Source organism: Cupressus sempervirens, chromosome 5, assembly GCF_028749045.1.
Source record: "Cupressus sempervirens isolate cs-2001-9-10 chromosome 5, ASM2874904v1, whole genome shotgun sequence".
Taxonomy (NCBI): Eukaryota; Viridiplantae; Streptophyta; class Pinopsida; order Cupressales; family Cupressaceae; genus Cupressus; species Cupressus sempervirens.
In genome coordinates this window covers 306,120,717-306,192,805 of record NC_143122.1, presented here as the reverse complement: position 1 = coordinate 306,192,805, position 72,089 = coordinate 306,120,717, and the positions used below count along the sequence as shown (strand labels likewise).

Below are 72,089 nucleotides of genomic sequence, written 5' to 3'. Positions count from 1 at the left end.
TGTGACCATATTAGTTACTAACAGATCTGTGAGCCAAAATTCAAAAAATCACTACCTTAGGAAATGTGTCAAAATACTAATTTTTGAAACAAAAAATCTTGATTTAAGTACCAAAAAAACCAAAATATCAAAGCCTCGAGAAATGTAAAAAACCAAAAAATTACTACATTAGGAAAAATGACAAAAAATTAGAAAATTGTCGCATCGAGAAACGTGCACAATCTAGAAACAATATTATTTTGCCTCAGATTCCAACTGTGTCCAACAAATTTGACAAATTTTATATGAAATTTGGGGTTTTTAGGTGCTCTGAGCTCAATAGTGAAGTTTGTTTGGGCTCAAAGTGCATTGAAATTTGTGACCACTAGATTCAATACAAAAAAAATAATTGAAAAATGAAACCCTCTAAACAAAAAACACATATCTGAAAGCCAAGCCAGACCTCTCATAAACAGAATAGGGGCATGAAGGTGTGGCACTTTGATACCATGTTGAAGTTGATGAAAGATCAACTCCATAGCTCCCAAGAATCACCTGCATGCAAACACCTGTCATAGAAAGAGAAGCAAAAAGCTATGGAGGGTGAAATTCCTAGATCCATAGATGAGACATTCTTGATGAGCAAAAGGAGAAATTGCTATTATCAAAAGTGAATGAATTAGTTATAAAGAGATCAATCCTTATAAAAAGGAGATCAAAACCCTAACAGGGTAAAACCTAGGTTGCACGATAATAATTAATAAAAGAATTAATTATTATATGCTTAAAGTTTAGCTTAAGTAAACTAGAGATAGTAAGCGACTTAATAATTAAATCAATATGATTTAATTAATAAGTAAATACTTTATTACTCTAACATTCCTTTACTTCTATTATCCATTTAAATATTCCCCTTAGATATATTATCCATTTGGGCTTTCCCTTTTCCTATGATATCCTTCTAGCCACTACCATTTCCAACAATAGAGCCATCAAACCCCTAAGAAGTTAAAGCTTGAGGGTAATATTGATTCAAATCACCATACTCATGATTTATCTAACATTGAAAAGGGATGGATTCATAATCCAATTGTTACACCCATGAAGAAGAACCAAGAAAAACTTCCAAAGAATCTAGTAATAAGTCATTCAAATCAATTTTAGCACAGATTCAAGCAAAAGAGATAACCTTTTATCAAGGGATTGATGAGTGATCACAGTTGACTTTCCAAGAAAAGAAAAAATTTGATGCCCATATGAGATTGAGCCCTATCCCAAAACACCTATCACAACTACTCTGCATCGTTCATAGGTTTTGGTTTAAATTTCATATTCACAATTTTTAATGTCTTAAGCTTATGAGATTTTTCATCTTTTTTTCAACAAAATAATAACATGTGAAAATGATCTAGATATATACTTTGCAAAGAGGTCTACTCTTCATGTTGGTTATTTTTATCGAGGACAAACACACCCTTTCCACCTTCATCTTTCTTCTAAAAAGTCATTTCTCAGCAACTCATCATGACTTCTATAATGATGGCTAATATACTATGAGAGACAAGTCACGTTATTGAGTCACTGAAGACCAAAACATATGAGACAAAAATACATGTCATCTCTAGACTAAAAAATAAATTTGAATAATAGCCCCAAATACAACATGCTTTTCACATGGTCTCATAATCACCATGATTATAAAACAATTTCTCTTGAATGCTTCCTCTATTTTATAATTCACAGGTAGAATTTTGAATCATTTCCTAGTAAATTTGTTTGTACACCATGAGCCAAGCTATAACCCTATCACTTTTAGTTGTCCCAACCTTGTTACTGATAGTTGAACTTGCCTCCCAACAACTATAGGAGGGCCCTACAATTCTATGGCTCCAATTAAGTTGAGCTAGATCGAATGAAAGCATGCTTCGGTAATAGTATCAAACATTGATTTCCCCCATGAGAAAATAACACCAAAACTCAACCTTTTTTGTAATAGCTTGATCTTTGGTTCGATTTAGATTGGGTAGGATTCAGATCCAGTACTCTACCATTATCGTTTGGGGAAGTTGTTATATACATGGATTACCTATGAAAATTATTACTAATAGGGATTCTAATTTTGTGGGGCATTTTTCATGCACCATTTGGAAGAATTGGCAACACAATTATCCTACACTTCGACCTCTTACACTTATACTGATGGCCAAACTGAGGTGGAGAATAGGTCAGTAGAAAACCTATTGAGACTCCTCACTAAATAAAATATTTAGGGTTGGGATATGTTCATCATCCAAGTAGAATATTCTTATAATGATTCCATGAATTGGCATACTGGAAAAAGTCCTTTCGAGATTGTCTATGGCATTCACCCAAGGGGTATGATGGAGTTAATATATCTGTAGGGTTTGGACAAGATAAGTGTACAAGCAAAAGATTTTAAAATCACTGTGCAAGATATTCATGATCAAGTCAGGGATACATTGATCACAAATAATAATAAAATATAAGACAATGATTGATGAGAAAAAGAGGGATGTTCAATGTAAGGTGGGAGATTTAGTCATGACCTACTTGAAGAAGGAAAGGCTTTTTAAAGGGAAAACTACCAAACTTCTGATGAAGAAGATTGGTCCTTGCAAGATTTTTCATAAATTTGGCCAAAATACATATGATATTGATTTAACCCCAGGAATAGCTCTCTTACCCTGATGCAGGAGCATCTTGCATGGGAAAATTATTGAAAAAGAAAAGAAAAAAATTTGGAGGAGAGAGAAAGTGACGAAAATTAGAGGAGAAATAATAAAAAAAATAAAAAGGGGAAAAAAGGAGAAAAGAAAAGAAAAGAGGATTTCTATTTTTGAGGTACATAGGTGGCATAATAGAATAGAATAAAATAAAAATGGTTGTCATTCCATTTATTGAGGTGTGTGGGTAGAATTCTAGAAAGTTATGAATATTGTAGAAAGTTGTGGTTATTGTAGAAGGTTATGGAAGTTGTAGAAGGTTGTGGAGGAATTCTAGAAGGTTGTGGATAAGTCACGTATTGGGTGGTAAGTGCCTATTTAAGCAAGGCATATGAGCATTTCTAATCAAGCTCGAGAAGAAGGTGAAAGCTTGAGAAATGGAAGCTTGAGAAGGAGAAGCTCGAGAAGTGGAAGCTCAAGAAGGAGAAGCTCGAGAACTAGAAGCTTTGGAAGAAAAGCTTGGAAAGGTGAAAGCTGTGGAAGGTGAAGCTTGGAAAGTTTCAAGGTGTGAAAGAGAAGGAGGAAGTGAAGAATGAGTTTTCCTGAGTTTGTGGACAGAGCGCCGAATGTGAGGCAGTTTACAACAAGATTATGGTGGAGTTGTGAGTGTAGACAGAGCGCCGAATGTGAGGCAGTTTACACTTGGATCTTGGATAAGGTTGGAGAAGAGCTAGTGGGTACAGTTTAGAAACATGGAGGTTGCTTGGTGGCTTGCGAGCACAAGTTGAGATCTTAGAGGTTTCTACCAGAGTGTGGATCTGGACTAGCTTGGGTTTGGATTGGATCTTGAGAGATCTTGTAGAAATGTTATTGTAATTGCTATTGGATTGTCAAGTATAATAAAATTGCTTGGGAAGTATTTTGTCATCTCTTTGTTTCCTTATTGTTACATTCTTGGTTGTGAGTTGGTAAGGGTGGTGTGGCCCTTCTTCAGTGGTATCAGAGTGTACCTTCATCAGTGGTATCAAAGCAGGAGTTCCTGAGTGTACAAGCAGATTGCCGAAGTGTGAGGCAGTTTGTACCAGGACCTTGGTTGGGTGAAGTTTATCAGAGTAGGAGTTCCTAAGTGTACAAGCAGATCACCAAAGTGTGAGGTAGTTTGTACCAGGACCTTGGTTGGGTGAAGTTTATCAGAGCAGGAGTTCCTGAGTGTACAAGCAGATTGCCAAAGTGTGAGGCAGTTTGTACAAGGACCTTGGTTGGGTGAAGTTTATTAGAGTGGGAGTTCTTGCGCATGTAAACAGATCGCCAAAGCTGAGGCAGTTTGCACTAGGACCTTGGGAGGACATGCAAATTGATTGATGGATGCAAAGATGAAAGTTTGATCGTGTTGAGGCATGATCGTAGAGAGCTTGTGGATTGCAGATCTGTTGTCCTAGACTTGTGATGTGGTTCCTGATTGTTCGTGTGAGGTGGCAGGTTGCGATCTGACTTGCAAATAATTTGGTTGTCACAAGGAGCGTAGGAAGGATTTTTGCAGAGGGTTTACAAAGATCTTGGGAGATGGCTCCAAGAGGATTGGACCCTAAGATGATTGCAAAAATCCATGATATAGTGGAGAGGAATTTTTCTAAGATGATTTCTCGGTTGGATGCTAGATTGGCTAATCAAGCTAAGAAGGTCAAGGTGGAAGAGGATGGTTTTGCTGATCAGTTTGTGGAGCCTGATGCAAAACCTGTAGAGCAAATAGAGGTTGTTGCTGAAGATATTCCTAACCTTGTTGATGTTGGGATGGAGGTTGGTTGTCATGATCAGTTGGTTGAGTCTGACATGGAGACTACAGAGCATTTGGTCATGGATGATCTAGTTGATGTTGGTGGTGACTTGTATGTTGCAAAGCACTTGGTTTTGGATGATCTAGTTGTTGTTGGAGGTGAGTTATGTATTGCAGAGCATCTTTTTGTGAGCAATGATATTGCTAGTTTGGCATGTATTGATGGAGATCTACATGTTGGTGCTGATATGGAGTTTGTTGTTGCTGATGCCGAGTTTGTTGCTACTAGTGTGGATTCACTAGTTGCTGATGTGGATGAGAGTTTTCTGTTGAAGCATTATGTTCAGTTTGTTCCTGGGAGTGAGCATGCTGATTGGATGGTGGAGATTCTGGTGTTTGATAGAGTAATGCAGATGTGGAAGATTTGCATGGTGGTTTTGTTGTCCCCGTTGAGGTGGAAGCCTTTGGTGAAGATGAAGATGGTTGTAGACCCTTCTTTTTGGCGTCAAAGTGTGGGACACACTTTTCTATCTACTGGGGGAGTCTGATGCAGGAGCATCTTGCATGGGAAAATTATTGAAAAACAAAAAAAAAAAAAATCTGGAGGAGAGAGAAAGTGATGAAAATTAGAGGAGAAATAATAAAAAAAATAAAAAGGGGAAAAAAGGAGAAAAGAAAAGAAAAGAGGATTTCTATTTTCGAGGTGCATAGGTGGCATAATAGAAAAAAATAAAATAAAAATGGTTGTCATTCCATTTATCGAGGTGTGTGGGTAGAATTCTAGAAAGTTATGAATATTGTAGAAAGTTGTGGATATTGTAGAAGGTTATGGAAGTTGTAGAAGGTTGTGGATAAGTAATGTATTGGGTGGTAAGTGCCTATTTAAGCAAGGCATATGAGCATTTCTAATCAAGCTCGAGAAGAAGGTGAAAGCTTGAGAAGTGGAAGCTCGAGAAAGAGAAGCTCGAGAAGTGGAAGCTCGAGAACTAGAAGCTTTGGAAGGAAAGCTTGGAAAGGTGAAAGCTGAAGCTTGGAAAATTTCAAGGTGTGAAAGAGAAGGAGGAAGTGAAGAGTGAGTTTTCCTGAGTCTGTGGACAGAGCGCCGAATGTGAGGCAGTTTACACTTGGATCTTGGATAAGGTTGGAGAAGAGCTAGTGGCTACAGTTTAGAAACATGGAGGTTGCTTGGTGGCTTGCGAGCACAAGTTGAGATCTTAGAGGTTTCTACCAGAGTGTGGATCTGGACTAGCTTGGGTTTGGATTGGATCTTGAGAGATCTTGTAGAAATTTTATTGTAATTGCTATTGGATTGTCAAGTATAATAAAATTGCTTGGGAAGTATTTTGTCATCTCTTTGTTTCCTTATTGTTGCATTCTTGGTTGTGAGTTGGTAAGGGTGGTGTGGCCCTTCTTCAGTGGTATCAGAGCATACCTTCATCATACCCACTTCCAATGTGTGTGACTTGTTCCACTATAAGGGTTCTGCAAATGTAAGTGTAGATGATGAGGATGAAGTTAAATAACTCAAGGATTTTCTCCTAAATGAACCTTTGAAGTTGGAAAGGAATTTGGATTTTGATTTACTTAAGAGGACCACAAACATGAATTTCCAAGATTACCTTGTCAAGTGGACTAATTTTCTTGATGGAGATTTCATTTGGATGACCAAGGAGGACATCACCAAACATGGGACTATTGTTGATGCATTGTTGTCTTAGGCAACTTGAGTTTCTTTTCTCTTAGGGAGTGTGGTATAGATCACCCAAATAATACCAAAGGATCCAAGAGAAACTTGGGAATGTCCCAAACATTTAATAAGGTCTCTCATAAACCATCTTATATAATGTCTTTATGTAATAAGATCAATATAATCAAGTTGCCATTTGTAAAGCACTTAGTGCATTTAGGTCCTAGTGGTCAAAGTTGGTAAAAAACCACCCTAGAATTTTAAAAGATTTATTGATATTTTTTATGCCCCTTTGAGTCATTTGGAGCCATATTGTATGACTTTGAATGGGTTCTAGGCCAACATGAAACTTTTGACAAAAAAATTGTCAATGTTATCATAAGCAACTTTGACAACAATTTTGCAACTTTGATCTTTAATGACCAACCAATTCCAATTTCACTTGGAACAAGTTGGGATAGTTTTATGATGGTTTTATATGACCAATTTGGTTGATATATGATGTAAAAAGATAATATGGTGGATGAATGGTGAATCTAGTGGATTGCTCTCATAGATCTATGTACAATTTTAATGTTTCTTGACTTGGTGTGATTCATGGTGGATTTAGCTATGTCTTTCTTGCATATGGATGTGTAGATATGATAATTAATTTTTCATTACAATAATTTTAAATCCATTTAGTGCTTTAACAAGGGAGATCTAAGCAAATTTGTCAAGACTGGTTGTTTAGGAATCAAAGCCTAGGTTTTGAACAAAAATGAAGATTGTTTGACATTTATCCATTGGTTCTAGCCAAATATTTGGGAAATTTTAGGTTTAGGAGTGTACTATAGTTTTCAAAATTTTTGGGAGCAATCCATGCAAACCATGGATTTTGGCAAGAAGCCCTAAGCTTGGCATCCTCATGTAACAAGCTTGTATTGTATAAGTTTGATGTTACAAAAGTGGAATTGGGTTATGTGGGAAAAAATAAAGAGTGTTAGGGGCCCTTTTCTTATGTGAAAAACTGTTAGAATAAATCAAAACCTCAGGAGAATTGAATGGTGAATCCTTTTTACTGACCCTAGCCAAAACTAGCGAAAAGGCCTAGAATCAATATATTTAGGTTAACTTCGTCAAAATCAAAACCCAGATCCCAATTTGGCCTATTCTATATGGGAGAAAAATGGGTAATTGAAAGTTCTATTTTATTAGGGGATTTCTTGGGAAGTTTCAAAATTGAAGGCTAAAAACCTCGATTGGAGGGTTAATTGACATTAAGTCTCCTTTAGGCCTAATTATGCAATTTGGGGTTTGAGATAAAAACAAGTGAATCCAAGTGAATAATTTGATGGAATGAGATTCCATGGGTGGAAGGAGTATCCAAACAAATCAAAAAATCAAGTATGACAAGACAATCCTAAGGTTCTAGGGCTTAGAGAACTGAGGAGTTGTTCCCGGGGGGAGATTTTAATGTGAGAAGTTGTATCTCTTGAAGAGGTCAAGAGAGGGACCAAGAGAAATTACTTGTTTAGTGTGGCCTATAAAGGAGGCTAAGGGGTTAGGCCATTTGATGGTGCCAAGATAAAATAATGGTGCCCAGGTAAAATAAGTCATATAGTTCAAACCCCAAGGAAAACTTAAGATAACCCTAGGATCTCTGCATTAGATATTGTTTAACAACAATCCAACGTCTTTGTCCTAACTTCAAAAATAAAATTCATGTATCACAACCCTTCACATTAAGATTTACATATCCTTTTATATACATTTTTTCATGTTAGTGGAAAACATCAAACGTGTTACCAAAGTCAACCTTTACAACTATTAAATCAGGTGAGGGATAATGACTACTCACTATTTAAAATTCCCCAATGTCAGACCTAAACAATTTAACAAGAAATTAAATCATCCTTTGAATTTTTCTCTATTGGTTTACCAATTTAACCAAGATTTACTTTATTGGTACACTATTCTAGCCAATATCCCTTTTTCTCTTCCTGTACTACAAACTAGCTAATGAAATTCTAGACATTGATTGATGTGATATTATCAATGCTTCCACATGAATCACATAGCCTTGACCACCAAAAACTTCATCACTAATCACCTATTCCATAAATGATTGTCTTGTCACCGATATATTCACCATTTAGTAACTTTGTTTGTTCAATCCAATCCATAATTGACATAGTTAAATCATCACATCCAATATGCTTTGTTGCTAGCAATGACAACACCACTTCAACACTATGTGCTCTCTAATTCAACCATCTTCATCATTATGCCAAAAAAAACTATGAGTCACAACTAGACATGGGTATTCTACTTATATCTAGAATCTCATAAACAATATTATCATTTGATTGTAATTAGGGTGGTCATACATACACCCAATTCTTTATTTTTAATGGTAAGAAGTGAAAGCCAAGATTAATTATTATTGTATGTTGTTATTAATTATTATCATTAGTTATTAAGCTTTCAAAGATTTGAATCCAAGACCTCTCAAATAAGAGGCTCACAAAATTATTGTTGTGCTATAGACTCTTGCCTTTTTTTTCATAAAATTTGCATATTACTACATTTAAAATTTAAATCTTCACCAAATTAATTAAAAAATCTTTAAAAAAAACTAGTAATCTAGAAATTAAATTAAATTTCCTACAATTCTCATCTTACATCTTTTTGATATAAGGTCAATAACCTCTTCAAATTTTATGTCCAATTGCTTGACTTTGTTTTTCTAAGATTTTATTGCTACTTAATTAAGGCATAAGGCATACTGAATCCTACACATCCATAAATTATTTTCATATATTTTAAATTTATTGAATTTGTATTATTTTTGTTTGAATGTAGTATTAAGAAAGGATTGAAAAGAGCCTTATATGTATTTGGTTGCAAAAAGTAGAGACTAATCATTGTTGATTATTATCTCTTTGACTATAGGTAGTTCACTCACATAAACTAATAAATGAGTTAAACATATCAAATTGTTTAGCATTTTGATTTTTAAACCATTTCCATGACTACATGAATATTATAACTAATGAATCATGTAAGTATAATCCTTTTCAAAATAGGTATTATTATAAATTGAAAGGCTTTATCAACCATTCTAATATTAGTTGATTTCAAACATTGTGTTAATTTTTGCAGTTAAAACTTTTGATAAGAAAGCTTATTCCTAATAATAGGTAAATGTATACTCAATATTTATTTGTGATTTCCTCTTTTAAAATCATAAATTTATGACCGTCTAATTTATAAAATGTGTGTAACATAATATATGTTGGAAATTGACTTTTATAACTATAAAAATGGTCATGCATTAACTTTTCGTTATCTAATTCATAACAGACAATTTAATGTCCAATCAAAATGCATTCCATTCATGCAAATATAAAAATTAATATTATAGGAGTTTCCAATAAGAAAAGAACACAAATACGAATGCTTGAGAGATGAGAACAAGGTCAACTAAATAGGTAAGACGTAGAATTGAATTGAGCAATAAAGAAGTTTACTAACCCTATCTTTGGTTACAAGATGCTATTTAGTTAATAATTTAATCAATTATTAAAGTCTTTATTATATATAATAATAATTTTTATTACTCAAATCTTTTGAATATTTTATGATAACAAAAAGAGAAATTATGTAGTGGAATGTTTGAGTTGGTTCTTAATTTGACTAAATCATAATATTGAATGTAAAAATCTATAACACATCTTGTATTAACAATGAAAAGTAATTATGTCTAATATAAACCTTCAAAATATCTATAGCAATAGTAACTAGTAGTTGCACATTTTGGTACGTTCAATAATGAGCTGATATGAGTTTTGATTTTCATAAATGCTAAAAGAAAAATAAAAAGAATTTTCCAATACTTTTTAGTGACTTTTGAAGCCACTTGTCACTTAATATCTCATTAGGTTGACCAATTCAAGTGACCCTAGTAGAACTAAAGGAAAAATAGAGGTTAAAGAATATTAGTAGTGAGAAATATGGTTGAAGTTGTCCAATTCAATTAAAAAATTGTAATATACTCAATAAATAAAATGTAAAATTTGTAGAAATATTATAGCAAAAAAGATGTTAAAAAATATTTCATTCACTATAATGTACATCTTGATTTATTGACTACCATTCACATCATTACAATAACGATATAAACTTTACTATTTTTAACAAATCCATCTAACTAAAAAATAGAAACCATAAATTTATTTGAAATTTCATTAGCTCACAATTTTGTGTTTGAACATTGATGGATGTTATTTTAAGTTTACTTGTCTACAAGCAATAATAAACACAACTCTTATGATGAATATTGGAGACCAAAATATTGAAAACATGATAAATCTAAGAAGAGCATATGTTATTTGTTAGGGGTCAACAGATTTATAATATGAACTAATTTTGTTGTTTGGGTTTTATAACATAAGACAACAAAATTTTGTAGGAAATAATAAGTGAACATATTTTGATTCTTAAGTTTTAGGATTCTACATCCAAACAAGGATTACATGTAGGAATTAAATAACAAATCCAAGAGGAATTTTTTCTTGCTACATTTAAACTTTAGCTTATTTTTATAAACATAGACAAATATGAAGCCCAAACATGGATAAAATTTTGCAATTAGGAATGATGTCAAAAACCTTACGTTTCTCAACTCAGAATTCCTCATCAATAAAAAAATCAATATGCATGTCAGGTTCATAATAGTAATATAGAAACAAAGTATGAAACTTAATCAAAGAATTTGATACTTTCAATATTTAACTTACTTCAAAGAATTTGATGCCTTCAATATAGACTTATTTCAAAAAGAAATAACAATATTATTGATACAATTTATTTTGAGTAGTGCAAAAAATAATTTAAATAATCCCAATATAGAAGTGAATTATGGAACATAATCAAAGAATTTGACATCTTGAATATTTAATTTATTGATGCCTTCAACATTTCAAACTGTAGGTTTAGGAGTTTATGTAAAAGTGGTCATTTCTTGTAGACTTAAAGAACACAAAATTAAATCCCAACATTTACATTTTGATAGTAAGATTTAATACGTAATAGTAAAATATGACATTTATGTTATATTTTCACAAATGAACTTAAATAAATATAATTTTACATATTAAAATATTTTTTGTACTACGAAAAAATTAGATGAATAATATTTTACAACCATGCTAAATACTTTAAGAGATGTATTCAAATCATTCTTTATAATTTAAACTTAATTTTTTTTTTTGGATCGGTAAGAGGCCAATGCCAAGATTAATTATTATGTATTATTATTAATTATTATTTTATTAAGCATGGGTAGATTTGAACCCAAGACCTCTTTGATAAGAGGTTCACAATTTACCATTGCGTTGTAGGCTCTTGCCTAATTTAAACTTAATTTTATTATCTATAGCAGTTCAAAATTATTTACAATATGAAAAAGTTTTTCACTTAGTTTATTGGTAAAGTGGTGGCATTATTGTATTGAACAAGAGTCAAATTCCATTTAGTTCTTTGATTTTAAGACATTATTATGTTAGTGTATTAATAAGAATTTTTATTCAATATAAAATTAATTATAAATAAACAAATAATATTTTTTAATGTAGAAGTTAGAAAGAATGCAGTAAATGACAAAGAATTATTTTACAGATAAAACATACAAAATAATGAATACATTAATGCACATTATTAAATCACAACATTGTCTAGTTTCATTTGAAGAATTATATACATCAAGAATTAAAAGGTAGAGAAATATTTTGAACTCCAAATTATAGTTATATAATACCAAATCCATGCTCAGATATATGATAACCATGACCATCACAGTTGTGAACATGTAGCCTCCTCCATTGTGGTATTCACCGACGTTCATCATTCTCTGCTTGTTGCTAAAGCCACAAAGCCAAATCCATGGGACCTTCTAGCCTTGCAATCACTTAGAATCTCTTAAAAAAGAAACCTTAAATCATATAAGGTGTCATACTAAAATATTTAAATACAACCTTTGAATCTAAAACATGTAATAAAAAAAAGTCTAACTCATATAATCCTATAACGAGTTTTCAAAATCAACCAACAAGCACAATCGTATAATCTATATAAATAAAAATTCCAAAATTTAAAGTCTACAATATCAGTGAACACACATATAATCTGTGTGTGTCCCCAAATTTAAAATCTATAATCTCAAAACCTTAAGTCAAAGGACACCATAATAACTCTCTTCAAAAATAGTCTCTAAACCGAAAGTCTTTGAAAATGAAACTCTAATTCATAAGTATCTGTAGTTAAAGCTTCTAATAATGATCTTAAAAAATAAGTTTCAAAATTCAAATTCTTTTAAAATAAACACTAATTCATAAGACCCCTTCATTACTCCATTAAAGAAGGATCTCTAAAATTAAAAAAATGTATAAATAAAACCCTATCCATAAATTATTCTCTTCAAGAGTTGTCCAAAGTAAAATCATTAAAAGAACTAATGAAAACAAAAGTCTCCAAATCAAGTATTTCTAAAAATGAAACACTAAATCATAGCAATACAATTGGAAAGATTGTTTTAGAAACTATGCAACAATAATGAGAGAATGAGAGAATTATGATGTAAAATATAAAATCTCCACAAACATAGCCTCTCATAGAGAAAGAAGTTATGCATGCTAAAAAAAATTAAAAAAAAAATACAAGTAAAAAGACAAAGAAAAAAGAAAAAAAAAGGGGCAAATTTTAGAAACTTTCTACTTTTTAATTATTTTCAATTTTAGATTGAAAAAAATATTTTTCTTCTTATTATTTTTCAGTTCAACCAATAAAATTTGTTAAAAAAAAGTCATTTGTCATTTTAATAAAAACATTCAAAAATTTAAACTTCATAAGAATTAAAAACTTAAAAAAAAAAGGTTAAAATTTATTGACTAATCAAAATTTTTAATTGTTAATTATTAAAGTGAATGATTGTGTAAGTTTACTTAGCTAATAATAAATACAAATCCAATTACAACTGATTATTAAAAAAATTTAAAGCACATTCAATATAATAAATGGGCAATCAATATCTAAATTCCTCTATTTGTAAAATCATTTAAAGAGAAATCTTAATAAAGATACTTTTTTCTTAGATTTAACCAAATAATTACTTTCTATAATCAAAGCAAAAAAAATCATAAGATTAAGAGTTAAATAAAAAAGATAGTAGTCAAAATTAGAAACTCTAATAGTTTCCAGAATTAATTTCATAATTTGTTTATATAATGAAAGCAAAGAAAATTTCACTTGAATAGCTTCCAAAATTAAAAAATATATATGCACAACTAATTCTTATTGGAAAATTAGGCAAGAGCCTACAACACAATGGTAACTTGTGAACCTCTCATGTGGGAGGTCTTGGGTTCGATTGTACTTGTTTAACACATGAAAAAAAATTACTACAAATAATAATAATTAATCTAGGCTTCAACCAATTACTGATCAAACAAAAAAAAACCTAATTGTTATCAAAAAAATAAAAATGGGAGACGAAGTTGCACTTTATTATGGAACATGTAGCGTGGGAAGATAAGATAAATCTGAGTGCAAGTTTCTTAATCAAGATCTTTAGTAAATAATCCCAATTTGAAAGAAGCATTAAGATAAATTTAAGATTGACATCATTAAAATAATTCAAAATGATTATAAATGACATGTTCGTATCTCATAACAAATATTTAATCAATGCATAAAGTCACTACAAACAAACATTGTTATTGGGAAAACACAATCTTTTTTTATATTAATAGCAATTAAACAATTTGATGTTGTCTCTAACAAAACTATAGTATAAGGGCATAAAATCTATAGACCAAAGGACCATTTATAGCAAGTTCAACACATTAATAGCTCACTAGTAACATGACCATTTACAAGAAGGTCAAAATTAATAGCTCACTAAGTCAATAGCTTAGCCACCCTTTGAGGAGGAAGAGTCATTTTTTATTTTTCAATAGATGATACTACCACTAGGATCACCACCACAACGAAGAGTTGGTGTTCACCCTCTTTGTGACACTTAGCAAAAAGAGCAGAGCATTGGTGATCTCACACATCATTAGTCAGGTTGAAGTAGAATAAGAGTAATAGTCAGAAGAGAGACTATGTAGCTAGAGGGGGCCACTCTAGTATCAAGTAACATAGTTGGGCGAAGAGAAGCATTATCTTATCTTAATACTTGTCATCATTAACTTATAAAGAATCATTAGAAAATATTAAATGAGAAAAAAGGTACAAATGTTTAAAACAAAGTAATGCATAAATTATTTACCCTTAATCCTAGCATTTGAATAATCTTTCAGAAACCATGACCATAAAAAAAATACTCATATGATCGTGGGATCAATATGTTACTTTTCAAAGTTGTAGAATACTTATATGATTCTCTAAGAGCATGTTCCCATGCCACTACTTAGCTTACTTTGGTTAGTAGTGGCTGTTCAATTTTTTTAGGAAATAATTATGGAGCTGGTGCCCTGACGAATATATATTTTTCTACTTATTTTTAAGTAGGAATTTGAAGTCTGAATCAATTAATTGAATAATAGTTTCACAGACAAAAAAAATATAAATAAAATCTTTAAAATAAAGAGGGAAAAGAGTTTTTGGAACCATGTGGCATTTTTGGTAATAAGCAGCCCACGAGTGCTTATTTCAAGCCCCTCCTCTTTTCCTCTAGCTTATTTTCAATCGCTAAATAATAGTTGCTCCACTAAAATAGTTAAAAGATTATAAATTATCTTGTTAAGACAATTTATAATATCCACGAGAACACAAAACTGCTTAAATTTAAGCATAAAACAACCTTAAAATAGCTAAAGATTCTAAATTACCCTTTTAAGACAATTTATAATGTCCATAGAAACACAAAAATACTTAAGTTTAAGCACAAAACAACCTTAAGCAACCTCATGGAAACACAAGATAATATTGTCAACATTAGAGAGTAACAAATGATTCCAAATGATTCCCACTTCCTTTTTCTAAGTTCAATTTGTGGGGAATGCTATTTAAGGCTGGCCCAATCCCATGTGAACGACAAGCACTTGAGCACTGATCGTTCACAGATACGCGTAGATTGTCAATGGGTATTTGTCTCACATTATTCATTCCCTCTTGACACGCTAATACCAATTGATATGAAACATTGCCAAGTCCCTTTCCTTTGACTAGAGCACTGCAATTATCATTTCAGAGTCTTCCTGAATTTATCGTCTACCTAGTTCGACTAAACTTGTGATGACAATTGCAAACGTACAAAGTACGCCATGGGCAAAATCGTGTTTCACTGTAAACCACTCCCATCCAGTCACATTTCTTTAAAAGCAGTTCTTCTCCTAGGTAAGTCTCTATATTTAGTGTTTCTTGTGTGGTCTGGTTATACTCTTATACCTCAATTGATCCATCTTTACGATTGGTACCTTCCAAAGAATGGAGCCAAAACTATATAAAGCTGCTACTTGTGGCGATGTGAAGGTGCTTAAGGAGTTGCAAGATGATATACTCAATATTCTTCAAGAGGTTACACCCACAGGGAATACAGCTCTCCATTTGGCAGCATATCATGGTCATGTAAAAGTTGTGAAAATGTTGCTTCAGCTCATGAATCGGAATATGGAGGTCGGCATGCAAGCCAGCCGAGCTAAAAATGAGGAAGGTAACACTGCCTTTCACGAAGCTGCAATTGGAGGGCAATATGAAGTAATTGAGGTATTGCTGGAACATGATTATGATCTGGTAAATATGATCAATGGTGCTGGTGAGACTGCCTTGTTCAAAGCTGCAGAGGGAGGTCATGAGAAAATCCTTATCAAACTCTTGCCTCTCACATCTTCACAGTACGATAGGAGGACTTCTGATGGCCAAACACTTGTGGAGTGTGCTATTTACAATAAACACAAAGGTACCCCCAAAACATCTCTTATTTTTATTAGACAAAATCTCCTTTTGATAATGGATATCTTTTTCTCACATCTATACAAGGTGAGAAATGGAATCTCTTTTTGTGATATTGCTATTAGGATTCAATTGTACGCAGGTAAATGCATCAAATTCATTGACCTATGCTTTTAAAGTAATGGTTCACCACAACCCATCTCTCATGAGAATCGATGGAACTCGTAGGTACTGAATGCATCTAGGTTATAGTGATAGAGGTGAATGATTCAACTTTGTAGTTTTCAAGTCAAATTCATTAACCCATGTTCCATGAGTAGTAGTTCACAACCACTCATCTCTCATTGGAGTGAATAGAACACTCAACACTCATTGCATCTAGGTGATGCTCACATAAGTGAAAGATTCAAATGTATAGTCTTTGAGTCAAACTCATAGAACCATGTTTTAGGAATAGTGGTTCACAACATCTCATCTCTCAAGAGAATGAATGGAACAATTAGTACTCATCCCATCTAAGCAATGCTCAAGTTGTAGTAAAGGATCAATATTGTAATGTTTGAGTCAAACTCTCTAACCCTTCTTTCATGGATAGAGGTTCACAAGTACCCATCTCTCATGAGAATGAATGGAACACTTAGCACTCATTGCATCTAGGTGATGTTTAGAGAGGCGAAACATCGAGCCTTTCTTGTAGGTCACTTGTTTCAATACTACTCCAATTCAAGTGTGTTTAGTAATGAAGTTTCTTCCAAGGTCTAAGCCCTTATGGAGGAAACTCAATGGCTAAGCGTTCTTGAGGTGGAGTATTACTGGGACCACTGAGCTCCTAGAAAGGCTACTGCTTCACCTCTATGAGCATCACCAAAATGCAATTAATCTTAAGTGTTCTTTTCATTTTTATGAGAGATGGATTCTAGCAAACTGCTTCTCATGAAACAAGTTTCAATGATTTTGACACAAAAACAACATAGTTGAATCTTGATAGCAATGTGATAATTTTACTTGTTGTGGAAAATTCCTCATACTTATCGAAAACTCCTTTGACAATGGATATTGTTCTCCTTGCACAGGAGTGGTTAAGAAGCTCATAGCTGCTAAGTCGTCCCTCCTCCAGCAAGTTGACAATTTAGGCAGAACATTGCTACATAACATTGCCTATCTTAATGGAATATCAGAGATTGCAAAATTACTTCTAGAAGAAGACAAGTCTTTGTGTTATAAAGTAGATAACAATCACCAATCAGCACTTCATAGAGCTGTGAAAGAAGGGAACCTAGATCTAGTCACCGAGATATTAAAATATGCAAAAGATTGTATAGAAATTGTGGACAATGATGGGAAAAATGCTCTGCACTTGGTCATTGAGAATGCGGTACAAATTTTTGATAGAGTTTCAAGGCATATAAAAACTTTGGTGTTGTTGGTGATGTCAAAAAGACTAATCAATAAAGTTGACAACCAAGGGAAAACTGCATTAGACATAGCAATGGACAACATGGACACTGATGAGCGTCTTTTCAATGGAGTAAGTAAGCAATTCAATTATTTTGTTCTTCATTTATATTTTGGTAATAAAGACAATTTTTTAAAAAGAATTAAACATTTCATTTAATTTTCTATATGGTAACATAGTTACTATTCAAAGCCACTGCCAATTAAAGTTTACTGTAAAATGAAACATTCAAATTGTGAAAAGTGGAAACAATATTGAAAGAATAATGATGAGCATAACTCTAAATAGTAAAATGAAGAGCACCAAACAAAAATGAATTTGAAATATCTATAGGTTATGCACACAAATGATTTTGATCCTACTTACAACTTGTATATATATATTCTAATATCATATTTCATCATGTATTTTATTTCACATAATCCTATTGGTATGTTCATTTATTTCTCCTCTTTATTTCCAAGGCATCACCATAATTTTCTTACTTAAGCATTTTTCCCATAAGTTTATCTCTTTTACATTTAGTTTATTCATAGCATTAAATTTATGTTAATGCTATTGAAGGATTTGATTGCCTTTTGTTCTTGAAGTCATTCAATTTTTAGTCAACGGGATGGTTCTTTTCATTTGGTCATTTTTTGATAAGTCTTTTCTTACACATTGGAAATGGATATAATGCAATCTAAGGTTGAGATCCATGGAAGGGATTTTTCTAAAAAAGTAGGGTTTCTTGCTACTTTTTAGAAATATTTTAAAGGAGGTGGTCCAATTTAGAATTTTAAACTCCAACATTTAAGGAAGCTAGTAACTGTGCATAAGAAAAATAAGTGAAAAACCTACTTTCCCACCAAAAATATTTTTTAAGGATTGTTTAAAAAATAATATTAGAAAAATGGAAAAAGAAAATATTCCTAATGGGGCAATTTCTAGTGCCGTCCATTTTCCATCGCTTGCTTTAAAACATGAGCTTTTATTTTAAAGGAGAAGATTTTAAATAATCTTGTAGCCCACTTCATGAGACCCTGCACAAGGCCTTTAGTTGTTTTTAAGAACTTAAAGTTGTAAAGAATCCATTTTTCCTCAAGATAAAATGACTTGGATGATGTGGCTAGAAATAAATTTGATCGTGGGGAGTTTTTCTCTCTCTTTTTCCTTCCATGCTTTGACAAGTGTTGTTGAGAGAATTGAAAATGAAGACTTTTATTTTAGATTACCAAAGCTCTTCTTTTAGCTAGTAAATTTTAAACCCGCTTAAACAAATGTTGGTAACCACACATAAATTTCTTTTTTTGTTGTGTTTCCTTTAATTAAGATGCTTAATGCTTGAAGTTTATTTCTAGGCTCTAGTAGAGGATATCATAGCTTTTTATGGCCATAATTTTAATTGTCATACTTTATCACTTCCAAATATATGCTTGCGAGAGAACTCCCATTGCTTGGGAAAGGTTTGGTGTCTCTCGTATTTGATGGGTATGTAGAATAATATTTAATAGAACACTTGGTTCCAATTGTAGAAGGAACACACAATGGTCTACAATATTTCATGCCAAATATGTGTAAAATTAAGTTCATATACTTACTCTAGCCTATCCATAGCTTTATGTTTAGTCTATCTCTTCTAATTTGCACCTCAAGAATGTGTTTAGTTGCACTAATATCTTTCATCTCAAGTTTAGCAGCAAATTAAGACTTCAATTATACAACATTACCTTTTTATTTACCAATAGATAATTATCATAAACATATAATGCAATGTGTACAAGTAATAACCACCATCAAATTCACAATAACATAATGATTTGATTTTGAATGCTCAAATTCAAAACTCAACATACACACTCATCAAATTTCTTCATCTTATAACTTTGCTTGACAAATACAAGGATTGTGATGTGAATATCAGGATTTAACTGTGTGATTTTGAGTCAAACTCATTAACCCAAAATCACACAGTTATATCTTGATATTCACATCACAATTTGACTTGCTGTGGAAATTATCTCCTACTTATCAAATACAAGGATTTCATCAATTTACAAAGCAAGTTATGCTTAGCATTTAGCATGTAGTGATTTGGCCATACTATGCACAATTATAACCTCCTTCAAATCATAAGGAAGGAAATTATCTTCTTACATTCATTTGCACAACCTCTTCATCATTAGTAGTATGAATACAAGTTAAAATCTAATATAGGTCATTTTTGCAACAATAGATCATATCACACCACAATAAACACCCACAACTTGAGAGTATCCTTTTAGAATTGACCTCTCTTTATACTTATTAATGCTTCCATTTGAACCAATGTTTTTCTTGAAAACCCTTTTGCAAACAACATATTATCATCCTTGAAGAAGTGGAACAAGATCCCATGTGTAATTACTTATCAAAGCTTCCATTTCTTCATTCAATATCAACTTTTTAGGATTTTGCATCATTTATACCTAATCCCCCTTCTATAGATCTAGGTTCATATACAGTTGTATTGAAAGTAAAACTACAATCTCCAATCATAATGATAATAACTTACATGTTCTTTTTAAATGTGCCTTGTAGACTTTTCAACAATTGAGTTGGAGGTTCTTCCTCCTATTCTAAATATTTAGAGGTAGATGTGATCTCCTCAATTTCTTGTTGATCTAGGGGCATCAATTAAACTTTCTCAAACATAGAAGGTAGTTGAATCATATATTCATTTCTAGTTTGTTTAGGAAATAATGTAATATTGGGCTTAATTTCTCTAAAAATAATACTTCTACTATGAATCAACTTTTGTATAATAGGGTCCCAAATCTTGTATCCTTTCACACCCTAACTATCTCATATGAAGATACATTTTACAACCTTATTTTTCAATATTTTTCACTTCTCCTTTGGTGCATATGCATATGCCACATAATAAAAAGCTCTAATATATCTACATGAAGTCTTAGGACTTTATCATGTCTCCACAGGTGTTGTCTCAACAAGAGATAATTTAGGATATCTATTAATATGATAAATTAATGTGACAACTTCATTCCAAAAACATTGTCTTAGGCCATAACTATTGGAAACTTACAATTGGAACAACTATTATTTTGTCATTGATGTCAAATATACTAATAAGACATATTGCTTCCTAGTCTAAATGTTTTATCTATTGGATTGATGAAGAGGATTTGAGAAATTGTTCATAGCAATAGCATCTAGAGGAAAGGTTGAGTTATGGAAAGGAAGCTACAATGGACATTTGATTAGTTAGACTTTGATAAGACAAAGTGATTGTTTATATAAAAAATGTAAAGCTAAGCCAAGCAATAGAGTAAAAGATTAAGGAATGCCAAGCAATGCTAGTGTCAACTGAGCCATAATAAGTGCCAATAAAATCTAGGGTTAATCGAGCATCAATATCAATTGAGCAAGATAGTTGATGCCGAGCTAGAATTTTTACATTGACCAAGTGATTAAGTGATGACTGAGTGTTAGAACTTAGTGATTTTCGAGTAATAGTGTTTTGAATGTATTTGAAGAAATTATGATTTCCAACTGACTCAGTTGATTTCTTGGGATATCTAAATTGTTTTGAAGATAATATTGATGAGTTGAGTCATTAAATTCATGGAGAGGATTAGGTATAATACCTATGATCTAATTCGATGGATGAGAAGATTCTAGAAAAGAAGGAAGATGAATAGATACAATAAACATGATGAACTAGATCGTAAACCCTATGATCTACGATAATCATGGAAAATGGCAAAGCAAGAATGACCTATTTAAAGAGGCATAGAGACGAACTTAAAAGTAGAGGTGCAAAGAGAAAAGTGGATCAGAAATACATAAGGGTGAACATAAGTGTGTAAGAGTAAGTGCAAAGCAAAAGGAGATTTCTTGCATAGATGTCATTGATATTGATAAGTAAATCTGAGTAGATGGCTTAAGTTTTGTTGAAAGACGAAGATTTATTGCTTGAAGGGTTTCCAAGCGAATCATAAATGAAGATGACAATGGGAAGCTTATCAGTGAATCAACACATGAACCAAATAGTGATTTGAACCTGCAAAGTGAGTTGTAATCATACAGATAAAAACCCTATTATTTTATTTAACAGTCATTTGAAGGACTTAATAGTCTATGTAAATCCTTTGACAAGGTGACATTCTAAATGGAATGATCAAAGTCCTTTGATAAAGCCACTCCTAACAGGGTGATTAAATCCTCTAATCAGGGCACATTTAATAGTGTGTATTGTAACCTTTAATAGGGTTGGCTCCTAACATAGACCACTTCGAAAGAGTGAAAAAATGGTGACATGCTGGGGGTGGTTTTTTTCAAATTGGGTTTCCACGTAAAATCCAAGTGTAAAAACTTGTTTCAAATGTTTTATATGTTTCACATTTGATAAAGTTTAAATTTGACAAAGTATGTTATGTTTAGGATAGTAATTTTGTTTATTAGTATAGTAGAGACCGAGTAATAGCAAGATAAGCAGAACAATGAATGTTTTGATGTTTAATTATTCAAATGGTACTTATGAACCTTGAGTAATTGATTCATCCCCACTCTCAGTTATTCTAAAAAGTTCTAACAATTGGTATCAGAGCTGAGTGCTTACACAGAAAAGCTTGAAGGTACTCAAAGCTAAAAGATCACAACTCACAAAAGAGAGGTACCAAAGCTAAACAAGGAGAACTTTCTTGCATGGTAAACCTTGATGGGGTTGCACATATCCAATATTAGTGATGTTTCTATCAACTTTCTAGACAATGAGTATGTGAAGATAACAACTACTCCTTTGACAGTCGATCAACTGAAGCAAAAGCAAGAACACAATCAAGCAATGTTGGAGATTCCCTCATCCCTAAGCTATGCCAAGTTTGATGACTTAAAAGAATGTGATAGTGCAAAGAAGATGTGGGATAAAATGAAAGCCATATATGGAAGTGATGACAATATGCCAAATCAGAGAGCCTGAGAGGTAAATTTGATGACATGAGAATGATGGAAGGTGAGAATATAGTGCAATAATGCACAAGAGTCAAAGAATTTTTTAATGCTATTTGTGGTGCAAATAGAGAAATCAAAGATGAAATAGTACAATACACAAGGTATTGAGGAATCTACTTCCTATATATGCCATTAGAGTGTCTAAAATTCAAGAAATAAGATGCACACTTGGTAACACTTTGACTTTGGAAGGTGTAATTGGTAGACTTACAACTTTTGAGATGTCTAACTTTGATAACTATACACCTAGTAATATTGAATCCTCTTTTAAGTCATGTTGCCAAACTTTTAGTCTATCCCTTTGGAATTTCTAGTTTGATGACCTTTTATTGTAATTTTGTCCAGTTGCTTGTCCATGCAGCCCTTAGGTAGCTCTCTTCTCATCAAGCTTCCTAACTCTCCCATTTTGTGTCTTTTTTGGGTTTCCCTTGCTGCACTTCCCCTTATACCTCCATGCAAGATTCTTGTCATTCCAATGCATTAAGGTCTTAGGTGATCTAGGTATGCATGAGATGTTGTTTGAGCATGTTCTTGATGTAAAGGGAGTTTTACTTGTTTCCATGATTCTATTCCTACCTTAGAAGGCTTGTTCCCTTTAGATTCTACATCATTCGGCTAGCTAGCCGCTTTGGCGAACTTCATTGAGCAGGAACCCGAAGAACAAAATCATGAGAGCATTTATAGATGTATACCTAATCATTTTACAATGAAAAGACCAAGAAAAGTGAAAGATAGAGCTAAGAAAGTCTCAAATCAAAGTTCCAAGGTCAAAATTCATTTTTGTAAAGAGATACAGGGATGCATGTTTTCAACTACTCATCCGCTAGAAACAAACATTTTCTATTTTGTTCCCAAATACTAAGAGAAGCCCACACTCCATTCAAATATTTTATGTATTAAGCAGGACCGAGGTGTGGTGTTGAAAAGAAATAAATCTAAGCCTTTGTTATGCATCACTAAGATGGTGAATCCATGACCAAGATTTCATTTCGAGGATACATAAGGTAACTAGCCAAATCAATGGAAAATGCTTTGAAATGGTTCTCCCTATGAAAAGCAATGGTCTTGATGATGTTTTTTCATATTTCAAAAATGTTCAAGGTTACTTCTCTAGAAGACTAGAAAAATAAATAACTATGCAAGTATAATGTGAGGATATTCCACAGAGATGCAAGAAAATGCTTCTGATGAAGTTAATCGTAAAAGTACACCCCCGACATAAAGGAAACTAAGTGTTCAAGTGTTCGATGCAAAGAAAAATGAAATAAAGTGCCCAAGGTGTTGAAGGAGTATTTTTTGCATTATGCTTGTGGGAAGATGGGTCTACTGTAATATCCCTGTCCAAATCTGATTGAAACTTGCCGTATTTTCTTTTAGAAATTTTGTCAAACACTTGTACAGCAGAGGGATATATGACTTATTTTATTTTTAGTTTGTTTTCATAATAAGAATGATGACTTCTAATATCATAGGATGACTAAAAAATGACTTCTCTTCTGCTTAGTCTACACCTAACATGAAATGCAACCCTTTTTTTTGTTATTATTTAATGCAATATATGGCATCTATTCAATGCAAATTAACACTTACAACCAAGTGACATTTTGTTAAATAGTTGGCATGCAAACTAATATTATATTTCAAACTTCAAAATTGATATATTGCTGATATAAAAATTTTGATATAAAATCAAGTTACAGTGCCTTCAACAATCTAACTAGATTGTCCATACAGAATCATGTAGATGTATTTTTAGATAATGCATAAACATGAAGATAAAATGAGGGAACCTGAGATTGGTAGTCAACTTTAAATTGATCAAAATTGGCCATGCACTATAGCGGTATTGTTCACAGCACTGTAGCAATACTATTCACAACCACTATAGCGATAACACTATTCACGATTCTTGTAGCGATGGCACTGTAGCAGATGGGTATGAACTTCCTAATATGCATCTAAATTTGTTGCTTAACTCCTTCCAAAGTGTACATAAAATGAGGGCATCGAATGACCCTTAAATCTGAAGTGTATCTTCTTCATGAATTCTGCAAAAACTCAATAAGCTTCAATGAGATGACTGAAATATCACCTCCAACAAATACAACAATATCAGCTAATAGTTTCACAGCCTCAAAGTTGCTAATCAAAGAGAGTTATCATTCTCAATGACTAAAATGTCTTGTAGAAACCCTTGGCTCCACAACTGCACAAACAAATGTCAATATCGAATTTGGATGCCCTACAATGAGGCTCTCTCCTCTATTTATTCTATTCCTTCACCCCTTCTAGAAGAACATAAAATGTTATTTTATTGCACTTTTCTAGAAGCTTCCTCCTTTCCAACAATAATTAGTTGTGCTTCTAGAAGATTCCCTTTTTCATATAATATAATATTATTTTAGTGACTTATGATTTAATATTTATTTTAGTCACTTTTTAATTAAATTAATTAAATATAAAGTCACCTTTTAATTTTTAAATTATTTAATGACTTTATAAGAAATTAATTTAATTATTTCACCTTATTTCTCCACTTTAGCCTTCAAAGAATGAAAGGCTAATAACTCCATTGAGAAACTAAAAAGATTGGGACATTACAGTCTGCCCCTTTGGAAATTGCTTGTCCCCAAGCAATCTCAACTCTGGATGTTGTAGAATCTCTTCACTCTGCCATGGAGCATCCTCAATAGGTAGGTCATTCCATTTAATCAAATATTCTCTAATGACATGGCTTCTCAACTACTTCTCTCTAAAATCTAATATAGCCTCTGGTATCAAAATCAACTTACCCTCATCATCTAAGGGTGGTAGAACTGCAAAAGGAACCACATGATGTCCCAATGCCTTCTTAAGGTGTGATACATGGAAAATATTGTTCACTTTGTTGTCCCCTAATAATTTTAGCTCATAAGCCACTTCACCCACACACCTAATGACCCGAAATGGTCTACAGTATTGCGGCTTGAGCTTCTTTGCACCACTCTTCTTGAGAGTAGACTGTCTGTAGGGCTACAACATCAAATACACCATGTTCCCAACCTCAAAAGAGCATTCCACTCTCTTTTGATCTGCATACTATTTTTGTTAGTTTTGTGCCTTTCAAAAGTTTTCATGAAGAGCCCTCATGATATCCGTATTTTCTTCTAACATGTCTCCAACACTAGGCACTCTACTATCACTCATCAACAAATCAAGAAAGCTAGGAGCCTCATAACCATACAAGGCCATGAATGGTGTCATCTGAATAGAAAGATGGTAAGTGGTATTGTAGCAGTACTCACAAAGGTATATCCACTTAACCCACCCTTTTTGCTACCCAACACTATGATTTCAGAGGTACCCTTCCACCCATTTGTTGACTATCTTCGTTTGTCCATTTGTTTGAGGGTGGTAACTAGTACTCGAAGAAAGCTCGGTCCCACACAATCTAAAAAGGTCCTGCCAAAAATTGCTCATAAACTGATTGTCTCGGTCACTAATAATATTTCATGGTAATCCATGCAATCTAAACACCTCATGAAAAAATAGTTCGGTGACCTATGTGGATGAATATGAAATAGTGACCGGAAAGAAATGTGCAAACTTGGTCAAATCTGTAAGTGGTGTTGTATGGTGAGACCCATTGACAAATATGCAATAGAATCCACATAAGCCCAAAAATCCTCTAAGTTGTGTTAGATTCGTCGGAGTAGGCCACTCAACAATTGCCTTGACCTTATCTGGATCTGTCCAAACTCCTTCTGCACTAATGATGTATCCCAAATATAATAATTCTATCATGCCCAAGTCACATTTAGATTCCTTGGCATATAGAGATTTGTTACCAAGAATACCCAAAACTATGTCAAGATGTGCAAGATGCTCTTCCCATGTCCTACTATAAACCAAGATATCATCAAAGAAGACTAACACAAATTGCCTCAACTGTGAATGAAATACCCTATTCATAGTAGACTGGAATGTAGTAGGGGCATTGGTTAGCCCAAACGACATAACCACAAACTCAAAATGTCCACAGTGGCAACAAAAAGTTGTCTTCTCAATATCTTCTTCCCTCACACGAATTTGGTGGTAACTCGATCTCAGATCAATTTTGGAGAAGTACATGGCACCATGCAATTCATCAATCAACTCATCAATCCTTGAAATGGGATATTTGTTCTTGATTGTTCTCTTATTAAGCATTCTATAATCAATACACATCCTTAGAGTACCATCCTTCTTTTTAACCAATACCACTAATGAAGAAAAAGGTGACTTCCTTGGTCTAATATGCCCCATAGCTAGCAACTCCTTGATAGTTTTTCTATCTCATCTTTGAGCCACTTAGGGTGCCTATAGGGAGTGACTATCACAGGCTTAGCACCCTCCTCCAATTTGATGATGTGCTCTATCCCTCTATTTGGAGGTCTACCAGGTGGAATCTCGCTAAAGACCTTATCATGTTTGATCCTCAACTCTTGTATATCAGGAGGATAAACAAGTTTTTGCTACTCTTCCTATATTGGCTTCAAAACACAACCTGCTACCCACTCAACAATGTCATGATGGAAGAGATGTTCCATTTTCTTGAAAGAAATAGTCTTGCAACTGGTGTCTCTAAGTTCTTTCAACACATGAGTTTTTCCATCCATCTCAAATCTCATTTCCATCTCATGAAGGTTGAGGGTGAATATTCCTATGTCATGTAACCATGTCATTCTCAAAACCATATCTGTGTCTCCCATGTTCACCACATAAAAATATTCCTTGAACTCATAATTATTCAAGTGCATGGGAAAATTTGAAATCATCTTATCACACCTAAGAGTGTAACCATCATCAACCTTAACTTGGATTCCCTCAAACTCCTTAGTGTGTATACCATCCCTCTCAACAAGCCTAACATCAATGAAATTGTGTGTTGCACTTGTATCAAGAAGGGTAATAATCTTTTGACCAGCAAGAACCCCTCACATTCTAAAAGACCCTTCTCACTGAATACTTGTGAGATGAGCCTCTTTAAGCTTCACTTCTTCCTCTAATTCTTAATCATGTTCTAATTTTTCTGATTCTAAATCATTAATTTCAGATTGTTGGTCTGAATTAGAATCTTCAATTAGTGCTCACATTGCACAATTTGACTTCCCCTTAGGTTTCATAGGGAAATCTTGATTAATATCATATGATCTCTTACAATAGAAGCATAGTTTCCTCTTCCTTAAACAATTAAGAGTCTCACGATCAAATGGAAAAGTAGACTTACCTTTAGCTTTGTCCTCCTTCTTAGGAAACTTCTTGTTGTCATGATTGGAAAAGGTTCCCTTTGATGTAAATTTGCTGGTAGGGGTAGTGAACTCCATGCTTCATGCCTTCTTCATTGCTTCCTGTAGTGAGGGAGGATTGAAAGCTTTCAACCAACCCTTCAATGGCTCCATCAATCCTTCCATGAATAAGACCACCAATCTTCTTTCACTAATGTTAGGAACCATGATCAATAACTGTTGGAAGTCATTCACATAAGCATTAAGGGAACCTTGCTATTTTAGTTGTGCCAATTTATAGAAACTCACCTAAAGATCTTTGACATCAAACCTTTCAATCAACTTGTTGGTAAACTCCTCATATGTAGTGATAAGGTTGTGTCCAAGAGTGACTAACCCATGATACCACCACTTGTGAGCAGCTCCTTCAAGATGTAGTGTGGCAAATCTTATGGCATCCTCTTTAGGCATTGGTCTCAAGGAAAGATAATTATCAAGATTTTGAACCCAAGACCTGGCTGTGGATTTGTTACTTCCATCATAGTAAGGCATGGAAATCTTACCAAGTGTTTGTTGATAGTCATTTCTTGGAGCATAGTGATCATTCCTTACTCCTCTCCTATTTATTTGATTCATGAATTGATCAAATGTCCATATTTCTCTCATATCAGGAGGGAGAGTGGTATACTCCAAGTAGGCTTGTCTAGCTTCATCTCCAAAATAAATAGTTGGAGCAGCATGTGGTTTTTCTTCTCTTGGTGTAAAGGTGGGAAAAAGAGGCCTAGGGGCTAATCCTCTAGTATCTTCAGTGTGATGTATAGACCTTTCCTCATTAACTCCACTATGTTCAGCTATGTTTTGATTTTGAGTGGCTTGCTGATCCATTTTTGCTAATAAGCATGACATCATATTAAGCATGGTATCAAATTTCCTTTAAGCTCTTGCATCCCTATTTTCTTCTTCTGCCATATTTTGAACTATTTTTTTGGTACCTCTTTCTCTTAATGCTTCTAAGAATGTATCCCCTTCAACTTGAGGATTCTGATATTGTCGTCTCCATTGTTCCCTGCCATAATATCTAATTTCTCTCTCACTCATCTACTGTTTGACTAATCACAGGATGGCAGGATGAAAGCTCTGATACCACTATAATATCCCTGTCCAAATCTGATTGAAACTTGCTATATTTGCTTTTAGAAAATTTGTCAAACACTTGTACAATAGAGGGATATATGATTGCTTTTATTTTCAGTTTGTTTTCAAAATAAGAAAGATGACTTCTAATATCATAGGATGACTAAAAAATGACTTCTCTTCCACTTAGTCTACACCTAACATGAAATGCAACTCTTTTTATTTTTGTTTTTACTTGATGTAATAAATGACATCTATTCAATGCAAATTAATACTTACAGCCAAGTGACATTTTGTCAAACAGTTGGCATGCAAACTAACATTATATTTCAAACTTCAAAATTGATATTTTGCTGATATAAAAATTCTCATATAAAATCAGGTTACAATGCCTTCAACAATCTAACTAGACTGTCCATATAGAATCATGTAGATGTATTTTTAGATAACGCATAAACATGAAGATAAAATGACGAAACCTGAGATTGGTAGGCAGTTTTAAAACTGATTAGAATTGGTCATGCACTATAGCGGTATTGTTCATAGCACTGTAGCAATACTATTCACGACCATTGTATCGATAACACTATTCACAATTCTTGTAGTGATGGCATTGTAGCAGATGGGTATGAACTTCCTAATATGCCTCCGAATTTGCTACTTAACTCCTTCCAAAGTGCAGATAAAATGAGGGCATCGAATGACCCTTAAATCTGAAGTGTATCTTCTTCATGAATTGCTGCAAAAACTCAATAAGCTTCAATGAGATGATTGAAATATCACCTCCAAAAAATGCAACAATATCAGCTGATAGTTTCACAACCTCAAAGTTGCCAATCAAAGAGAATTATCATTCTCAATGACTGAAATGTCCTGCAGAAACCCTTGGCTCCACAAGTGCACAAGTAAATGTCAATATCGAATCTGGATGCCCTACAATGAGGTTCTCTCCTCTATTTATTCTATTCCTTCACCCCTTCTAGAAGAACATAAAATATTTTATTGCACTTTTCGAGGAGCTTCCTCCTTTCCAACAATAATTAGTTGTGCTTATAGAAGATTCCCTTTTCCATATAATATAATATTATTTTAGTGACTCATGATTTAATATTTATTTTAGTCACTTTTTAATTAAATTAATTAAATATAAAGTTACCTTTTAAATTTTAAATTATTTAATGACTTTATGAGAAATTAATTTAATTATTTCACCTTATTTCTCCACTTAGCCTTCAAAGAATGAAAGGCTAAGAACTCCATTGAGAAGCTAAAAGATGGGGACATTACATCTATGCTTTCTCCTCTACAAATAAAGAATTATCATGTAAGCTCTTGTTCTAGACTATGAAGTAAATAGGGGAGTTCCCATTCAATTGAAATCAATTGCTTTCATAAGTGGCTATTCTCACTACTATATGAATTTAAGTGATTGATATGGTTTTTGGATTTGTGAATCCTTATATGGGTAGAAGTGGATATTTAAATAGCCGTTAACTATCAAATTTATGATAAATCCTACCATTGTGACCATTCGTTGCATTTAATTTCATTCATATGGTGCCAACGTTTAGATTTCTACATCAATTTGATCGAATTTGTCTCAAACTTGCTTCCTCATTTTTTAATGACTATTTATCGAGCAATTTATCCCCTTTATGAAATTATAAGTTAATGGAAATTAGAGTAGAAGGGTATGATCATCTAATTGGTTTGGAAAGTGAATTCAAGAGCTTCTCAAATACTTCATTCAAATTTTACGATTTAGGTGATCTACATAGAAGGCTCAACTCCCAATCAAATCACCCAATAACCCAAAAATTAAAGGAAAGTGGATTAGTTGAAGCTACCAGATTCCCCATGGTTGTGCAAGCACTAGAACTGGTAAAGGAAGATATAATCCAAAGACAAAGCAAATATTGCTACCTGATCAATCCATCCTGCTATTTATAAACAAGGCATTAATACGGTCTACATTTGGCATTCTAGCAAAGGAGAAATATTTTGATATTTATTCCTCTTCCTTTGTGTCAATGTTCAATGAAAAGAAGACTTTGAGAAGAGAAGACATGCAAATAACTTGGTTTTAATCACCTCATTCCAAAAAAAGTAAGATGCCAAAAACTCTTTTTGGAACCAATTTTAAAAAAGGGATTGTGGACATCTTGGCACTATTGTTGAGATTGAAAGAAAGGGAGGAAATCTTAGATTTCATCTAACACCACTTCTTCTTAGGAAGAATCCCTAAATATTTAGAGGGTTGGTTTGGAGAAGTTAGGAGATATTCCAAAGAAGGTGAGTTTGGGAGGCCTAATTGGGGCAAAAAAGCTACAAGGCCTAAAACCTAGCAAGGTTAGAACTCAATAAGAAACCAAAGAAAGAATACATCAAAATGGATCAAAATGAAATAAAGACAAGTTAGGAGTAAAAAAGACACCTATTCCTATCCCTAGGACTAGTTTGGATGGAAAGTAGCTGAATTGAGCCCATGAGTGCATAGTTGAGTTTGAGGTATGGTGGATGTTTGAAGTTGGTGGAGAGTTCTAAAGGAGATAGTGATCTTAGAAGTGATCTCCAAGTAGGGTAAGGAGAAGTACCCTAGCAAGACCAAGGAGTTGGTCTTAGGAAGAGCTAGAAGATCTGTTGATCTAGTTACTTAGGACCCCCCATTAGAGTTATTGCAAGCAGGTTCACCAAAATGTACTAAGTGAAATGTGAAGCAATTGGAATAAGTCTCAAATAGTTTACATTTTTGGGTAGGTTGATTAACCTTTCACCTCAAAGGGAATTCAAGGAGATCAATCCTTTTAATTCTAACTCTAAAAAAATTAGATATGAGAAGATTAGTGCAAACCAAATGATGGAGGAGCATTAATGCAAGCAAAGGTCTAACAATTACATAATTAGAGAAAGAATATGAAATCCTTAAAACCCTAATATAGAAAGAGATATGAAGTGCAAATAAGATTATAATAAAAAAGGTGGATATCCTAAAATAAATAAAGCAATCAATGACTTACCTTAAAAATGAATAAGAATATTGAATATGGTTTTATGATGTCTATGTAACTCCAGTCAATGAGAAAATCTAGTTTTGACCTAAAATAGTGAGATATTTGAAGCCCAAAAATCTTTGGGCTGGCAGAGTCAACCTAAGGTAGAAGGGACAACTTGACAATTTTGTAGTACATCCCTTCTCAACAATTTTAGATCGCGAAAGAGTTTCTAAATCTCTAAAGTTCTGTAAAAAGGGGATTCAAATATGCGCTCTATTTTTCCTTCTAAGGTATATAACCTACAATAAAAAATGTTTTTGGTTTTTTTTTTTTTTGGGGGTTGGGGGGGGGGGGGTTTGTTGCCTTGGCCAAACCCCAATTTAGAGATTGAAATAATTGAAATATTAGAAATGTAAAGTAAATACATGAATTCACCTTACAATAGTAGGATTTCTCAAATTGGATGCAATGGGACCACTTTATCGATTGAATGGATCAAGTAGAAGAAGGATGAATGTAGACAAGATGATGAAGCCAATAAATGAACTCCTTAAAGCTCCTTGAAATCACTTTTAACACTATCGATTAACTCTCCAATTGCTTGCAAAAGGATCACCTTGAATGTACTTGAATATGGCTTGAATTCTTGAGTGATTGTAAAAATGAGACAATGATGCAAATTGAGACAAATGGATGGTGTTCATAAAGGGATAAGAATAAATTTTATCCCACTAGCTAACTGTGCATCAAAATTAACACCTCTAACTAACCCCAAAATAGGGCCTAAGAAGGGAACCCAAGCAGGGATGCACTTCATCCCTGATTGCCCATATTGGCCTGCACTATATCCATAATTGAGTAGGGACACACTACATCCATATTAACTAGGTATAGAAATCCCTAGGATTCCCTCAAGGTCCTAAAACATGTCCCGATTTGTAGAAACCAAGTTTAGATTATGAGAAAACCTAGATTTGATGTTGAAAGAGATTCTGAGTGATAGAAGAGAGGAAAGGGAGGACCCAAGTGGATAAATACTACCTTGAGAAGAATAAAGAGATATGAGAAGAAAGGGGAGGAATAAAAATTAAATGCAAGTATAGAATTAAATATCACTAAATAGGTCCTAAATCATCATTAAATTGAAGTGTTTCCAATTTAAGATGATACACATCATTCAAAATTTCAACAAGATTTTTATTTTAAAGGTCCCTATACCCTTTTCCATCCAATGTCAGTAAACCTTTGGTGCCATAAAGTAGTCTTATCTATAGGTAACTTTCTTTTCAAAAGAAAAAGAACCCTTACGTACTCAAAATCCATGACCATCTCTTAAAGGTGAAACTATCACCCTTTTTAAGGAAGCACCCACAAATTTGGTCTTCAAAAAAGTACCATTATAGTAAAAAAAATTATACATCGAGTTATGAAACCTCTTGTAGTCACCACAATACCTCTCACTATTTTTCATTCCACATAAAAACTACTACCTACATAACCAAATCTATTATTCTTCTCATATATTTTCTTAGACTAGTGAGACACGAGACACCATTAAATTTTTCTTATTCTTCTACCACAAGAATACTTCATTCTATCTTTATCATGAGTATGATATTTAAATGTGAATTATCACTCAAGTAAACTTTACCTCCATAAAATTATTCATATTAAAAAAATTTATTGTTTAATCAAGCATGCATCATCACATGCATAATTTCTAGCAAATACTTAATCACATTCCTTCTTGAACTCAAAACTATTATTAATTTTATTCTTTGTATTCATTATAGATGGGTTACCACAATTCCAAAAACAACTTAGGACTTTTTAAGAGAATCCGACCTCCCTCTAAATCTAGATTTATTACATTCTTCTTGCCTTTTTCCTTAGGTCTTCCATGAAAACCAGGTTTCCTTGGAATTAATGGATACTTTCCTCCTTATCTCTTAAAAAATAAAAGAACCTAGTTCATCTATAGTCCTCAAAATAAAAAAAGAATTATTGATGGCCATAACAAGAGAATCTCATGAATTAGACAAAGAACAAAACTAGTTTTGACATTTCTCCTCCCCATCCATCTTCACACCAATTAATGCAAACTGATTCACCAATATATTGAATGCTTTTAAGTGGTTTTTAATTTATTCTCCCCCTTCTATTTTTAAGGAATATAATTTCTCATTTACTATGGTATTTGGCTTGATACATCTTGTAACGTCCCACCAAGGGATCCAAAAGAATTAACCTAAAGTTTTACTAAGTTTGCCAAACAGTTTTTTTAAAGAATAACATACACATCAAACATAAAATGGCAGAAGCAATAACATACAATCATACAGAAGCAAACATAATAGACTACATTCCTTAAGGATCCCAAGATGTTGAGTCACATTTAAATTTAAATAATACTAAGTCTAATAAATACCACATCCACATGAAAGAATAATTACAAGTCCAAGTCCATTTCAATAATATAAATTTGTTCCGAATGCCACTTGGCAATAAAATTCAGAATGCTCAATCATCCACTATACATGTCACAGGGTATGAAAGGTTGAAAGAATATACATTTAAAATAGCTTACATCATCCCTTTCAGATCCATGAAAAAAAGTACAATACAAAAAGTAAAGATCATCCACCATAAAGATATAACCATCCATCATAATACACAAAGATAGAATGAAAGGAAAAGCATACAAGAAACTCTAGCCATGACAACAACAAATGGATCTCAATGGTAAGAGTAAAAAGCACTACCACCCGACCGCGTGGTAACCCAAAAAGGCCCACTTCCATCGTGCTAAGGAGATATTCTCAAGTTCCAAATAGGATATCAATCCAAAAATCAAAAGTAATTTCTAAGTCGAGGAAACCCTAAAAGTAATCTAACTCAAAGGTTGCAAAATAAATCGACATCTAGACTCAGAGGAAAATACAGACACGTGGGAAATCTACTATGTAAGTAGGCAAGTGTTATCGCATGATCAATGCTAGAGTTACCCTGGCAGTCTAACTTGACCCCGACCCCCTAGTGACTCTATGCGGCACTAGTATCCTCTCATACTAACAAGGCATACTAATGATGAATGGTCACAACCAAGTGTTCTCTCTACTCCCATCCTAGTTTGTACTAGCACTCGAGGCATGGGAGAGAACATACAAAGACTCTTATTAGGTTCATTTTACTCTCATTTAGTGTAGTGTTTTTACTTATTAAACAACTTACAATGGGTTACCCTGGCAACCACTTTGGGCCTCGGCCTCCACTACAAGCCACTTCTTGACATTACATATAGATAACCTACCCTAAGCTCATAAAATCACAAATCAAAGAATCATAGTATTTCACCTCAGTCCTGTACAAGTGACTGGAAAGCATCAAAAGATAATTCACAATAACCCATCAGTTCTTTACAAGCAACTAGAAAACATCCCAAAAATACTGATCAAAGACTTAAAAAGGTTAAGTCAAATATGTCATAACATCCCTCTCCTTATCCCACAAGGACACTAAAAGCAATGAACAACAATATAATCAAACTCATCATAGAGCATACCAATACATTACCATGGTTGAGTTTAAAAGATCAAAATCAAATCAGCATAATACCATGATCACAAAACTCCTAAGCCTCTGGTAGATGGCCTAAAATTGGTCAAAACTCTAGTCAACCCAAACCCAAAACATAGACAACATATAGATAACATAGTAGTTTCATAGTTTGGTTTGATTTTGAAACACATGGTTTTGAGTTAATAGTAAGGTAAAGTTTTTGTTTCAATGTATGTTTCAAGTAGATGAGATTCACAGTTTACCCTTACAGTTTAACCCATTCTTATATTTGAATAAAATGCAAAGTTACCCCTATTTGATTTTAAGTCAAATTTTAACCAAAATAATTTAAGGGTAATTATTTATTTAAATTATTAAAATAATAATTATTGATTTTCAAATAAAATAATTACAATTTTATTTCAAAAAATATCATTAATTAATAATAAAATAAATCCAACACTTCATTGAATAATTTCTATTATTGATTAAACTTAATTAAATACATTTAATTAAATTAATTAATAGTTACATAAATTAACTAATTAATAATTTATTAATAATTTATTAAATTAGTAAAATTAATAATTTAAAATTTAATTATTAATAAAAAAACTTAAAAAAAATATAATTGAGAAAAAATCACATAATCTAAAATGCATTTATATTTAAAATGCCCACCAACCTTTGACTTGCAGCGGTAGGTCTGATTGCTGTCGTAGGCAACAATATTTACTCCTGCTGTGGCCAGTAGTTCGGCCTACTACTGCGGCTTTATATGCTAGGTGAGTACGGGGGGGGGGGGGTGTGGGGATTCCTCACCCCCTCCCAATAATGATTTTTTAGATTTTATTTTATTTCATAATAAATTTTTATAAACAAAACCCTCCCATATATATATATATATTTTAAAGAAAAAGTTCTCATGATTGACTGATAGGGCAAATACGACAACCAATCAAAATTTCAAATTTCAATTTCCTTTTCAATTCAAAACCCTTCCCAATTTAAATTCCAACCTTTTTAAATTTACTGAACGAGGGTTTCACTAATCTTTTAATCCTCACGTATATAGAAGAAACCCACGTGCATACCAGTAATTCCAAATTACAATATTGAAAGATTTGTCACAAAGAAATTCGAATAAATAATTTACAGTCACGAAGAAGACAAGACTATTTAAATAACATAATTAATTGGGTGAATCAAAACACAAGAATTTACATGGTTCTGATGCTAAAACCCCAAACACCTAAAAGATTTGTGAGAGAAAATTCTTCTTTCAAAACCTTCTCTCTAAAAATTCCTTCTCCAAAATTCCCGATCCCTCAAAAATGAACCCTCAATTGCTGATAAGGACTTCTCTCCTAAATTTGGGACACTAATTGTGCAATCACCCGAGAGGACTCCTTGCTTACAACTTTTTAACTTCTTATTAACTTTTTTGAAACTTCATGCACACTTTATGCAATTTTAAATATCTTTATTTAAATCTACTTGCTTGCTCTTTTAAATTAATTTATTATATTTTAATCTCATGCATACTTTATGTAATTTTAAAACTCTTTAATGAATTAATATCTTTTTCATTCTTTAATTTATTTTTGAAGTATTAATTGATAAAATATTTATTAAGTAATAATAATATTTAGCATTTATTTAAAAATGATCTCCTAAATATATTATTATTTATTTATTTAAATCGGTAAACGACTGAAGCCTAGATTAATTATTATTTGTTAGAATTAATTATTATTATATGTTAAGTGAAGGTAGATTTGAACCCAAGACCTCCCACATGAGAGGTTCGCAAGTTACCATTGCATTGTAGGCTTTTGCCTATCTCCTAAATATATTATTATTAAATTAAATAAATATTATTATGCTCTAAAATTAAACTATAATTTTATCTTTAAACTTAATTCTTTTTATTTAATTAATTTTTCAATTAATTAAATATAATTAAATATTAAAAATATCCTAACAATTTTCCATTAAATTAAATCATTAATTTAATCTTTTAATTAGACTTAATTAATAGAAAAATCACCAAAGACCTATAGGACGAAATACGAAAACCCATCATAAAATACCATATACAAGATCAAACTAAAGGGTTATAATCACAAATTCATGTCATACAATACATTTGGAAGATAAACATCTTAGATGCTTGTCCTAATTTTCTAGGACAAATGGGTTTAAAGGTTAGGATTTAGACTCAAGAATTTATCTCCCCTCTCTTACCATTGAGATAATGCGATAGGGTACGCTCATCCTGGCAATTCAGGGAAGTCGATACCCAGTACCTACAATCTACGTAAAATCCATGCATGTACAAACACATATATACTAAGCTAAATAGCCAATGGCAGGAAGTGGTGCATCATGTAGATCCAGACTAGCAGTTGACTATGACTTCCTTCTTTAACCACATCAGAAACATCATACATAAAGAAAATATACATGCACACCATACACATGTAGTATGGGGTAAGTATCCATAAGAAAACACATATGATAATCCATCTAACTAATCATCATCAAATAACTAAAATCACTATAATAATCATCATCATGCATACATGAAGTAAATAGTACCAAGTAGTCTCATTATAAAATCAACTGAATATGAAACAATATTTATTAATCTCGAAGATAATGTTACTAATCATCAAGCATAAAACTAGCCTAAAAGGGTTCAGCAATAATAACAAAATGTAAACTAGGGCCAGACACTACATCCACCCCCCCAAGACTTAGGCTTACTCCTAGAAGCCTATAAACAAGTAGGGATATAAATCCCATAGACCAAATGCATCCTCCCATGTAGCTGATGACTCATTAGTAGGGTCCCATTGGACCCTTACCTACTTTATGGTTTGACCCTTGAGGGTCAACTCCCACTGCTCCAGAACGCGAACTAGCACCAAATCTAGCTACCCATCCTCTACCTGCAACGTATTCCAATCAAGAACATGTACCACATCAAGAATATACTGTTTAAGTATAGAAACATGGAAAACATCATGAACACGAGCTAGGCTAGGTGGCAAAGAAAGATGGTAGGCAACTGGACCTATCCTCTCAAGAATCTCAAATGGTCCCACAAAGTGAGGTGCTAGCTTCAAACCCTTTCCATAATGGATCAGACTCTTCTACAGACACACTCTCAAGAACACTTTCTCTCCCACAACAAACTACTTATCCATCTTATGAGCATTGACATACCTTTTCTCTCTATCCTGCGCTATAGACACATGCTATCAGATGTGCACTACCTGTTGCTCCATATCTCGAAGCATCTTAGGACCCAACAGGATGCGATCCTCAAGACTGTCCCAACTCAATAGTGTACAACAAGGATGACTATACAAGGCGTAAAAAGGTGCCATGCCAATAGAACTGTGATATCCGTTGTTATAAGCAAACTCCAATAGGTAAAGATAGTCCTCCCAAAAAGTATGTCTATCTATCACATACATCCTCAACATATCCTTTAGAACCTGATTCACTCTCTCGGTCTGCCCATCTGTCTCTGGGTGATAAGCTGAGCTGAAGTTCAATTGTGCTCCAAGATCATGCTATAGTGATGTCCAAAATGTGGAAGTGAATATAGGATCCCTATCCAAAATGATCTTCCAGGGAGTTCCATGTAGTCTCACAATACCTCACATGAAGACATTAGCTACAAAAGTTACAGTGTAGGATGACCTCATCGGTGAAAAATGTACCACCTTAGTCAATCGATCAACAGTGACCATGATAGCGTCATGTCGACAAGAGGTCATAGGTAATCCTACTATGAAATCCATAGAGATGATGTCCCACTTCCATGAAGGAATGAGATTTGGCTGTAAAAGCTCGGCTAGATGCTAGTGCTCTTCTTTGATTCTTTGACACTCAAGACACCTAGCCACAAAATCAATGATATCACACTTCATCCTTGTCCAATAGAATAGATGTTTCAAGTCTGCATGCATCGTCTTGACACCTGGATGTGCTGAGTAAGGTGTACGATGAGCATCTGATAGGATCAATTTAAGAAGCTCATCCAATAGCGGTACATAGATCCTCCATGAATGTCTCAAAAGGCCATTTGACTCCATAACATAATCTGAAAACCTACCCTCCAACGGTCTCCTTGCATCTATCTCTCTGCTCACTTCCTAATACCAAATATTTGTAGGGAGTGCCTGAAGTATCTAGCTCCTCAAATCCACACTAAGAGTCATAGATAATGTCTCATGTTTCCTGTGACTCAAAGAGTTATCTACCACATTCTCCTTTCCCTGAATATACTTCACCTCAAAGTCATATTCACAAAGAAACTCCATCCAACGCCTTTGCCTAGCATTCAGATTAGGTTGCGTGAATATGTACTGTAGACTATGATGATCACTATGAAGTTCAAATCTGTGTCCCAGTAAGAAGTGTCTCCATCTCACTAGGGCATGAACTACCACAACTAACTCAAGATTATGCGTAGGATAATTTAGCTCATGATCCTTGAATTTGCTCCGCTCATTGTAATCACCCGTCAATCTTGCATCAATACTGCTCCAATCCCCTCAAGGGAAGCATCTGTACACACCATGAAGTCACCTGCTGGATCAGGTACTAATAAGATAGGTGCACTGGTCAAAAGCTTCTTGAGCTTCTGAAATGCTTCCTCACATTTCTCCAACCATAAAAACTTCTTTCCTTTCCTTTGAAGGGAAGTGATAGGATGTGCTATTCTAGATAAGTTTTGGATGAATCTGCCATAATAACTAGCTAGACCCATGAAAATACAAATCTTTGAAATGGTAGTGGGTGTGGGCCAATCTACCATTGCCTGAATCTTCATAGGGTCTATAGAGATGCCCTCACTTGATATGATGTGCCCTAAGTATTGTATCTCTGATTGAAAGAATTCACACTTTGTCAAGTTGGCATAAAGTTGATTATCTCTCAAGCACTACAAAATCAAACGTAGATGTACCTCATGCTCCTTCTAGGATCTAAAATATATTAGTATATCATCTAGGAACACGAGTAAAAATATGTGAAGATAGGAATGGAACACTCCATTCATCAAACACATGAAAAATGATGGAGCATTCGTCAGTCCAAAAGGAACCGCTGTGAACTTATAGTACCCATAACAAGTTCAAAAGGTGGTCTTATGAATATCAACATCTTGAATGTGAAGCTAATGATATCCTAACTTGAGGTCAATTTTGGATAACACTGTAGCTCACTTAATCTGATCAAATAAATTGTTGATCTTTGGTAAATGATACCTATTCTTTATTTTCACCTTGTTTAGTTGTCTATAATCAATACAAAGGCACAATGAACCATCCTTCTTCTTCACAAAGAGCACTAGAGCTCCCCATTGTGATACACTCGGTCAGATACTACGCTTGGCCAAAAGGTCCTCAAGTTGTAGGTGCAACTCACTCAATTCCTCAGTGGTCATATGATAAGGAGCTCTAAAATAGGCTCTGCTCCTGGAATGAGATCAATGCTGAAATCAATATCTCTCTTCGAGGGCATGCTTGAAATCTCACTTGAAAAGGCATCAACATACTCCTGTAGAATAGGGTGGCCTATAGTCTTTACCATTAGGGTCTTCTTCTTCCAGCTCACTTACTATAATAACAAATACCTAACATCCCTTATGCAAGCTTCACTTCAATTGCATAGCAAATATCATCCATAGAAATATAGGTCTCTGTATCCCCACAATCTTTGCATCCTTCCCCTAATCATCCTGACACATAATGGTCTTTTTTCTATAGTCTATACTAGCTCTATGAGAGCCGAGCCAATCCATACCTAAGACCACATTGTAGGAGCCAAGAGGAATAACCCAAAGGTCAACTAACGCCACAAGCCCTCCTAAGCTTAATTCACACTTTTGAACTACAAAATCTGTGGAAACCCTAACACCTAAGGCTAGTTCCACTTGCCAACCTAGATCTTGCTTAACCACTTCTAGCTTACGCTTAGCAACTAATGATGGTAAAATAAAAGAGTTTGTGGCACCTGAATCAAACAATATAGAGAGGTGTACCTCAGATAGCTCCCATAGTCTCAACCACAGTCCCCTGATGGTCTGCCTAATAGTGATCCACCACTACAAATACCTTGTGAGCTCTTCCTACAGCTTAGATGTTGCTAGCCTAGAACTTGAATACTAAGATGCATGTTGTGGATAGTGGGTTGCAATGTGTCAAAATTTCCCACAAGAGTAGCATCCTATGCCTCTGCCATATCACATCCCTGTCAAAAGTGCACTCAACTGTTGGTGGCTATCCTTACTTGCAAAAGACTAGTTGCTCTGTGAAGGCTTATTGTTTTGATTTTACCTATTGTGCTATGCATTGTAATAGTTCTTAGAGTTAGAACCACTGCCACCACTCTATGCCTGAGGGTATGATCCCTTGCTCTGCTATTATTGTTGAGATTATCGTTGGTTCTAATTCCCCTTAGGAAAAGGATGTTTCCTATTCCCACTTGAGTTGTGGTTACCCTTAGGTCATGATACTATAGGTGATCTCACAAAACCCCCATGTCCAAGGTTAACACTCTGCACTACAAGGATGGTTCAATGTATCGCATGTTAGAGGGTTTTAGGTTCAAATACCTTAACACCCCCAACTAGACAATTGTTCAAGCCTTTGATGAAATGCTATACCAATTGTGTTGGGTTATCACTAATTCTCAAAAAGGGCATGAGCTCATAGAATCTATGCTCATACTCTACGATGGTCATAGTGAACTATCTCAGGTTGTGGAATTCATCTGCCCTATGCTGGTTCCATTCCTCTGGTAGGAATCTCTCATGGAATTTTTCCAAGAATAACTCCCATGTGACATTTTCATGTTTATGCCCGGCTTCTTCTCTTAGATAGTCCACCAAGTAGCTCGAAAGAGTTTCAGGTTGGTAATAGAAAACCTCGCTTTGACATTAGTGTCAAAGTCTTGAATAGAAAAAACCCTATCAAGAGCAATAAGTCATTGCTTAGCTACATAACCTAAACCTAACCCATTAAAGGGTTTGACCTTGGACCTCTCAAGGTCCTCCATTTGAATAAATACAATTGATCTCTGTCGATCCCTTCGAGGGCTCCTAGACCTAGGTCTATGCTCATGTCTTAGTTTGATGTGCTCCATCTTGACAATGAATAGGAGACAGGCGATCAATGATGTTTTTCATCATTTTCCTTGAGTAAACCTTCTCAGAGTTAGCTTGCTACTCTCTATGGTTCTCTTCCTAATGCTTACTGACATGCTCTTCCCTATTCTCTTCCTAAATAGGGCCTTCTAGACAAACTCATGTATGCTGATGTCTCTGCCTCATCTACGACCTCTACCACAGCTAAGGCTATGACCTCTAATAGAAGATCTCATCCCAGATACCATCCTACAATAATATCCAAGATACACGATGCTATAATAACCATAAAACTTGCTATTATAAGGCATATATAAGAGACACATGTTTTGAAAATAGTAACAGTTTAATTTTCAATTTTGCCTAATTTTAGGTTTACGTATAATTTGGTTTTGAAGTATAAATGTTCAAGTTTGAAAATTTACAACTAGAAGTAGTTTTCAGTATAAGATAGATATACATAAATGTTTAGATTTTGTTTTAGTTCAACTAGTTAACAACTAGTGGCATTCCAATATGCCTAGAGCTCCCAATGTAGAACTCAAGCTTTGATACTAGATGTAACGCCCCGCCAAAAAATTCAAAAGAATTAGCCTAAAGTTTCACTAATTTTGCCAAACATTTTTTTAAAAGAACAACATACACATCCAACATAAAGTAGCGGAAGCAATAACATACAATCATACATAAGCAAACATAACTTATTATATTCCTTAAGGATCCCAAGACATTGAGTCACATTTAAATTTAAATAATACTAGGTCTAATAAATACCACATCCACATGAAAGAATAATTACAAGTCCAAGTCCATTTAAATAATATACATTTGTTTTGAATGCCACTTGGCAATAAAATTCGGAATGCTCAATCATCCACTATACATGTCATAGGATATGAAAGGCTGAAAGAATATACATTTAAAATAGGTTACATCATCCCTTTCAGATCCATGAAATAAAGTACAATACAACAAGTAAAGATCATCCACCATAAAGATATAACCATCCATCATAATACACAAAGATATAATGAAAGGAAAAGCAGACAAGAAACTCCAGCCACGACAACAATGAATGGATCTCAATGGTAAGAGTAAAAAAACACTACCATCCAATTGCGTGGTAACCCAAAAAGGCCCACTCCCACCGTGCTAAGGAGATAGTCTCAAGTCCCAAACAGGATATCAATCCAAAAATCAAAAGTAATATCTAAGTCAAAGAAACCCTAAAAGTAATCTAACCCAAAGGTTCCAAGATAAATTGACATCTAGACCTAGAGGCAAACACAAACATGTAGGAAATCTACTATGTAAGCATGCAAGTGTCATCACACGAATCAACATAGCATTACTTTGGCAGTCTAACTTGACCCCAGTCCCTTAGTGACTCTATGCAGCACTAGTATCCTCTCGTACTGACAAGGCATACTAATGATGCATGGTTGCAACCAAGCATTCTCTCTACTCCCATCCTAGTTTGTACTAACACTCGAAGCATGAGAGAGAACATAAAAGGACTCTTTTTAGGTTCATTTTACCCTCATTTAGTGTAGTTTTTTCACTTATTAAAAAATTTACAATGGGTTACCCTAGCAGCTACTTTGGGCCCCAACCTCCATTGGAGGCCACTTTCTTACATTACATATAGATAACCTACCCTAAGCTTGTAAAATCACAAATCAAAGAATCATACTATTTCACCTCAGTCCTATACAAGTGGCTTGAAATCATCAAAAGATAATTCACAATAACCCATCAGTTCTTTACAAGCAACTAGAAAACATCCAAAAAATACTGATCAAAGACTTAAATAGGTTAAGTCAAATATGTCATAACATCCCTCTCCTTATCCCACAAGGACACTAAAAGAAATAACCAACAATATAATCAAACTCATCATAGAGCATACCAACACATTACCATGGTTGAGTTTAAAAGATCAAGATCAAATCAACATAATACCACAATCACAGAACTCCCAAGCCTCTGGTAGATGTCCTAAAACTGGTCAACATTCTAGTCAAGCCAAACCCAAAACATAGACAACATATAGATAACATAGTAGTTTCATACTTTGGTTTAATTTTGAAAACACCTGGTTTTGAGTTAATAATAAGGTAAAGTTTTCGTTTTAATGTATGTTTCAAGTAGATGAGATTCACAGTTTACCCTTACAATTTAACACATTCTTGTATTTGAATAAAATGCAAAGTTACCCCAATTTGATTTTAAGTCAATTTTTTTCCAAAATAATTTAAGGGTAATTATTTATTAATTTTTTTAAAATATTAATTATTGATTTTCAAATGAAATAATTACAATTTTATTAAAAATAATAATATCATTAATTAATAATAAAATAAATCCAACACTTCATTAAATAATTTCTATTATTGATTAAACTTAATTAAATACATTTAATTAAATTAATTAATAGTTACATAAATTAACTATATTAATCATTTATTAAATTAATAAAATTTATTAATAATTTAAAATTTAAAATTATTAATTATTAATAAATTTTTTTTAAAAAATTTTAATTAAAAAAATCACATAATACAAAATGCATTTATATTTGAAAGGCCCGCTATCCTTTGACTTGTGGTGGCAAGTATCGCTGTTGCCGCAGGTAGTAGTATTTACTGTTGCTGCGACCGGCAATTCGGCCTGCTGCCGCAACTTTATATGCTAGACAAGTATGCGGCGGTGGGGGGAAGGGGGGGGGGGGGGGGGTGTGTGGGAATTCCCCAACCCCTCCCAATAATGATTTTTTAAATTTAATGTAATTTTATAATAAATTTTTATAAACAAAACCCTCCCATACATACATACATACATACATACATACATACATACATACATACATACATACATACATATATATATATATATATATATATATATATATAAAGTTCTAACGATTCATTAATAGGGCAAATACGACCAACTAGTCAAATTTTCAATTTTCAATTTCCTTTTCAATTCAAAACCCTTCCTGGTTTAAATTCCAACCTTTTTAAATTTACTGAATGAGAGTTTCACTGATCTTTTAATCCTCACATATACAAAAGAAACCCACATGCATACTATTTTATTTCCAAATTACAATATTGAAAGATTCGTTACAAAGAAATTCAGATAAATAATTCATAGTCACGAAGAAGACATGAATATTTAAATAACACAATTAATTGGGTGAATTAAAACACAAGAATCTTCCTAGTTCTGATGCTAAAATTGCAAACATCCATAATATTTGTGAGAGAAATTTCTTCTCTCAAAACCTTCTCTCTGAAAATTCCTTCTCCAAAATTTCTAATCCCTGGATAATGAACCCTCAATTGCTGATAAGGAGTTCTCTCTTAAATTTAGGGCACTAATTGTGCGATCACCCGAAAGGACTCCTTGCCCACAACTTTTTAACTCCTTATTAACTTTTTTGAAACTTCATGCAGACTTTTTGCAATTTTAAATATCTTTATTTAAATTTCTTGCCTTCTCTTTTAAATTAATTTATTATATTTTAATCTCATGCATACTTTATGCAATTTTAAAACTCTTTAATGAATTAATATCTTTTCCATTCTTTAATTTATTTTCGAAGCGTTAATTGATAAAATATTTATTAACTTAACTAATAATAATATTTTGCATTTTAAAAAAAAATGATCTCGTAAATATATTATTATTAAATTAAATAAATATTATTACACTCTAAAATTAAACTATAATTTTATCTTTAAATTTAATTCTTTTTATTTAATTAATTTTCCAATTAATTAAATATAATTAAATATTAAAAACGTCCTAATAATTTTCCATTAAATTAAATCATTAATTTAATCTTTTAATTAGACTTAATTAATAGAAAAATCACCAAAGACCTATAGGATGAAATACGAAAACCCATCATAAAATACCACATACAAGATCAAACTAAAGGGTTATAATCATGAATTTATGTCATATGATGCATTCAGAAGGCAAACATCTTAGATACTTGTCCTATTTTTCTAGGACAAATGGGTTTAAAGATTAGGTTTTGGACTCAAGAATTTATCTCCCCTGTCTTACCATTGAGATAATGCGATAGGGTACGCTCATCTTGGTAATTTAGGAAAGTTGATACCCAGTACTTGCAATTTGCATAAAATCCACGCATGTACAAACACATATATACTAAGCTAAATAGAAAATGGTAGAAAGTAGTAAATCGTGTAGATCTAGACTAGCAAGTGACTACGACTCTCTTCCTTAACCACATCAGAAACATCATACATAAAGAAAATATACACACACACACCATACACATGCAGCATGGGGGAGGTATCCATAAGAAAACACATATGATAAGCCATCTAATTAATCATCATCAAATAACTAAAATCACTATAATAATCATCATCATGCATACATGAAGTAAATAGTACCAAGTAGTCTCATCATAAAATCAACTGAATATGAAACAATATATGATATAATGCTACTAATCATCAAGAATAAAATTGGCCTAAAAGAGTTCGACAATAATAACAAAATGTAAACTAGGGGCAAGCACTACACATCTCACCGAACTTCTTTAGTGCTTCTTTGCAGAGGATTCTTCATGGACATCGGTTTAAATAATGCCTACAAGGCACAATCTAATTAGCCTCAGGTCTTTAAGGTCCATAATATCATATCATATCTAGCATCCTTATCCAAATTCTTATGTATCACAACATTCTCATCAATAGCATTAGAATAAAGATCTTGGTCTATTAATAGATCTTCCATCTTCAACTTTTACATTTCAAAATTATTTATAGAAAAAAATTCCACCTCTATACTCCCTAAAGATCTTTCCATATGTAAACTCTTTTGATAAGATAACAAAGTATTTTCTACATAGTCTCCCACTCAAATATGGATTAGTTCCAAAAAAACAACAACCCATAACTCAGACTACATGTAATTAGCTTTGATACCACTTATAAGGAAGTTAAGTAGAAGATCTATTACAAATAAAAATTTACCACACACAACTAGGAGGGTGGTGGTGAATTAGTTGACTGAATCAAAACATTAAACCATCCATCACATATCAGATTTGAAAACTTGATGCAATGAAAGGCCAAGTGAACCCCTAATGGAGGTGATCAAGCCCTCAAAAAATAACCACATAGAGGAAACACAACATAAGATACACAATCAAAAAGAAAATAAAACTCTTTATTCATCCAACAACTAATTACATGTAATGTGCTAGGCTATAAGGCCTTCTCGATTTCAACCAAATATAAAGAAATTATAGTAAGAGTTTAGTAAGACCTAAGAAGATCTAAATAACTCCTAGCTAGCCTAGATCTATAGCAACACAACAATCTGTTAGAAACTCTGAGAAAGATCTAAAATTATGCTTGCAAGCCACCAAGAAACCTTCTTGTTTCCTAATCCCACACTCAGCTACTAGCTCTGCTCCAAATTTGCAACCCTATATTCCTTCCTGAATCTTTTCTACTCAAATGCATTAACTACACTCTACCCAAACCCTCCTTATATACTTGCATGACCAAAAGTTGGCGTATTGCAAATAGAATAATCTAGAACCCAAATAAACATAATATGCATTAGTCAGCCTATAACAATCATTAAATGCACATAGGATAAATAACTAAGACCCAAATAGGTCCTCACATATCCCAATATTGGTCCGCATTATGATTATGCAAAACACATACTAAATGCACCAAGTTAGGTGATCAAATCTCCAAGAAAATTTAGTCAATAAACCAAACCATCGAGCATGCCAAATTTATAAATAGAATACCAAGAAAGAACATGCATTGAGCTTCCACAAGCATCATCAAGCACAATTTCCACTAAGAAGAATATCAACTAAGCACAACAAGCATCACTGAGCTCCTTCAATCACTGAGTTCCTTGGGTAAAACTATGACCATGAACTACCCCAATAGTGATTGAGCATCACCTTCTTCAACCGATTCCACCAACTCCAAGGTCAAAACCACCCCAACATATAGGATTTCCAACTACCCCTAGATGCTCCTACATCAGACACTTTAGGTGTGAAAATAAATTCTTAATAAATGGAAGAACATCTTCTCTGATTCAATACATAAACCTCGAACTAGTTCCTCACATACATGTCTCCCAAGTTATTAACTAGTACACTCTTTCCTTTGTTTCACTTTTACAAATCCTTTCTCACAATAGATATTTTTTTATTCTACCTTTTGACATCCTTCCTTGGTGTACCATAGGTTTTTTCCTACGTCGATCTCTGACCCCTTGAGAATCCTTCAACTCAAATTGTGTACCAAAAGCCAGGTTCCTCCTGCAAAGTTCTTCATTTTACAAAGGAATTAGGGAAAATTTCCTATCACCCTTCTCAACAGTAAATACATTCTTGACACAATCATGCACTGCCCTGAAATCATACTGCTAAGGTCTACCAAGTAATATATGATAATTACTTATGTCCACAATATCACACAACACCTAATCCACATCCTCTCTAATATCAAAATCAACTAGATACCACTTGATCAACATGTTCATATTGCAACCAAATGATGCTATAAGGATAAGGATGTCTCACTCTATTCAGAAACAAATTTCTAAACCATCTCATCTACAACTAGGTTATCAGTATTGCCACTATCCACAATCATATTCCAACATTTACCTCTAGACTTACATTGAGTCCTAAACATATTTCTTCCTTGACAAGGTTCCATCACCTTCTTATCAAACAATAATTGTCAAGACAACAAGTTATCTTCCGTCTTGGTCTCATTCACAATGTTCTCATCCTCATTCACTACAAAAAATATTTCATCATCGAACTTCCTATCACCTTTGGGACTTTCAAATGATCTATGTATTTCTTCACCGCATCTAAAAGAAGTACCTTTAAATAGATACCTCTATTTGTTCTTCTCCTCTGTTCAATAGGTTTTGGTTCATTCTCATCAATCTATTTATCTTTCACTGAGTGATCTTGCTTAACCTTCCCTTGGGAATTACCTTGATGTCTCCTCTTCATCTTATCTTCTGCCTTCAAAGCATACTGATAAGCATCCTCAATCGAATCAATATTCAACATACCAATCCAATCTATGATATTCAATCTCAAACCATTAATATACCTAGTCACATTTTCCTTAGAAAGTTCTTTATGTCCAGACCAAATAAAAAACTTGTAAAAATCCTTGGTATAATCATTCATAGACATATCCTTCTATTTTGGATTCTACAACCTCTTAAACAAATTAAGCTCATAATCAACAAGAATGAACTTAGCCTTAAATTTAGTCACCATCAGTGTCCACTTAGTTATTTTCTATTCACCTTCCTCTTCTCCATCTCTTTGTAATTCTTTCCACCATAACACATCATGTCCTTTCAACTTAGTCTTTTCCAACCTCACTGTGAGTAGATCACCAATATCCTCTAACTCAAAGTAGTCTTCCAATTCACCAACCCAATCAATCTAGTCTTTAGGATTCAAAGTACCTGAGAAATTAGAAATTGAGCCATCTTATGCTTTAGTTTCAATCGAGCTTCAAATCTATCTAACTAACTAGTTATGTCTTCCACATATCTCTCCATCTAATCAACTATGTCTTCTCCACTAAATTCAAAAACCTCAAAGTCTTCAACAAATTCCTCATAACCATCTTCCATACCCACATTCCTCAGTACACCAACTATAGCTCTCATGATCTCAATAACCATATCATACTTGATCAACTCCATCTTAGATCTAAAATTTAATCTAACATTCTATGAAATCTAAATCTCTGTAGCATCACTCAGATCTTCTATTTCTCTAGGGTCCAATCTTCTCAGAGGAATCTTCCAAAATATTTGAAAACCCTCCACAAAAAATCACCCACTAGATCAAACCTTCACTTTGATACCACCTGACATAGTATGTAAGGGTGAGTGAACTTTTAATGGAGGTGACCAAACCCCCAACACATAACCACATAATAAAAACATAACGCAAGATACAAGATCTGATAGAAAATATAACTCTTTATTCATCCAACAATCGATTACATGCAATGTGTTGAGTTGTAAGGCCTTCCTGATTAAGGCCAAATATAAAGCAATTACAATAACAGTTATGAAAGATGTCGTAAGATCCAAATAACTCCTAGCTAGCCCGAATATGTAATATTATGGTAATTTGGTAGAAACTCCAAGCAAGATCTAAACTTGTGCTCGCAAGCCACCAAGTAACCTTCTTGTTCCCCAAGCCCACACTCAACTACTAGCTCTACTCCAAATTTGCAACCCCAGATTCCTTCCTAAATATCTACTACTCAAATGCATTGACTACACTCTACCCAAACCCTCCTTATATATTTGCATGACCACAAGTCATCCTATTACAAATAGAATCATCTAGAATCCAAATAAGTATAATATGCCCTAGTTAGATTAGAAAATTTATTAAATGCACATAGGATAAGTAACCAAGGCATAAATAGGTCCTCGCACATATCATGATCGATCCATACCCCAATCATGCATAACATATATTAAATGCACCAAGTCAGTTGATTGAATCTTCGAGAACATTGCCAAACAACCAAGTGTCATTAGAAACCACCACGTAGGCCAAGTATACACAGAGTATACCAAGAAAGCACACCCATTGAGCTCCCAAAAGCATCACCAATCATAGGTTCTACCAAGAATAATATCAACTGAGCATCGCAAACATCACCAAGCTCCTTTAGTTAGTGAGTCCCTCGAGTGAAACTATGACTAGGAACTACCCCAATAGTGATTGAGCATCACCTTCTTCAACTGAATCCACTAACCCCAAGGTCAAAACCAACCCAACATATAGGATTTCCAACTACCCCAAGATGCTTCTACATCAATACTTTGACTCAAGGTAGAGGAAATAACACCATAACACATAACACCAATATCCTATTCTTGAGGAAAAACTAGTTAAGGGAAAAACTCCAACTGAGATCAAACCTACAAGATAATGTACTAGCATATATCAAAACTTGTAAAAGGTACAACAGAGAATGCACATGGATTTAGGTACTCACCAAGAGATTACTTCTCTATTACAACAAGGGCAAAAACCTTGATTGGACAAAAGTCCAAATATAATAAAGATAACACCCAAAGAGTGAAAAATAAGTCACTATGGAAAAAAATCCACTAGAATGAAAGTATTAATTATGCCAATTCAATTCCTTAGAAGAACACCATTATATTCCACTCATAACTCTTTAATCATCTCTAATATTTATCTCTAATCCAGACTCTCATCATAATCTTCAAATCATATCACTCTCTCTATTTGTACCACAAATTCACAAAATGATTTCACTTACTTTTACAAGTCTCAAACACTTATTATCTTAGCTCAACATGATACCTATTACCAAAATGAATTACATAAACTAATGTGATTCCATAAGTATCAACTATAACATATATAATACATTGCAATATCAATTAACATGCTATCATCAAATAGATAATCATAATAATCTAAACAAGACATTTCTTGACTTAGTTAGCTAGGAAATAAATTCTCTTTCACTATCTAACAAGAAAACAAAGTTACATATCACAAATCCTTAAGACAATCCACTAATAGATATGTATATAAAACTTTATGAAGTATCCTAAATTGTATACCAAAATTTTGATCAACCAAAAACTCACTAAACAAAAAATTGAATCACTGTCTAAAATAGTTCTTTGTAAATATTTCTAGTAACCATTCTTCATAAAATCCTCTAAAAATTTTCAAATCAACTCACAAATTCATGCGATGGAAAATCTACAATGTAGACTCACCAAAAATCATCCCATAATGTTAGTGAGCTTAGGTTCATCAATCTCTGCCATCATGAAGACTCTCTCTATGAAACAATGTCTGATATATATATATATATATATATATATATATATATATATATATATATTGACATCAATGACAAAACATTTATGCCAATCAATAACCAACAATAATTACAAACATGAATCTCCAACAATCTCCATCTCAACAAACTAATACCAACAAGATCAATTTCCTATACCAACTTTGAGGAGAGAGTAATGTAACAAAAATCTTAGATCTGTATAACAATTATAAAACTTAATAGAAACAACATAAATATCATGCATACCACAACACAATGATTTATATGGGAAAAAACTTTGATGAGAAAAACTCTATAATCCAAAAGCTACCTAATACATAAGTTAGAAATAAATAAAAAATTACCATGTAATTGCAAAGAAAGCTTTTCTTGGGAGTATCACTAACTAGAGATCTAAAAGTAGCTAAAATACTATAATCACTAACACCACCCTCCATGTCATGCACCTAATATATAGGAGGTTCAATACACAAAATTGTGAAATGACATGACAAAACCTTGGGCTAAAAATCACTTATAAAGGGGTGCCCATCTTCTCTCTAATTAGAGATTTCCTACTATGTGTCATAACACACATCAAGACATGTAACTCCCTTTTATAACTCATTTATATATATTCAACATGTTTTTATATTTCATATTTCAGGAGGTCCAACTTTCAGAGGCTATAAATTTTGAATTATGTGTTTGTTTCATGAATTGTTTAAAGAGATAGGAAGCTTGCACGACATGCTCTATCAGCTTGTAATATGCTAGACTACATATACATATTTATAGGCCATTTTAGAGAGAATATAGCCTTAAAAGTTAAAAACATTAAATTTTCTTTGAGATCTTGAAAAAATAAAATTTTAATGTCTTCAAAATTGGACATGATATGGTAACAAAAAATTAAATGCTTGTCTATCATGTCCAAACCTTCAAGGAAATGATAGAGAAAATCTATGCTCAAATGAAAGCTAACTAAAAATAGTAGCAATATGTAAATGTAAGGTTAAGACACATTTTGCTAATTGAAGTGGTATGTTGATAAAAAAAGGTTGAATTTACAACCCTAGAGATGGCTAGTTATAGCTATCTACTCATCTTCCTATGGTGAACCAACTTAATTTCCACTGACAAATGTAATCTTCTATTGTTACCTGACATCATCAATTCTAATGGATCTAGTTGACAATCTTGGATCCTAAGTTAACACAATTTTACTAGCACATTCTATACTAAAGCCTCATCTAGATATTTGTTTGGCTCAAACGAGATTTGCTATTCCCCATCGTCAATCTTGAAGATAAGATAGAATTATTCAATACTCTCTTCTAATTATATCATAGAGGTTGGGAAGATTCAAATAAATTAAATTATTCTTTTCAACTTTTTAAATCATATTTTTTTCTTGGCATATAGTTCTTTTGGAGAAAGAACTTATCTCTCATTAAAAAATACTCTACATTTTGCATGCTTAGGGTGAAAATTATCTTCTATGTTTAGAATGATAAAAAAATGTGATTTTCTTTCTAGTTCTTTTGTTGATACTCATTAATCTTTATATGCTAAAATGACGATTTTCTCCAATGTCATTGATTTGATTCATATTCAAGATATTGATTCAAGTTATAGTGGAATTTTCTCATTTTAGAAATTTCTAAATTAATAGAAAAAATCCCCTATTATTATATATGAACATTATAAATATTTCTTTCCATTAAAGACTAATTTTACAAAACACTAATTTTGAATGAGTTGCGTTGATTTAGACATAAAATAACATACCTTTAAAACAAAGTTTATAGTTTCTCTATTTTTTTGGGGTAAAAACTCAAATACGAGTTCCTTTTGATTTGCAATGTATTGTGTAGATTAAATGGTTGCTAGAGCTAAATGGTGCACGGAGGACTCCAAAGATGACGATGGAAAGAAGTGAGAACTCATTCACCACTAAAATGTCAACATGGAAAGTTCAAATTATTTCTATAAATGCAGTGTTGATTGCAACAGTAGCATTTGCAGCACCTTTCACTCTCCCAAGGGAAGATAATAAACACCACCTATATAGTGGTTTATATCAATTTACAGTGATTTGTGACGCATTGGCATTTTGTAGCTCAGTTTTATCAGCAATTCTACTAATGTATGCACTTTACGGTAAACAAGAAGATCCCCTTCTTCTCAATACCTCTCTCACTGGATTATGGATAGCATTAATATCTTTATTGTTAGCATTTGGAACAGGAATATGTGTGATAATGGCACCAAACCATAAACTTTTAGCAGCCATTGTTTTGATTATGGTGAGCATTGTTCCAATTCTCATAAGAATGATGATCCTTCGTTCCAAGAAATATATCTTCGCAGAAGATGAGTACCACCTCTGGACCTTATTAATAATTGTTGTTGTTCACAACATGATTCCTGCTTCCATGTGGATCATTTATATATGAATAATAGTATCGATAGTTGGCCTTGGATGGCTTATTGGTCGAAGGAGATACTTGCGGTCAAAAGAAAAATTATATAGAGATGATGGAAATTTCCTATGGTTTTTCATCTGGTACTTGATTTTTGGCATAGCTGATGCTATCCTATTAAGAATTCGTGGTTCAAGACCAATCAGTATAAGTTGGTACGTAATGGGGCTTGTAGCTTTTATTGGGCGAAGGATATACTTAAGATCAAAAGAAATATCCAATAGTGATGACCATTACATATGGTTCTTCTCATGGGATCTTATGTTTGGGATGTTAGCATATATTTACTTTACATTACTCCTTAATGTATAATCCATCACAATTAGTGATTTTTTAAATTGTCAAATTCATTCAAAAAAATAATTATATTTATGTTTTTCTTTGAAAGTGTGACATGTTAAATTAAATTGGGTGTCCATACATCTGGTATGGCATATGGAGCAGCAACTCTTCACAGTTATCAACAACAGGGACATCTGCCTTTTGAACAGTACGGGCTTCCCCCTTCAATAATTCGGTCTTGCTGGGTCTCATCTTTCAAATCTTAAATCAACATTAAGTGGGAAAAACAACATTTCCAATCCTCCAGATGTGGCAGAGATTGGTTGTTTCGTCTGATACGGGTTCCAAATTGGGCAGAGGTTTGTAGAATGAATGAGATCTCATCACTATGCGGCTTACTTTGTCTAAATATCTGTTACAAAGTAGTGATACAATGTGAGTGATTAAATTTTGGTTGCTCTTTTTAGTTATACATTTTGTTCTTCTTTCTAGAAATATGGATTCAGGCGTTGAGTCGTCTGTTATTAAAGTTGAAAGGTCTGTATGTTTGAAGTGCTTTCCATGAAAATAGATGTTACGTTTTCCAGTAATATATTTATGAAGTAAAAAATCTCTGCAGATTTTAGTGGTATCATAATTTTTCACTATTATACAGATTTTAGTGAAATCACAATTTCTACCAGGCCACCATTCTCTAGAATGTGTACAAGTATAAAAAACCAACATTGTTTTGGGTCTGCTATTTGATTTGGTTAGCATAAAAAATTAGCAATGTTTTGGTCTTCCTATTTGATTTTAGCAGTATCACAAATTTTAGAGCTTTGTCCAATTTTCGCAACTTCATCCCATTTTTGGGAACACCAGCTAAGATTGATTATCATAAGCTTATTGTTGATATTTAGGTCTTATCTAACATATTAAAGACATTCTTTGACATTTTGCTTTTCCTATTTCTATTTGGGTTGCATGATGCAGATGGGAGTTTTATAGGATTTCAATTCTCTTGATTATAAAAGTTCCCTCCGAAGCCACTGTATTAAATACACAAAAATGTAAATGTAAATCATCTTTTTGAAGCTTTCTATTGAATTTTTTCTCACAGAAGTATGTGAAATGTGTTAGATTTGATACTTCTTTTCTTTAATCATTAGATACTTGATAGGATTGTAACTATTCAGGCATAGTTTTTTGGTAACATGTTCATTGTGTATGCATAGTTTTTTTTGACCTAACATGTTTATTCTCCTCCAAAGAAATGTGTCGTGTACTTTTATTCTCTATAATACTATATATAGATTATTCTCTATAGTAGTATAATAGTACATATAAATGAATGTGATCAAAGCTATGGTTACAAACCAATAAAAATGCTATAACAATTATATATTATAGTGATCATAAACATTGGGAAGCATTTTTTCCAATTATGTCAACTTAGCACTTTTACACTCCAACTCTATGTTTATCAGATGTTAAAAGACAAAATGGGATGTTATAACTGAACCTTCTCAAAAAGCTACAATCAAATCAAATACAAATGACACCAACCCTGGGAAGAATAGATCGTCTTACAAATGACACCAAATCTACTTAGTAGAATAGATTGTCTTACATAAGTAATGACAAATTATCCATTAACTTTATCTTTAGCAGATTATAGGTGCAATTTGTTGCATACAATTTTAATCTCTTTTTTACAATAGTGTTGTTAGTTTGCAAATAAAATGTGCTTACTTTCTCTGATATTTAAGAAGCTTTTATGATAAAAAATAATAAACAATTAGACCTTGTAATTGCTCCTTCCTCCTCCCCTATCTACCAAAATCACCCTACTTGCACTTGGCAGGAACTGTGCTGCACTGTAGCTCTTGTGTCATATTATTATTGTATTTATAAAAATATAATTTATTTTAATTGATATATTAATTCATAATATATTATTTTAATAAAAATATTTAGATTATTACAATTTGTAGTTCAACGAACATAAAATCAATATCAATGAAGCTATTTATTCTAAAGAACAAACTCTTTTTTTTGATTGATTATAATATTCATTTTGACTATTTTAATCATAATTACTATTTATATGAACTAAACTAGGAGTAAAGAGTTAAACCTTATAATTAAAATTTTGTAAAACCTAATAAAAATTTGACATATTTGACTTGAAAGATTTTAATGATGTTAAGTTATTAATCAAATTATATTTGAATCACAATGACATGGCTCATCTATTGACAAACAATTAAATACTTTTAAAAGTGGGGAAATATGTAGTAGTATGGTAGTAAATATTTTGGTATTATTTATTTTAAATTTTTTTTTGTATAATTTTTTTTTTCTATAAGTGATATATTTTATTTCTTCAAAAGAGATTTTACATAGAGTTTCTATATTATCATCAACAAAGGTATTAATGTCTTGATTTTGCTTGAAGCCTATCCCTTGATACATTTATGACTTTGAATGTCATAGAGGACTCCCAGGGAAACATTTGTAAATGCAATAGGCTAAAAAGCCTCATCATTTGAGGCAGAGCCCTTAAAATCATTCAAGATCTTGGCTACTTTATCCAACCCATTGGGATAATTTTTTAATGTGTTGGAAGAATTGAGGTCGTAAGATTCTGAGGACTATTTCAACCAACAACATACTTGTTATTATGATTGTTTGATTTGCTTCCAATAGAAGTCATTCCGGTCATAGGTTTTCTTTGTTCATGTACTTATCCATCGACCCCCTCTTCGGATGTCATTTCAATGAGAGAACTCACAAAAACAATATATTAGACCTTGGTTTTTTTTCCTTCTTAGCCACCAATGGTATCTATAAGCTTGGATACATTTGTTCACTGGTTCAATTATACTCTAATTGGTTATTTGCTTGAACTCTGAACTATATCTTATTTTAAGAATTTCTTACTATATTTTTACATCATGTCTCTGAATTTTTAGTTGTTAGCTATAATTGTATACAATTATAAATTTCTAGTAATCAAAAATACTTTTTTTAGTTAGAGATTTTCATCTTTAAAGTTGTTAAAAATCTGAAATGATTAGTTGTCCTAGAGCCACACACCCACCTACCTGCCTGACACACTTAAACTCGGTAGGTGAGTTTGAAATCCAAAAAAGAGAGGGAAAAGTTTTGATGCAAGACAAAAGGGAATGGAGGCTCATTCATTAGATATGTAGAGAGAAGATCACCAGATCAAAGTAGAGGAGAAAGGAATAACCATAGTAGAGTTTAGAGAGCAGGAGGAATAATAGAGGATTAGAGTTGCAACAACACAAGATCAGTTGGTTCCTTGTAAGTTTATTTTGTTTGTCTTGTGAAGCAGTGATTGCTATAGGCATTATTGTATGTAGTCTTGTAGTACTGCAAGTTTATATTTCAAGTAGAAGTTATAGGTTAAAGTATTTTGTTTCTGGTTGAAGCCCTATGCTCCTAGACTTGTATTCAGTTGAATTAGTTTATGAATAGAAAGAAAGCAAGAAGGCATACTAGTTGATCCAATTTTTTTGGCTCTTTGTTGTCTCCTTTCTATTTATTATGCATGTTGCATTGAGTATTTGAGGAGATTAGAGTAGCAAGCTCTTGTTTTTCATTTCTTATGTTTTAATGGTGGAAAAGATCGGACTGCAAGTCTATAGTTAACTCACTAGGTTCACTCTTTAATCGAGCTCTCTTCCTGGCAATTCGGTCAACTTTACCTATGCTGTGCCTGCCAAGTTATAGCCAAGTCCACTGAGCTCCTCTATTGTTCTTACTGAGCTCACTCAGTCTCTCCCTTATTGAGTCTTATCGAGCTCACTCGATCACTCTTCTACCGAGTTCACTTGGTGTTGTGTTTCTTTCTGGTGTCAAGGTCTCCCTTTAGTGACCAAGTTACTCGGCTACCATTGTTGTCGAGAAAATTGGCATACACTATTGTCGAGAAACCTCCACTCGATTCCTTAGCATGCTGAGTTCACTTGGCATCCATTGCCTATCACTCAGCATCAACTTGGTCATCAAATTTTTTTTTAAGTTATATATTTTCTACATGGTATCAAAGCTTTGAGGCCCCACATCCACAGTGAGTTTGGGCATTTTTTTTTTCTGGTATTTGATATGATAGGAGATGCAAGAAATATATGGTAGTAACCATAGTCCTTTAATGGACATAATTATGATACATGGGCAAAGAAGATGAGAACCATCATGGTTGCTAATGATTTGTGGGAGTTTGTGATCAATGGGTTCAATTATGTAACCAAACCAACACTATATGTTGCCCTCACAAACCCTTAGAAGACTCAGTTGAAGGAGTCAAGAAGGAAGGATGCAAAAGTATTAAGTTTGATTGAGACAACAATGATAGAGACTATTATTCCCAAGATTGCAGCAACAAATTACTCAAAGGAAGCATGGAATATCCTTGAGACAAACTTCAAGAGGACTAATAAAGTTAGAGTAGTAAAGCTATAGATGATTAGAAGAGAGTTTGAGAACCTTTAAATAAAAGACAATGAACCTATTGCTAAATTAAGCTCACAAATCTCCACTTTGATAAACTGACTCAAATCAAATAGAGAAGAGCATGAAGAGGAAAGGATAGTGGAGAAGATATTGAAGAGTTTACTTTAGAGATATGACAATATTGTAATGACCATTGAGGAAGCAAAGGACCTCATCACTTTGACCATGGATGAGTTGATGGGAACTCTTCAAACCCATGAGCACTGGATCAATAGATCAACAATAACTACCCAAGAGTCATCTTTTAAGGCTCAAGAGAATTTAAGAGTCTTATACCAAGAAGAAAGGTATGATGAAGAGTTTGATGAGAGTGTCAATTTTGCATTATTTTATCATAGTGATCCAATTTATTTTGAAGAAGCTATGAAGGAAGAGAAATGGTACAATGCCATGGATGAGGAAATATATACTATTGAAATAAATGAGAAATGGGAGTTAACTATTTTGCCTCCCAAGAAACAAGTAATTGGAGTGAAATGGGTTTATAAGACCAAGTGCAATGTTGAAGGAAAAATAGATAGGCATAAGGCACACTTAGTGGTTAAGGGGTACAAGCAACAATATGATAGAGATTATGATGAGACATATGCCCCAGTTATAAGAATGGACACTGAGTGTGCTATCATAACAATTGCAACCCAACACAAATGAAAGGTATATCAAATGGATGTGAAGTTTGCCTTCTTGAATGGTGTATTGAAAGAAGTTTATGTGGAGCATCAACTTGGTTATGAAGTTGCAGGTGAAGAACACAAGGTGTATAGATTGAAGAGAGCTCTATATGGGCTCAAACAAGCTCCAAGGGCATGGTAAAACATGATTGACTCATACCTTATGAGCAATGGCTTTAGAAAAAGTGATGGTGAGCCCACACTCTACATTGAGGCAACAAATGGTAAGGTTTTGATTATTGTCTTGTATGTAGATGACTTAATCTTCATTGGAAATAATAATTTCCTAATTGGTGAGTTCAAAGAAGCCATGAAGAATGAATTTGAAATGACAGATCTAGGTATATTGAAGTATTTTCTAGGCATAGAAGTAAAACAAAGGCATGATGACATCTTCATCTCTCAAGAAAAGTATGCAAATCAAATCTTGGAGAGATTCAAAATGTAGAACAGTAAGGTAGCCACTACACCAACAACATCAGGTTTGAAGTTGAGCAAGGAAGATTCCAACAAAAGTGTGAATCCAACATTATAAAAGAGTATGTTTGGAATCTTAAAGTATTTGATAGTAACTCGGCCTAATATATTGCATATAGTAAGTTTGATTTTCAAATTTATGGAAACACCAAAGGATTCCCATTGGCAAGCAAGAAAGAGGATCCTAAGGTATATGAATAGTACCAAAGAATTTGAGATTTTATATGCTATAGATAATGATTTTAAGTTGGCTGGCTATACTGATAGTGATTGGGTTGGAAGCCTAGATGATAAGAAGAGCACTTCCAGATACATGTTCTATATGGGCTCAGGTGCAACTTCATGAGCATCCGAGAAGCAATCTATTTTTGCTCAATCTACAGTAGAGGTTGAATACATAGTAGCAAATGTAGCAACATGTCAAGCTATTTGGTTAACAAGAATATTGATAGATTTGAATGAAAGACAAGAGGATGGAACCACAATCTTTTGTGACAACATTTCCTCAATTACACTGTCAAAAAATCCAGTCTTCCATGGGAGAAGCAAGCACATAGAAATCATATATCACTTCATTAGAGAGTTGGTGGAGAATGAAAACATCAATTTCACTAAGCCTTTAGGCATAGAAAATTTTGTACACCTAAGAAGGAGTCTTGGTGTAATTGATTTGGATCAAGAGTGATCCTTGTTCATATGGATCAGGACAAAGGGGAAGTGTTAGAAATCTAAAATAATTAGTTAACCTAGAGCCACACACCCACCTACCTGCCTAACACACATAAACTTGGTAGGTGAGTTTGAATTTCAAAAAAGAGAGGGAAAAGTTTTGATGCGAGACAAAAGGGAATGAAGGCTCGTTCATTAGATATGTAGAGATAAGAACAAAAAATTAGAGTAGAGGAGAAAGGAATAATTAGAGCAGAGTTCAGAGAGTAGGAGGAACAATAGAGGATCAAAGTTGTAGTAGCACAAGATCAATTGGTTTCTTGTAAGTTCATTTTGTTTGTCCTATGAAACAATGATTGTTCCAAGCATTATTGTATGCATTCTTGTAGTACTACAAGATTATATTTCAAGTAGAAGTTATAGGTTAAAGTATTTTTCTTCTAGTTAGCCCTATGCTCCCAAATTTGTATTTAGTTGAATTAGTTTATGAATAGAAAGAAAGAAAGCAGGCCATACTAGTCGATCTAGTTGTTTTGGCTCTTTTGTCTCCTTTCTATTTATTATACATGTTGCATTAAGTATTTCAGAAGATTAGAGTAGTAAGCTCTTGTTTTTCATTTCTTTTGTTTTAATGGTGGAAAAGATTAGACTGCAAGTCTATAATTAACTCACTTGGTTCACTCTTTAACCAAGCTCTCTTCCTAGCAACTCGGTCAACTTTACCTATGATGTGCCTGTCGAGTTATAACTAAGTCCAATGAGCTCTCTGTTGTGCTTACCAAGCTCACTTGGTCTCTCTCTCTCTCTCTCTCTCTCTCTCTCTCTCTCTCTCTCTCTCTCTCTCTCTCTCTCTCTCTCTCTCTCGTTGAGTCTTATCGAGCTCACTTAGTCACTTCATCTACCAAGTTCACTTAGTGTCATGTTTCTTTCAAATGCCGAGCTCTCCCTTTGGTGACTGAGTTACTTGGCTCCCATTGATGTTGAGCAACTCGGCATACACTACTGTTGAGCAACCTCCACTCAGTTCCTTAGCATGTCGAGTTCACTTGGAACCCACTGCCTGTCACTTAGCATCAACTTGGTTGTTGAGAAATTTTTTAAGTTATAATTTTCTAGAAAAGTTTCATATAAAAGGTGTCACAGACTTGTACGCATGTTCTACAACACATCTAAGTTTTTTTATAAAATTTAAATTTATTGTGTTACCTTGCAATTATTTTGCATTTTTGAGGTTCTTTTCTTTTAGTAAGATATATTAATCTATATGTTTTTTGCATAATTCTACAAGGCAATTATTCTTTTCTTGACCACTTTACAAAGCTAATCCTTTTCATATTCTTGTACTACAATAAATTCCTAGTCTTGCCACTAAGGTGAGAATTAATGCCAGTTTGTTAGACAACATAATTCACATTTCAAATAAGAGGCTAATCTAAAATCTCTCTACTCTCGTAAACATAGAAAATTCTTATTGAGACACTACCAAAGTGACAATATTATTTCACTAAACCCTATTTTTCTCCACTTATATCATTTGTCCAAAAGGTCTAGCTTGCTGCTCTAGGATATTAGGCATCCTAAATTTGGTATCTATTTCTAGATTTTGTTGCTCATGATGCCATCTAAAATAAAGTGTTGATAGACTTTGTGAGCTACAATATTTATTGAAAAAAATATTAGCATTTGTTTCTAATAATTTAGAGATTTTAAGGTCGTGTATTGAATTCAATCAGACAATACTCAATATAGGTAATGAAAAAAGTATTGTATGAATTTTAGAAAAATAAAACTTATTTCTAAATTTATCTATGTAATCATACTCCAATGTATAGTTAAGAATTCACATGCAGTTTAAAAAAAATACTTATTGACATTAACAACCTAACAAAAAAAATTGGCATGTTTAGTCTAACTGGTTTTAGGAAGCCCAAACAAATTTTGTTCCTAGAGAGCCATTGGCCGCCCCTGAACTTGAATGGGCATTGGCTCAGTAACCCTAACTTATACATGATTCCAACATAAATTTCAAGAAAAAATGTAAAGCAAATGTGATTGTGGATCTATCTAAATGATTTGTTTCTAAGAGGGTAAAAGTACAAAGTTGTGTCACCTTTTAGGCTGACTTATCAGAACAATTGAATTTGAGTATTTTTATCTAGAATTAAAAAAAAAAAAAAAATTCTAGATTTAGATAAATTTATTATAGCTAAGTTATATATGGTCTCACACTTTTCCAATTGGAAATGTCTATTAAATGCATGCTTTATACTAGTTTGTATCCAATTACTAAAGAAATAAAATTATTTCAAAAAAGTGGCATTTTGATAACTCTTACTATTTTTTATGATATTTTTTTAATAACATATAAACACCATTTTATAGAGCTCAGAGTCAAGAATATTCTCATGTAGAGTTTATAGTGTTTTAGTTAGATACAATATATTGTAAATAAAAATTTCCACAACCATGTATTTTAACACTCGAAAAGATGTTGGTTTTGAGAAAGAAAAAAATATTAAATCATATAAAAAATCTAAAAATTATACGACATTCTGAAGGAGAAGAGTCTCTTGGTTAGAATAGATTTTTTTTGAAAAATGTGGTGGGAGATGAAAACTGTCGATTTCAGGTGAGTTGAAATTTCAATCTGTGTAAAAGAGAAAATATAGGTCTAAAGATGATTTTTATTTTTGATTATTCTAGATATATATGTTATCTATAACATAGTCTGAGATCAAAGGGAAATAAGTTTATTTCCATATATTTTTGTGGTGGGAACTAGACCCCTAATTTTCAATGTTTTTCCACACCTAAAAAAATATCTATAAAAATTAAGAAAATATATCAATTCTTATTCCAAATAATTATTAAAAATTATAATTCTAAAATTCAACCATTTCTACACATTTCATTTGTTTACTTCATTTCCAAATTCAAAATAATAATACCAATTTTATGTCATTGAAGGTGAACAATTATTCTTTTCTTAGCCTTTTCCTTTACAAAAGGGTGACATAGGTTTGTACTTTTACCCAGGAATGTGTGTGCTCACTGTCTTACTTTTCAAAATGAAGGGAAAGGAATTTTTTATTTAATTTTAATAAAATCATATGTGCATAGCATAGATTTATCAAAATCAATTGTGTGAGAATGCAAGGTTTTAACATCTTGATATGTAAATGCATTGACATAAAAAAATCCATTTTATCCATATAGTCATGACATTCATGAACATAGGATCTTGAGCTAGATGAAGAGATCAAGGGGATGCAATGAAAGACCATGATAGTTGTGCAATTTGCTTCTAGTTTATATGTCATCTCCATTTTCATTATGTTTCTAAATGTACCTTCCCAAGTGTATATGATATACTAGAAGTATACTTGTATTTAGGATCTTGTGATATTTAAAACTTTCAATAGTTGGGTAGAGTAACACCTTGACCCTCAAAATTGATCATTTGTAACTTTGGCCAATTATACTTAAAGAACAAAAATAATAATCTGCATAAGTAAAAATGTTTTAAGTTGTTAAGTGCCATGTTTTCATGTTTGTCTTACTATGCACAAATGTTAAAAATATAAAAACTCAATACTAATTGTTTCTTTAAATAACATTTGTTCTATGATTTGTTTTTACCCGTTCTTAAAACTCAATACTTGTTTATTATTTTATTTATAAATTTTAGAAATTAAACAAAAATATTACTGATTTCAAAATTATACTGTTGTTTTAATTTCATCTCTAGAGCTCAGTGCTTAAGAAAAATAATGGTTGTTAGGTTTAATCTTAATTTAATAAAACACACCAAAGAATACAATTAGCCAACACGAAATAGTCAAGACTAAGGACATGATATAATTAACATCTGTATAAAATTATAAGTAGAAATAAATGAGAGACAAATGAGGTTTGTAACATAAGAAATGGTTTTTTAAAAAGATCACAATCTTTCTTGAGGATGCAACCACAAGTAGGGTGCATGATTTTGGTCTTCTCAAAAGTAGTTTCCAAAAACTATATAGTTCAACTCAAATGATCAATGTCATATGTCTCTCCTTACTGCAACATTTTTTTTACATGTTACAGATTTTGAAATCCTAAATCCTTAGGGCTCGTTTGGTTGCAGGCATAGGAATGGGGAATTAGAAGAGAAAATTTGAATGGGAATGGAAATGGAGAATTAGAATAGGAAATTGAAATCCAATTCCATTTATCTCTTATTTGGTTGCACAAACTTGAATTGAAGATTGAAGTTTCAAACACCATCAAATTTTATGAATGAAAAATAAAAAACATAATTTATAGAGGGTTTCATCTTCTCACATGCTTATTTTTAACAAATTCATGGTGTTTGCAAAAGAATCTAAAGCAAAAAATAGTAAAGTAGGTGAATCCAAATACCCACTTCAAGCGATTGAATCATGTTGCTGAGCAATTCGTTGGCCACTATGCGCTGGTCTTCCGTGAGTAAAATTCGAGGAATACATATATATTTTTAGTAGCACCAGTTTGAGAATGGCCATGACTTTTCATTTTGGGGAGCTCTAACAAGAAGTTATAATGAAGTGGATCTAAAAACATTTTCAAATAAGAAAAATTCAAAATGGGAATGGGAATAGCAATTCCAATTACAAGTATTTTGAAGAATGGACAAATGCTCATTTTGGGGCAAAATGGGAATACATATTCCTATTCTAAATTCTGATTTGGTGCACCAAACAGAGAATTAAAAATGAATTCTAATTTTCTATTCCATTCTAATTGTATTCCAACAACCAAACGGGCCCTTATTGAATCTCTAATCCAAAAGTTCTAGCCTATCTTCTAAATTGGGTGGATGTCCCAACATACAAACCAAGGCTAAGTGTTAAAATTGTGACAGATGAAAAAGCTTCAAACATGAAAAACTTTTTCAATTGATGACATTGCAATTATTGACATTGCAGTGTATCAAATTTAAAGTATGACCATTGCCAAGTTTTTCTAATAAAGAAGTGTTGCTAAATATGAAAACATACCTCACACCTAAGGCTTCGAGGGTGTGAATACCAAAATGGTAAAGAAATTCACCAAATGTTAAACTTATAGGATACCTTGTGGAGCTAATTTTAATTGCCTCCATGACACCCTACAATATAGTGATTGCATAACTTCTAATTAAAATATTGCATAACTTCTAATGAAAATGTTGTGTTTAAGCACACTCTCTAAATTACTAATCATAAAAATCTCAGTTCCTTTAAAAAAGGAGACATGCCTTATTTCCACCTACCAAAAAAATTAGAGAATCAAATGTAGAAAGATATGGTTGAAGGATGCTCACTCCACAACTTAGTTGTTGTAGAATATTGTTGTTCTCAAAATTTCATGGTTCTTGGTTATTGTTTGGTTTCATACAATGTATGTAGTGAGGGTCTATTGATCTCAGTGTGTCTAGGAGACATTTCACTTGTTTTTGAAAAAATAAAATAAAAAAATAAATTAACATTTAAATACTTTGAAGATTATTGATGTCAACAAAATTAAAAGTTCATGAATACTAAGTAAAAGCCACAAAATTCTACCCTACCTTAAAATGTGTACCAATTGAGTATAGTTTTGATAACTTGGGAGGTTCCTTAAGTTCCTTACATTGAGCAGAAAAGAGTTCATTAATAAAAGTACATTTTGAAGAACTTAATAGATCTTGATGCTCTACAACAACATAATCTTTGTTCTTTTCAAGAAACAAATCAATCTTCATATGTAACCTATCAAACTGATAAGATAGAGGAGATGAGCATTCCTATTATACAAATGCTAGACTTGTAAAAATAAAGTTCCATAAATATGAGTTAAAAGAAGCAGTTTCTCTCTTCACTGCTATAGTGACAAATTGTGAAGTCAGTGAGAGAAAGTCTTGGTTTGCTGAATCGATTATTGTTCTCAAAAGTTTCATGAAGCTTTTGTGCAAAGGTCTTATAGGTTGACTTTGTTAACATACTGCAAAGATAAAAGAAAGATACATACTAGTAATGAAACTTTATTCACATGTCCTTTTCACATAAAACTTCTTAACATTGGCTTCAATCTCTTTATAATAGTAATTAAGCATTAATATTTCCTCATAAATCATCATATATCCTCTTGTAAATTGACATGAAAAAAAAAACATCTAAATCCAACCCAAGACTTCTCAAGACTTCTCTATTTGCTGAAATAAATAAAATGTCTTCCTTGAATGATTTCCCCCTAATTAAACATAACAATCATATTATCATTCTTCAAAATTTTTATAGCTCTATTTTTTAGATTATTTTAGGGTTTTGCAAGCACTGGCTTAAAAGAGAGGATATTTTCCATGTAGCATTAGATTTTATTGGTGGTTAGACAAAGAGATATTTTAGGACTTTTTGAAGAGAGGTAATCTATGGCATGACTATTCCTCTATCATTATGGTTCACTGAACATGACCTCAATGTGTATTCAAGTATATATGAGAAGCTTGGGCTTTGATTTTCTCTGTAAGTTTTAAATCATTTTTTGTTAAGATGAGTCTAAAAGGTATATGATAATTTGCTTGAAGTTGAGTTATCTACATAAAGAAATGGCCATTAATTTTCTTTTATAACACATACAACTGATATTGATGATTTTGTGTGTGATTTTGGATGTTTCTATATAGGACATCAAAGATTTTATCTAATTTGACTTGATTTGTTCATAAATCTCCAGCCTTTCTTGTCATTCATTGCCATTGAACGTGCTTCACTTATTTACCAAAAACACAATTTTTAGGTTGTGTATCACATGTCAACACCCCAAACCAGTTTCTCCTTTGGAAACAACTATTTTTTTAGTTTTTCATAAGAAATCTACAATGTTTTAAGGCTATGGATTGCATTTCATTGTAGGATTCACATGGATCAAAACTGTAATAAGAAAGATCTTAAAGTTCACCAACAATAGATTTTGTATGGATTGTTCCAACAAAATGTGGAATTGATAGAATGTGACCAAGGTCGATGAATAATCTGGTCACTTTGTAGAAAACATCCCAATCAAGCTTTATTTCTTTACATTGACAATGGTCTAAAAAATACTGATCTCAAGCAACTTCTGCTACAAATTGTAGTCAACATTGAAAATGTATTTGCCAATTCACAACCAATATCCATTAGTTATGGGAATAGGGAAATGCCATTTAAAAAAAACCATCCATCTCAAATCTATATAAAATTAAAAATATGTAGCTAGTCATATTAATATTTATTTGGCTCACAAATGCTAAAGTAAAGTAGAGAAATAATATTTAAAAAATATCAAAATTTAGTCCCCATATAATTAGAAATAAATGACCCCAAACCTATATGCATTCAAAGATTATTTAATTCTATTATTGTAGGAATGGAGGAAACAAAAATTGAATTCACATCCACACCCGCCCATCATGGATGACACCTGCAACAACTTGAAGTTAAAGTGTTTGCAAGAAATTAGAACCTTTTAAATTTGAAGAAAAAAATTGCATGACAATATCAGTATGACAGATCTTGGCAATGGTACCACCAACATAATAGAGAATGACAATATAGGAAAAGCAAGATAGAGGAATCTGGTTCTAATCTTGATTTCAAAGGAAGTCTAATTGCAAAAAGCATGAATCAACAACAATTTTTTTTTTCTGGGCATTCTTTGTGGGCATAATCTCTATTGTTATTCTAGCCTTCGTAATATTTTCTTGCCTTATCAGACAGAAAACAAAGTTTCTAAGTATTCCTCCATATTTGTGCTCACATTAAAGAAAGGGCAAGATGATCAAAGTGCCAACTAGGTACGAGAGGAACTACATCAAATGTTTGTATGAGACGAGGGACCTAGATTTCATGAAAAATGATGGTTTTGGAGATACTTCATTCTCTTTCAAAAAGGTCCTGTCAATTCTAGCTTCGAGTGTAATTCATCCAGTTACAGTTGGTAAGGCTCACAAGTAGCGAGACAGAAAAATAATACTCAATTTTTCCACCAAAACAAAAAACAAAGATATATACATATGAAATCCATTTATAGTGATTCTTTTAACTATAGTTGAAGACAATGTATGTAGTTGTGTACTAACCATTGAACAAAAGTCCAATAATATATTAATTGTATTCATAGGAAATAGAAAAAATATACAATCTACAAGTGTCTATGAATATACTTTGCTCATTCTAAATAGCACAACACTTGTTCATATATTGTTTGTACACACGATTTCTGCATGCAGGAGCTTTCACAATTATCAACAACTCCATCCTAAAGCTGTCAAATGAATAACCATCAATGTAACAAGTTTTAAAGGCAAGGTGTGAAAATAAAAGTACCATTTTTTTGGTTGTCGTTTTTGCAGAGGACCTTATTAACTACCATATTTTGGTAGAAGGTGGATAAATATCGAAGTCTCAATGCTATCATTTTTGTAGAGAATTTTGAGAGCATTAACAGCTAGCATGCTTGCATGTTTATTTTGCATGCAGGTGAGCATTAGTTGTGGTGTCTGGCTTCCATGGCTTTCATTCATTGATTTTGTGAGAGAGCATAATAAGTGAATACAATGGGATTAAAAACTTCCGTTTGCAGCTATTTTATACAAATTCACAGGTTAAGTTTATTAATAAAAAAATTATTTCTACAAGATCGTCTTCCCTATGGCTCAAGGGACTACAAAGATTACACAGTACCAAAAAATTGACATCTTGTGAGCATCCACAAGGTATGGTTCCATGAGTTATTTCATTTTACTGTTAATTGATTGTTACATTTCATTCATATTAAGGTTTGTAATCTAGTTTTTGAATATTAGTAGTATTTGGTAAGGATGTTGTTCACAAGGTAAAACCTACATCCTAAATGTTATTATCAAGTATATATAAATGTACGCTATGATCAAGTACACATAAATGTTTATAAGTAGTCTCTCACCCAGCTTCCTTTATTTCAAATTCCCTTCGATGATATTATTAATCGGAGCTACTCATATTTTGAAATTGAGTTGGATATTATATTTGTTGGAGGTCGAAAAGAGTTCATAACATTTCATCGAGCATAGTAAAAAAGAGAGCATTTCATCAGGCATAGTAAAAAAAGAGCATTTGAAAGCCATTGTATTGGGTTGACCAAATAAGATAGGGCTTTAACTACCAATAGGTCCATGTTCAACCCTTCTTAGAGCTCCTTAATTGTTCTAGTAGACAAAATTTGAATAATCAATACAGAAAGCATGAATCTTAAAGAATTATCTGCGAAGCATATGTTTGCACTTCGCAATTAGTCCCACTCCAAACTATTAAATCTATTAATAATAAACACTATCACTATGTTGGAGCTTCAAAACTACCAAGCAACAAAGTACCTGATACTAGGATTCTAAGGATAATTCTTGGCCTAAGCATAAGCTACCTTCTATATTTAACTTAAGAAATCTTCAGATCTAGATCCAACATTAACAAAATTATAGGGATTCTCTACTCTTTAGGTTTTGCAAAACCAAGGTGGGTGCACCTAAGGGATATATGGATATATAACTAGTTTATGGTTCTTGAATTCAACATTTTCTTATTAACATCATCTTTCTCTTTCACTTCTATCCCTTACAACAAAAAATGGTCACAATTCTTCTATACTTTACAAATAATCCTTGACAACAACAACTAAAAATGACATACAAGGAATTATTGCAAATAAGTGTTAACCAAAAATTTAACTCTTCATACATGAAAATAAAAATTGATTTGATTTTAAAGTTTTTCTTCATGCAACTCCATGATTTCTTCAACATGTAACTGAATAAATGATCAGTGCCCTATCCATTGGCATTCATAGTCTGCCCAATAATTCTAACCTAATTAATTGCCTTACAATCAATTATATCAGCAATTAACCCTAAACCCAATTCTTATGAATATCCTTCTTATGTAACTAGAAATCCTATCAATTTAATGAATCGTTTACTTAATTCCTCGAATTAAAAGCAACAAGAAATTGCTATACAACCTATCCTAGTTTCTTTAAATTGCATAAATATTGTTCAAACAATCTCAACATAACCAACACATAACACTAGAGACAGAATTCAGAGAAAATAGATATGGCATAATTCTCTCTTGTATTAATTATGCTTGAAAATTATACAACACTGATGTAAACTCATAATAACTCAAGACAAGACAACATGATCCTTCAATGTTCAATGTATTCTTAGATTTGTAGAGATAGATACATCACAAAGTTAACACTTAAGACTTACTGGACTAAATGCAAAACTAGCATAATACTAAAATTCTACAAAATTTAGACTCCTTCTCTAGCCTTGGGATCTCATTTATATAATATGAGATGCAACAAGCTTCAAGTCTTAGAGAGAAAGGACAGTTGTCCCTAAGACAAAAAGATTTTACAAACAAAAGGTCATTGTCATAATAAGAAAAAAATTTGTGCTCCA

The 72,089-nt window shown here is 32.8% G+C and overlaps 1 protein-coding gene across 1 annotated transcript; it reads left to right on the top strand.

The window, feature by feature from the left end:
• The first annotated feature begins 15,485 nt into the window (after positions 1-15,485).
• LOC149555802 (uncharacterized) lies at positions 15,486-55,373 on the top strand. The gene is made up of 3 exons (XM_089833694.1): positions 15,486-16,067; positions 17,134-17,588; positions 54,393-55,373. The coding sequence occupies exons 1-3, from the start codon at positions 15,596-15,598 to the stop codon at positions 54,972-54,974; spliced, it is 1,509 nt and encodes a 502-aa protein (XP_089689820.1). The 5' UTR covers positions 15,486-15,595; the 3' UTR covers positions 54,975-55,373.
• The last annotated feature ends 16,716 nt before the right edge of the window (positions 55,374-72,089 follow it).

Bases quoted from the DNA above. Each gene is read 5' to 3' on its own strand.
- LOC149555802 (XM_089833694.1), top strand. From the start codon at position 15,596: ATGGAGCCAAAACTATATAAAGCTGCTACTTGTGGCGATGTGAAGGTG. The intron at 16,068-17,133 runs GTACCCCCAAAA...CTCCTTGCACAG, and splicing joins TATTTACAATAAACACAAAG to GAGTGGTTAAGAAGCTCATA. The intron at 17,589-54,392 runs GTAAGTAAGCAA...TGTATTGTGTAG, and splicing joins ATGAGCGTCTTTTCAATGGA to ATTAAATGGTTGCTAGAGCT.